Source organism: Schistocerca serialis, chromosome 8, assembly GCF_023864345.2.
Source record: "Schistocerca serialis cubense isolate TAMUIC-IGC-003099 chromosome 8, iqSchSeri2.2, whole genome shotgun sequence".
Lineage (NCBI taxonomy): Eukaryota > Metazoa > Arthropoda > Insecta > Orthoptera > Acrididae > Schistocerca > Schistocerca serialis.
In genome coordinates, this window is record NC_064645.1 from 130,450,229 (window position 1) to 130,522,317 (window position 72,089).

Genomic DNA, 72,089 nt, shown 5'->3' on the forward strand with positions numbered 1-72,089 from the left:
CTGTTGATCACATCGTTTTACGGATGTAGCAAGTCGTTGACGTCTCCGGTGCTCATATTGAATGAAGTGTGAAAGAGACGGTTAGTAACAAAACCAACTTTGTGCCTCTCTCACTTGTTTGATCTTTTCGGCCCACATCAAATGGTTCAAATGGCTCTGAGCACTATGGGACTTGACATCGGAGGTCATCAGTCCCCTAGAACATAGAACTACTTAAACCTAACTAACCTAAGGACATCACACACATCCATGTCTGAGGTAGGATTCGAACCTGCGACCGTAGCGGTCGCGCGGCTCCAGACTGAAGCGCCTAGAACCGCTCGGCCACTCTGGCCGGCTCGGCCCACATCCCATTCCTAATTCATTACATATGGAAACATTTTCACACGTCTTTTTTATATTCAAAGGTCCAGGTTTGGACATGGTGACCACAACTGGAACTAATTTTGTCCACTATAAATCGGTTCCGCATGAATGCATTAGCTTATCTATCATGTTTCACTACCACACGATACTTACAGCCTTTATTGAACCTCTGTGAGTAGAGCGCACTTTAATTATAGCCACCCCGTGTGAATGGCGATGGTTGATGACCAATGGAGAGAGAGTGAGGACTGATGGACCATGGAACTTGATAGGTAAATCAAGTCGAACTGTGATATTAAGAAGAAAAAGGTTTGTTAGATGGAGCTCAAGTCCAGCCATCGGTGATACAGCACTGCTGCTGTAAGACAAATGAGGGGGAGGAATTCGACCATGCGTATTTCAACTAAACAAATTTACGAAAACCGCTGATAACCCCAGCCATCCAAATTATGAGTGCAGTGCTCTAACCCTTTGACTACCTCGATATTGAGGGATGAATAACACTTAGGCGGTTTTTTGTTCTACTGATGGGTTATCATAGAACCAATTAGAATTTGTTGCATATTATTGTTATGTAACAGTGTTCCATTGGTAAAAGCGAGGCTACTCACGGTTAGCAGAATTCTTGCAATTACAGACTGCATATTGAATAAAAGCGAAGAAAGTGGATAGTTACAGAAATTACGAAACAGCACAAACACTTACAAGTTGCAGCAAGATTCGTTATCTGGAAGGACAATCTATATAAAAAAGGGAGAGAATGTGCGAGTAGTAACGACATATAAAACGTAATTCGTAAAGCGCTACTTGTAATATTTTCTAGTTTCGAAATTAGCACTCGTTTTCAATCTTTTGTCTTGATTATGTCTACAACAAAGTAACATGATAAAAGTGATCACAGGAAGTTTATCTCGCACTGATTCATTATTAGACGAAATACACTAGTGGGAAATGAAAACGGCTAAAGGTGAGGCATAGGAACATCAAAATTGTAAGGGGCACTGAAGGCGAACCTAGCAACCACAAAATGACATTGTAAATTCTACGGCCCTGACGCAAGCATCTGATGCAAGAAAATGGTGAGCTGGTATTTCGATCTCGAAGTGGATGAGAAAACAGTGTTCACATATCAGTAAGCTATCGATGAACGTAATTACTGCATTTCACTCACTTTGGGTCTGTGGGAGGTTAGATCCTTTCGGAACTTTTGCCCACCACAATGAACGTGAAGTGTCAACTCTGAAGTGGAGATGGATCTCCGGTAGTACCATATACGTATGTTCACACTTGGACCGCCGCATCAGATGAGAAACCGTTACCGAACGCACGACGACTGCAGCACAGATCAGGACCTAGACAGCGTTTCTCATTTCTAAGATTATAATGAATAGTTACTAAGATCTGTTTCGCGAGTAAGGGTGCCGCTCGTCAGACTCTTTCTCATAACCCATAAACGCCCTGCTAACATCTGATGGTCTAGCGAAAGACGCAGCTGCAAGTATGATAACGGTTTTTTGTGATTATTGATAAGAACAGGTTTGCGTCATTGAAGATTGCGTAATCCAAGAGACTGACAACTGTCAGTGTGTGTGTGTGTGTGTGTGTGTGTGTGTGTGTGTGTGAGTGTGTCAAGGAGCTACACGCAGGACCAACTCCATGTTTGATGACGTGGAGACTCACTGCCTAATGTGACTATATATCTCTGATATTTTGTATGGAGGACCTGCTTGGTGCGTCGTATGACCAGAATACCATCCAGCACATTCTGACACGGTGTATGAAGTGCTTTTCCAGCAACACAATAGCCAGACCTGCCCCTTCCCTCCCCCCCCCCCCCCCCCCCCTCACCATTTACTCCTCTGCCAATTTCGTGTGGGACATGGTGGTGTAGGGGCTCTTGCCTAGTTTGCATTTCCAGGAAAGTCCCTTGAACATTTGCAACAACAGTTGGAAACTGTGTACAACATTATCTCCTAAGATAATATTCACCGGCTTTATGCACGCTTCCAGATCCGACTAGTTGCTAAAGTAGGGTATAAATGATAATTTAACTGTTGATTGACAATCCGTCCACAGGTGTATGAACCATTCAGAATGTGTAATATGCGGACGAACGTCATTTGTGTCAAACTATTCCGTATGAAAGTTGAATTATATTCCTGTTTTTCCTGTGTAATTATGCAGAAATACCGGGCCACGCTTTTTCAGTAGTTACGTTCCCAATATCTATAGTTCAAGGGTCATGGGAAGAAATATCGCCTCCTACAGAGAGACATAAATGAGAATTGAGCAACTGCAGGAGAAATATAGTGGCCAGCTAAATGCTAATCACAACTACTATGCACATGCCTGCCTGTTGTACAGTTATTCTCCTGAACATACCATAGGCCTGAGGATGTGTGCAGTTCCGATGTTTGCTGCGTATGTATGGTCGATCAGTGCATTGTGCATTACGCAAGGTAAAACTTCCAAACATATAAGTTCATCATATATTGAGGAATATGAAACATCGAGACTATTTCGGAGATAACGTATCCCTTTGTCCAGTATGTGGTCTTCAATTCTGTGACCTCTTTTATAAGAAGCATGACCTGTCCTCACTGGGAACCCGCAAACAACAGCGACATTTGTGGATTTTTTCGACTAGCTGAAAGTTGTAAACATTTAGCGCCGTCACTTCACTGGCACAAAGTCACTGCTTGCTCCAAGAAGAAGACTTTTGTCAACTGTATCTATTTGCGTAAGTACAGTACATCGATTGAAAGGTATCTTGTGAATGAAGTTTTGCTCACGTATCAATCTGACAATCATTGTAGGAAAGTTATACATTCTGCACTGAAGGCCTAAATAAAACGTGTTCTACAACAACCTGTTTTGCCCGTTGTGCACACGAGTCGACCTTGCACACTGTGCAAATCAAAACAATCGTCAAAAAATGAATCTAGAAACGCATTATCGTTAAAAAATTACGAATAAAAGTTTTGAAGCCTGACAAACAAAATGTCTACTCTTGAAAATGTTTACAGCATAACTTACATGTTTGGCTCTGTAAACAGAATTATATCTACAACATTCCAACCGTACATTTCCTGGAAATTCTAGCGTTTCTAAAAATATCCACCCTTCTTCTTTTATTCTTCTGACAATTACTGAGACTCTTTTATCGATTTTCGAGGTTGTACATGGGGCACATTGAAACTGTGAAAGACAGTATCTCCCTCTCTCTCCTTTTTTGTGGTTTGTTATCGATATGAGTAAGCTACACGCCTTCTCCCGAGCCGTCGAGCATAAAATTCCTATTTGATCACTATAAACAGTGTCACCTAACCTGCTTTTGGACTTAATCCGAGTTAAAGGCACACAGTTTGGCAATCGTGCACCTAACACCACCTCCTCTCCATACCTTGATACTGTTCCACTTGTGTTGGAAATTTCTTCGACCAACAGTATTCGAATCACTTACATCAAACGAAAAACGCAACATTTCTACTACAAGTTTCTACACTTTGCAGCAATTCACTCCTCGGGTATTTACAGTCACTATGCTTAAGTATAGCTTAGTGACTCTGTAGTTAAGTGAGTGGTTTTCACACGACTTCATGTAACCCCACAGAGATAAATATACTGATGGGAAAAAAAACACAACACCAAAAAGTAATTAAGTAGAGTAACGAAATTTCGGGGATGAATATGTCTACGTAACATATTTAAGTGATTAACATTTGCAAGATCACAGGTTAATGTAATTGTGAGATAAGCCATTGCAAATTTGAAATGCTGGCACATTAATAGCGGTGTAACTCCCAAAATGTTGAAACTAAGCATGCAAACCCGCATGCCTTCTGTTGTACAGGTACCGGACGTCAGTTTGTGGGATTGAGTTTTATGCCTGTTGCACTTGGTCGTTCAATACAGGGACGTCTCAATACAGGGACGTCTAATGCTGGTTGTGGTGGACGCTAGAGTTGTCGTCCAGTAATGTCCAACATGTGCCCTATTGGAGACAGATCTGGTGATCGAGCAGGCGAAGGCAACATGTCGACAACGTGTAGAGCACGTTGGGTTACAACAGCAGTACGTGACTCAGCGTTATACTGTTGGTAAACACCCACTGGAATGCTGTTCATGAATGACAGCACAACAGACTGAATCACTAGATTGCCGTACAAATTTATACTCAGAATGCGTGGGGTAGCCATGCGAGTGCTCCTGGTGTCATATGAAATCGCACATCTGACCATAACTCCAGGTGTAGGTCCAGTGTATGTCGAAGCAATCTGTGCAGTGAATTACGCTGGCAATCAGTGACAAAATACAATGTGCAATAGTGTAATGTTGATCAACAGCTCCGCCACTGCACCAGTGATGCAAGTGAAGCAGCAAGATGATGAAATCGTAAGTCATCAACTGTCATGTAAAAGCCTTTCACACTATTTTCGTAACACATAACTGATGCAAATATATCTGCATCCTATACAGGCTGTGATATCATACATAGTCAACCACAAGGAAGGAAACCAGCAGAAGACATCACTGACTTCGATTTATAGCCATCAAAAATGGTTCAAATGGCTCTGAGCACCATCGGACTCAACATCTTAGGTCATAAGTCGCCTAGAACTTAGAACTACTTAAACCTAACTAACCTAAGGACATCACACACACCCATGCCCGAGGCAGGATTCGAACCTGCGACCGTAGCAGTCCCGCGGTTCCGGACTGCAGCGCCAGAACCGCACGGCCACCACGGCCGGCCCTTATAGCCATCCACTGCCCCCCTCCTCCCCCCGCCCCCCCCCCCCCCAATGCCACACCAGCCGCTACAGCAACAAACAATGGACAAATAGTTCTATATTAATTTAGTTTAAGACCGTTTATTTTTAAGCAGCATTTCTCTGTATGTATGTATGTATGTACGTATGTATCTACGTACAAACGCCGGAAAATGAACAGAAGATATTAGAAACGCGTTGTATTATGTTATATTAAACATAAAATAAAAAAGTGACTGGTGGCAGAAGTCAAGAATAAATAAGGTCCAGTGTGGTTAGCAGCCAGACACGTTGGTTGCAGGCCCACAACGTGCCTCGTTCTAATGAATACATGGGCGTCACTGGCACCGAAGCAGAACCAACGTTCATCAGAAAACACAACAGACCTCCAACCTGCTCTCCAATGAGCTTTCGCTTGACACCACTGAAGTCGCAAATGGCGGCGGTTTGAGGTCAGTTGAATGAACGATACAGGACATCTGCTTCAGAGCAGTCCTTGAAGTAACCAATATGAAACAGTTCGTTGCGTCACTGTGGTGCCAAATGCTGCTCGAATTCCAGCTGCAGATGCAGTACAATGCGCCAGAGACATACGCTGGAAACTGGGATCTTCCCTCGCGGTAATTCCACGTGGCCGTCTTGTGCCCGGTCTTCTTGCGACTGTACATTCTCGTGACCACCACTGCCAACAATCATGTACAATGGCTACATTCCTGTGAAGTCTTTCTGCAATATCGCAGGATGAACATCCAGCTTCTTGTACCCCTGTTACATGACCTCATTCAAACGCACTGAGGTGCGGATAATGGCGCGTATGTCGCCTTAAGGGCATTATTGACTAACGTAACACGTCGAATCTCAAACGTAACTAACGCTCACGAGCGTTACAGCGTGTATTTAAAGCAAACCTGATTTGCATCATCATAGTGGCGCTACTAGTGACCCTCTCACCCTACTGGTGCGGATTTTGAGTAGACATCATCTATCAGATGAGGAACACGTCTACCAACTTTCGTTTATGTCGCACAACTCACTCTTGGCGTTGCGATATTTTTTCGTCAACGTACATTTGAGTGAAATCTGGTGGTCGCGCTGACTATGAGATGGGACATGCCCTTCCAGTCCAATGGAGACTGTTTCTGTTGTTCATATGCTCAAAGACAACCAAATCAGACCACGGTTTTGCACCGACGTGTTTAAACCACGTTGTCTTCCAGACAACATGATTTACGAACTCCAGTAACTGTCAGGAAATTTAGAATTGCAAGTAATGTGTGTAGCTCAAACGGAGTGCCAGTGTCATTTCAGTTGATCTTCAAAAATTTCAGATCACAAGCTGATAGAAATCGTGGTTGTTAATGGGGCACGAGAGTGACGTATGAATTTTCGTCTCTCCAGACATGGCGGTTGCAGTTGATCAAAGCATCATTACAGTTGATAGATACCTCATCCTTCAGCAATACCAACTGTAGATAGTTCGGCAGTGCAGTACAGTGCAAAATAATCTTTTGGTAGAACTGAATTTGGTATTCAGAATCTTTTTACCCTATAGCTTAAACACACGTTTTATAATAAGGGTTGTAGAGCTGCTTCGTAAGTACTCTCCGCATTGTATTTTTAGAAGCCTGCATTTTACGCGCAAGTTGCCGATTGCTTATTGATGAATCTTCTCCTACATGTGCTGGACACGCCCCCTCCTTGAATTCTACAATGTAAACGGCTCTTTGCTGAGACCCTCAGATATCTTCTGGCTTCAACGATCTAGTCCCTCGTAAATTTCTTCCAACGGCCATAAATTTCTAAATCTGTTCCATATGCTGAAAATCATTGTGAAGTGCATGGCAGAGGATACGTCCCATTTTATCGTGTATTAAGGTTTCTTCCCGAACCATTCGTGAATGGAGCGCGGGAAAAATAACTGCTTATGTATATTTGTGTGCACGGTAGTTAATCTTCTCTTCTCGTCGTGGTACCTACGAGAGTGATACGTAGCAGGGAGTAGAGCATTCCTGTATTACCTACTCAAAACATGTGTTATGCTCCTCGCAGTAACACTCAAAATACGTGGTAACTTCACTGATAGTTCAGTATCTTGCTGTTTAAGCAAACAGAATCTACAAGAGTTCCTTTTGTTACTATAGGTAAACTTTGTGTTATAGGCAACACTATGGAACGGGGATTTTGGGAGGAGGCGAGAATAATTCAACACCCCACTAGTATGTGAGCAGAAGCAGGCCAGGCAGTCGACTCCACTGTCACGACTAATCAATCCCCACTCCCACAGACTCATTATCATCTGGGTAAACAAGGTAACAGCTCTGTGGGGAATTTACCAAGTATCAGAATGTTTCTCTGGCAGGCTTCTTCCTATTCTATCATATAGCTCATTTCCCTTCTGGCTTCCTTCAGAATGCCACCCACTTCCACTGCCACTGTCAGAGGAACAAAATGTTTTGGCTAGTCTTTAATAATTTATTTGTGAGATACATGAGCTAAGCTGCTTGTAACACAGGAAGGGAAACTGTGAATACTACGAATTCGCCATCACTATGTGTGGGCACACAAAGATAACCAGTAGTCTGCATACCCACTCGCTGTATTGTCCACCACAGTTAAACCCGCTTACGGACGCACGTAGAGAATGCTGGTTAGCCAGTTAGCCAAGGTGCAGCAGTGTCAGTATGAGTACAACGTTACGCACATTCTGCAGTGTCTGCGGTCTTTCTCACACGATTTTAAAGAAATTATTCGGTAAAAAATATTGTTTTCTCCTTACCTACAGCTTATACGTCAACTCTATGACGAAGCGGCTATCGTTTCATTAAGGGTCACAGGTACTGTAATATCACATTTAAGTAACACATTGGGCAAAATTCGAAAAGTTTGCAATGAACAATAGGGGTTGAGTTTGATTCATTTTACGGGTTTGTTCCATATGAAATTTAGCTAACATACTAAATGTTTCCTTAGACTTTGGAGGAGGTCTATATGTATCTACAATCTCGAGATAACGGATTATATGTAGCGCACTGCATGTGCCACAGAAGAGTAAAGGAGAACTATCTATAACTTTTTCAAAAACTTTGTAAGACATTAAAACAAGTTTTTGGGAAATGACAGTACATAAAGAGGAGAGTATTTTGCCATATGGTTAACATGTGGAACTTCCTTTACGAGTCACTACAGACGTTTTCAGTGGAATAATGTAAGTTTTTAAGAGTAATCGATAAAACTAGCATTAGTGTTACTTTGCAATAGCATAAGCGAAGAAATTACATGTTTATTTTTATACTAATGACGTGCTTTTTTATAAGCTATTGACGTGACTACGTCTCTAGTTCCTCATTTAAGAAACCACTGTTCAGAATTCTGTCGCAACAGCAACTGAACTAGTATGTTAGTGAAGTGAGATTGTGTAAACCCTTCTGTGTTTTGGCAAAAGAAGAAAATTTAAACATGATAGCACAAGATATGTAGGTTTTTAATCTAAATTCGCCACTGATAATGCTTCTGTGAAGAAGAAAAAAGTAAGAAGTCTGGGGCAGTAAAATCACTCCTTTCGTTGATATTTCAGCAGGAGCCTGTGACCCAAGTGTATTAATAATGAACAACTAGGATTGAAACATACCCAAGGGTTTTCTACCTACACTTCAATAATCTTTGAAATATGAAAAAGTACAGCAAATAGCGTACCAAATTTCCATTCCTAGCCCTGTACAGAGTGAGGGAGTGAATCTTCTTCACTTGAAATATCTTTTATTTCATCAGTGATATTGGCTATGGCGAACAACTGGCGAGGTTCTTAAAATCGTCAGTATGTTCAGAGCCTCAGATTTATGAAAGGTTTGTATTACCTTAGTTCTAATCTGCAGCGAAAATGCAGTATCACAAATAAGAATATTATAACATTACAAGTAACATATTTGATTCCTGTTTATCCGTGAATAATAAGGTTACAAAAACATGATGGGATTCCGCCAATACTGGGTAAGGACTGGTGATTTATTTTTGTCTGAATTGTTAACCTTTTTCCTTTGAAGAAGCATCAGGAAAATGGCCCAAAATGACATACTAAAAAGTTAATTATTTTTCACAGCTCATGTATACCAAATAAAATTATATAATCGTAATTTTGCATTATAGTAGCATAGGCATACAGAATTCACTACAAAATAACTAGTTGCACTATGAATTAACAATTTGAAAAAAGTTGTGAGCATGTCATTTTAGGCTACTTGGCACAGCAAAATGACACACATTTTCTCTTAGCAGAGTCATTTGTTTATTTTTACTATTAAAATGTTAGTACAAGCATAAATTATGGCATTAACAAATTTTATACCTTAATTGTTAGAACTGTAATCCTAACAAATTAACAAAACATATACAAAAATTTATGGCAAATTATTTCTAGAACGGAGAATCTTACAACCTGTGTTAAAAAAAATACTTTTTGTGTTTGTTACTGCATCACTTTCTAATAGGTTTTTCATAAACAGGTACGCTGCGTTTCAGATATGTAACACACCCATGCAAAGCGACGTGGTCATATGTCATTTTGCCTCTTCAACACAAGCATAATCTTTGGTCATAACCTCAAAAAATAATAAACACGCAATCAAAATATTTCTACACATTTAAAGACTTACCTTTAAAAGATTTTCCGCTGAGTAAACCTTCCGCACAGATAATCACTTTTAAAAGATTCCTAACGGAAATTTGGGTTAGTTGACTTTGAAAATGGTTTCCCGCGTTTCACCAAATGGGAACAGTCAAAGAGTAATGGCTTGTGCGGTGTAGCCATAAGCAATTAAGTAAACCAACGATTATGATCCGGTTAAAAAAAGGCAATACGTCATTTTGCCTTTCCGTGTCATTTGGGACACGGCTTCTTTCATCAAAAGATAGTATAATTTATGCAGTAGATATTGCATTGAATCCTGAAGTAGAGTATCTTGTTAAACAAGCAATTGGCAGCCAGAGACGCCAACAGCATGTGGAAAAATTCGAGTGTCGGTTTGCAGTAACATATGTGAAGAAACTGCATGTTCATTTTCGTATTAGCAAAGTCTCTTTTCAATAACTATCTATGACTTTTACAAAAATTTCAGTGCTGCACTGAAAAAAAAAAAAAAAAAAAAAAAAAAAAAAAAAAAAAAGCTATCACTCTATCGCCGTAGATAAGGAAGTTTTGTATTTTAAGTGTACGGCAAAATACTCAGATCTTTGCGTACTATAATCAGACAAAATTCTATATTCAAATGCAAAAATCATAGTGAACCGCGTTTTTGATTGCAAGCTATTCGAATTTCGTCTAGCGCAGTACGTAAATGTGAAATATCACAATAGCCACGACCATTAACGAAATGATAGTCACTTCAACTTGAAGCTGACATACAAGGTATCTCAAACCTTTCGGGTCAAATTGAAGCAGGTGATAGTGAGTCCACAACCGATTGTATTGAGATATAAAACCAATGGTCGGAAATGTCTGTTTATGTTATTTGGACACAGATTGCATAACAGTAACGTAGCTCACAGAAAGTGTTCGAAGTGACAGCCACCAATCTCAATGCATACACGGTAAGGGCTCATAAAGTTCACTAGCACACTCTCAAAGGTCCCAGGCGTCTGCTATACCAGGAGACAGGCATCTTGGACCCTAGGAAGCAGGTCTTCAGCCATGTCCACGGGAGTTTCAAATACCAACGTCTCGACGTAACCCCAGAGGTGAAAGTCCAGATGAATGAGATCCAGCACTGTATGTGGGACAGGAACTCCTCTTCCAGTCCAATGATGAGGGTACATGTTGTTCCAGTGCTTATGAACATTAATATTGAAGGGGGCTGGTGCAGAATCATGTTTGAAACAACATTCGCGTGGACAACATGGGGTACATTCCCCAAGAACTGTGGCAGTACATCTCACAGGAACACCAGGTAATATTGTCCTCACGTGAGAAATGGCTGTTGCAGCTACTGAAAACGCCATCACAGTTGAATGGAGGCGCATCTGTAAACAATATAAACTGTACGAAGTTCAGCATCAGCACTCCAGTGGATAATCCACTGAGAGAAGTGAATGTGGGGCTCAAAATCTGTTGGTCGCAGTCCTTGCACATGTTATTTATGATAGGAGTGTAATACCTGTTCCATCAGTACTATATCCTTCGAAGTGTGCGTTTTACAGGTAAGTTGACAGGTGCTTATTGCATGTTGGTCGACCACATGATCTAACACCATCTCCTCAAACTCTAGTGTTCAGACATGTCTTTGACAGGAGTCTCGGCGTGTCGTCTGTGCTGTGAAAGACTCAATCTCTCATAAGTTGATATCCATGGAGATAAACTTCTTCCAGTTAAGATGACACCTGTGATAAAAGTGTTCTCTGTACATTTGTGCTACTTTACAAGCAGTACATACTGCCACACCATACATTTCATGCATGTTTGCCAAATCTCATGATGGGGTCTCACTACGTTTTATGCAGTATATGCAGTAACAGACCTTACCGTGACTATATCACAAGCTAACTTATGCAATTGACAACTGACAGCAGGGATAGTGGTGTGCATGCAACACAGGTTAATGCACCAGTGTGATGCACGCGGTCGTCACATGACACATGTGCTATGAGCTAGGTTGTGTACAGCATGTGTGTTTGGTGTTCAGAGGTGTACACTGTTTACCACCTGCTGCCTGTTCCAATGTAAAACAGACCCCCGGGCTCATTGCGAGAGTGCAACAGAACTTCATCTGCTGTTGCAGTACAGGCACTGAGACTGGCGGTTTTCGCTTTGATTAACTGCTATGAGCTACTCTGTTGTTGTACAGTGTTCACCGTGTATGTCCATAACACAACAAATGTGTGTTTCCGAGCATTGGTTCCCTATATCAGTCTAATCAGTTGTGGGCCCACTACTATGCCTTTTAATTTTATCCAAAACTTTTGACACACACTGTATAGAGCTACAAGTAAAGAAAGAAGAAATTTTTTACGGATTAGTTTCTATAAAATCGTTTGAGAAAGATTTCAGGGCAGCTGGCATGTGTCCGCCTCAATTATGTCATAGGCCACCACTTCAAGCCGCACTGCACTGGCGTGTGCTACACTGGTATCTTGCTTTCTTTGTGTGTGTGGTGTAAGACTTCGTATCGGCTCCATCGTCATCTGACCAGCTCACAGGACAAACAGGTAACTCAATGGAGCAATACAAAAGAACAGAATGAGGAAATACAACAAAACAATTAACAAAGCCATTTGCTTGGGCACAACAGTGAACACTCGTATGTTAGCTTCGTTACCTTTATTAGCTGCTCTTTGTCATTCACCAGCCATGGCTGGACAGACAGCGTCAATTTTACAACAATATTATCACATTAAAATTAAGAAATATTCGTATTTTAATCTATGATACTAAAGTGGATACTACAAAACATATATTTAAGAACTAGAATATAATCTACACAACAATAATAAGAGAATTGCTGCTGTTTTCATTGGCATGGAGTTAGAGCTCAGGAAGACACAATTCTATAAATACAGAAATACTCTTCTGTACTACATACTGGCTGCTCTTTTAGTATACACAAAATTTTGGTCTATTGGTAATGACAGAATTTCTTTAGGTAGAGCATTAAATAACTTTAGGGCCGCCAATGGAAAGCTGTTCTGCATCTTGGCCTGTCTGTGCTGCCTTTATAGCGAATGCTCTATTGACGAACTTCATTTCTCTTTCTGTAGGTTTCATGATTTGTCTTTGTGTGAACAGGGCAGTTGAAAACGTATTGGCTGAAAACAGTCAAAACTCCTAATCTGTAAATAAATTGGTTTGTAGTGGTCAGTCTTTTTTTTCGTTGGGGTTATGATCATCATTGCTTTCTTTCGTAATAAAAGCATATTCTTGCAACCTGCAGAATGGCCCCACAGCCGATAGCTGATGTGATTGTGGAACATCGTATAGCACACTGTTAATAGGTACTGGTGTGGTATAATACTTTTTAATTTTCTCAAGATGTGTAGGACCTGTCACAGTTTGGAGCGTACATGTTTAGTCTGCTGTTACCACGTTAACTTTGCATCAATAAAAAAAAAGCCCCGAAACTTAACAGCTGCTGTGTCACCCCCAATGTTCCAGTATCACTTACGCTGCGTGTCATCCTCTGTGTTTTGTCTCCGTTAACTTTCATCTTGTTCATGATGAACCAGGCCGTGGCCTCACTTAATAGGACTTCCACCTGTTGAACAGTAGTTAAATGAAACATTATGAAGGACGTATTAGTAATACTTTCTGAGATACAGAGTTTATTGTAGCATCTGTGAGGTTTTGAAGGATGGAGCGTATTACTGGCTGAATCTGAAGTGTGAGGGAGGCTCACGAGTTAAGTGTGGATAGCTTAATCAGTATATGTTCTGTCTGTGAAAGATATGGTTACGAGTGTCGACCTACACACAATTTAAAACTGTTATGAAGTCTCAAACTAGTGTACATTCCACTGCATAGTGAAAGACTCATTCTGATTGTGGTTTTTGATTATGGATGTTTACCAACAAACTCAAATTGAGTGTCGGCCAAGTTTTCAGTCACACACAGACCAAAACTGTTCTAAGCAACTAAAAACAATTTGTTTCATATACCCTGCGCAGTATTATAACTCAAGGAAATGAGGTTGCTTTGTGTGCAGAAGGCCAAGCACCAAATGTGGGAGAGTATTACAGAGAAACACCTGGCGGCGTTAGTGACACGGCACTATCTGTAGTAACATCTATGAGCCGTGCACGGCTCGCACCTATCCCATTTATTGTTTGTCATCTTCTAATACGGTACCGCCGCCTCGTTTTCTTATTCCATTTACTGGCGTCACTAACTTCCTGCCTTACTTGCCCGTATGCGGCAGCAGCAGCGCGTATCGATAAGTGCACTGTCGTACCATCTCTGGAGTGACCGATAGTATTTCCAGGTCATCGTGTGTCTGGCAGTCAGTTCAGGATGGACCAGCAGTTCAGTCGGGACGCAGCAGCAGTGAAGTCGGGGACGGAGCGCCGGTGAGGCGCCGACAGCCAGTGCTCGCCGACCGCTGGCGACACACGTGAACCGTCCGACGGAGGGAGATTGTAGCAGTACGATAGTTGATTGTTCGTTCGGTTGGTGGTCTCATCGCCGATGTATATTTGGTCCTTTCACCGTTTCTGGGCCTGGGGAGTTGTTCGGTTGGCATGGAGCAGCGAGGAAATCTCCGCAGCGCGTAGTTTGGCCGAGGCCGCTGGCAGCGTCCACGCACGGTCGGTGTGTGTCGTGCTGTTCCCATTGCTATGAGGTCCGTAGCTCACCGATCCTGGACACGGAAGTTGAGTTTTGACTTAATCTACCAGCAAGTCTCAACTGTTCACATTATGTCGTTTGGATTTCGTTGTCTGCTGTTGGGACATTCCCGCAAGCAACAACTTGTGTTTTCAAGTTCGCAAATTTTAGCCACCCTCCAGTGGAGTTTAACTGTATTTGGTTATTTTGAATTGAAATGCACCAGCAGAATCTTCTGCCTTATGGCTGTTAACGTTCCAGTTACCTGCCCTGGCAGTTGACATAAATTCAGACAAAATCTGCAATCTCTGTGATGACTTTACGTGTGTGTGTGTGTGTGTGTGTGTGTGTGTGTGTGTGTGTGTGTGTGTGTGTTGCTTTGCACAATATGGTGATGTAAAAGTTACGTAAGTGCTGGATATATTTAGGAATACGCGAAAAATACAATCCTGCAACTTCGCAACAAAATCACGCGGAATTTTCGACCGCAACAACACACCAAAAATACTTCGCCACAGTGGAATAATAAAAATTGAAAACGGACGATAATGTAAAGTGTATCTTGAAAATCATGTGAACAGCCGTCTGATGATGAACTTGCCAGTTCGAAACCGGTAACGGCGCTATTTACCTAAATAAATAGCAGTATTAATAGGGGCTGGTTGCTGTTTTCTTCTTTGTAAGAATTAACCTACATTAAATGATTCCCATCTTATAAAAAAGATTTCTCTAGGCGTTGTCTGGATTTATGCAGTTTTCCAAGTCATACATAAAATTCTGACAAATTTATAACACATATTTAATAATAGTAGGCATTCATATGGGAAAATTACGGAAATCTTTTTGGTTAAAATGTTCTGCAAGATCACAGTATGAATGTGGCTCAAACAATAGATGCTAGATATACAGAATGCACTCAGTATTAACAAATTAACAGTGATGTAAAATATCAAATGCCTATTTATTTGACACTTTCATCTGTGCATTGCTCCACGTGCAAATACACGCCAGTAAAAAATACACAAGGATCAAATTATTAAGATAGGTGGTCCTCCACAGCCATGATTCTTATTATGGAACTCTTAATTGAAAACACACCATTAAATTATCAAATGAATCTCTCTATCATACTACCAGTTCCCACCTACAATATCATTGGTAGGTCACAAAACATCACTTGCCTGTGTGTATAAAGCAAGATAATCTTTCTGTCTCATCTACATTTATTTCATTTTACGTGTCTACTTCTGTAGCACCAAACTGAAGGGCAAATCTCCCGGTCTTCTGAGTGGCTTGATGTGATCCACGACAAATTTCTCACCTGTTCCAAACTCTTCGTCTCAGACTAGCACTTGCAACCTATGTCATAAATTATTTGCTCGATGTATTCTAGTCACTTGCCTTCGTCTACAGTTTTTACCAACTATAAGACCCTCTAGTACCATGAAGGTTATTCTATGATGTTTTAACGGATGTCCTATCATCCTGTCCCTTCTTCTCATCAGTGTTCCCACATATTCCTTTCCTCTCTGATTCTATGCAGAACCTCCGCATTCCTTATCTTATCAGTGCACCTAATTTTCAACATTTATACAGCATCAAATCTCAGATGTTTCGATTCTCTTCTGTACCAGTTTTACCACAGTCCATGTTTCACTACCATACAATTCCAAACGTACATTCTCAGAAATTTCTACATCAAATTAAGGCCTTTGTTTGATACTAGTAGACATCTCTTGGCTAGAAATGCCCTTTTTGCCAGTACTAGTCTGGTTTTGATGTCCTCCGGCTCCATCCATCATTAGCTATTTTGCTGCCTTGGTAGTACAATTCTTTACTTTGTTCTACTTTTTCAACATCAATCCTGATGTCATCTTTCTCGCTCTCTAATTTTTGCTACTTCTCATTGCTTTCCTGTTTCTTCTATTTTCTCTCAATCCATATTCTGTACTCATTAGACCGTTCATTCCATTCAGCAGATTATCTAACTCTTCTTCACTCTCATGTAGGGCAGCAATGTCATCAGCGAATAGTATCATTGGTATCCTTTCACCCTGAGTTTCAGTTCCACTCCTGAACCTTTCTTTTATTTCCATCATTGTTCTCCGATGTATAGATTGAAAAGTAGAGGCGAAAAACTAAATCCCTGTCTTACACACTTTTCAATCTGAGCACTTCATTCTTGGTCTTCCACTCTTATTACTCTGCCTTGGCTCTTGTACATAGTGTATATTGCCCATGTCTCTCTATATCTGTGGTGTAGGGATAGCATTTTTGTTTGGTTATCAAAACGTCCTCATTCCAGGTTCGATCGCCACCACTGCTTAAATTTTGAATAAAAATCAGCATAAGCAGTGAAAGACTTACAGCATAAGAAGTCACTGTTATTCTGCCAACGGCCTTGTCAAAGTGGATGGAGAAGTGGACAGAGGTTCAGGGCACACTCTAGCCCATGTGGTGTGAAACTGACCCTAAAGACAAAAGGAGCAGCTATGATCATTGGCATGAGGATGCAGAAGACAAAGTAAACCACTGCATTAAAGACTAATATTGTATATCCACAGGACATGTGGCCTGTAATTGAAAAAGTGTCATGATGATCTCTCCACTGGCAAAAGATTCTGGAATAGTCCCCCATTCGGATCTCTGGGAGGGGATTGCCAAGGGGGAGGTGACAATGAGAAAAAGATTGAATAACTAACGAAAGGATAATGGTCTACAAGTCGGGGCAGGGAATTTCAGAAGCTTGAACGTAGTTGGAACGCTACAAAATCTGAAAAGGGAAATGTAAAGGCTCAGTACAGAAGTAGTGGAGGTCAGTAAGGTGAAATGGAAAGAAGATACGAATTTCTGGTCAGATGAGAGTAGGGTGAAATAAACAGCAGCAGAAAATGGTATAATGAGAGTAGGCTTCCTTATGAATAGGAAGGTATGGCAGAGAGAGTGTTACTGTGAACAGTGCAGTGATAGGTTTAGTCTCATCCAAATCGACATCAAATCAACACCATCAACGTTGGTTCATGTATACATGCCAATGTCATAAGCAGAATATAAAGAGGAAGTATATAAGGACATTGTACACCTAATTCAGTATGTAGAGGGAGATGAAAATCTAATAGTCATGGCAGACAGGAATGCACTTGTAGGGGAAGGAGTAGAATAAAGGGCTATGGGAGAATATGGGATTGTTGCTAGGAATGAGAGAGAGGAAAGACTAATTGAGTTCTATAACAAATTTCAGCTTGAAACAGCGAATACTCTGTTCAAGAATCACAAGAGGAGGTGGTATACTTGGAAAAGGCCAGGAGATATGGGACGACTTCAGTTAGATTGTATCATGGTCAGGCAGAGATTCCGAAGTCAGATACTGGATTGTAAGGCATATCCAGGAGCAGATATAGACTCGGATCACAATTTTGTAGTGACTAAAAGTAGGCTGAAAGGAAGAAACTATGTCCCAAGGAGTGGGTTACAGAGGTACTAAGGAATGAAGAGATACGCTTGTAGTTCTCTAAGCTTATAGGTAATACAATAAGGAATAGCTTAGTTGACAGTTCGGTTGAAGAGTAATGGTCATCTTTAAAATGTACAATCACAGAAGTTGGAAAGAAAAACATAAGTACAAAGAAGATAACTACAAGGAAACGATGAGTAACAGAAGAAATACTTCAGTTGATCGATGAAAGAAGGACGTTCCAAAATGTTCAGGGAAATTCAGCAACGCAGAAATACAAGTCGCTGAGGAATAAAATAAACAGGTAGTGCACGGATGCTAAGATGAAATGGCTGCATGAAAAATGTGAAGAAATCGAAAAGGAAATGATCGTCAGAAGAACTGACTCAGCACATAAAAAAAGTCAAAACAATCTTAGGTGCAATTAAAAGCAACGGTGGTAACATTAAGAGTACAATGGGAATTCCACCGATAAATGCAGAGGAGAGAGTGGATAGATGGAAGAGTACACTGAAGGCCTCTATGAGTGGAAGATTTGTCTGATGCGATAGAAGAACAGACAGGAGTAGATTTAGAAGGTATAGGGGATCCAGTATTAGAATCAGAATTTAAAAGAGCTTTGGAAGACTGAAGATCAAATAAGGCAGAAGGGATGGATAACATTTCATCAGAATTTTTAAAATCGTTGGGCAACGAACTACTATTCACGTTGGTGTGTAGAATATATGAGTCTGTGATATACCATTTGACTTTCGTGAAAATATCATCCACACAATTCTGAAGGTTGCAAGGGCTGGCAAGTGCAAGAATTATCGCACAATCACCTTAACAGCTCATGAACCCAAATTGCTGAGAATAATAATATACAGAAGAATGGAAAAGAAAATTGTGTGTGTGAGACAACTATCAGTTTGCCTTTAGGAAAGGTAAAGGCACCAGACAGAGAATTCTAACGTTGCGGCTGATAATGGAGGCAAGACTACAGGAAAATCAAGACACGTGCATTGGATTTGTCGACCGGTAAAAAGCATTTGACAGTGTCAAATGGTGCAAGACGTTCGAAATTCTTAGGGAAATAGGGTCAAGCTATAGAAATTAACATTAGAAAAGTTGTAGATGACAAGCTGCTTAGTATACATAGCATATCAATATAAAGTAGAAGTTTGCTTTTTTTTCAGAAAACTCCCCAACGGAATAGAAGACTATGAAGAAAGTCTTCAGTTTAGACTTGAAAGTGCGTGGATTGCTGTTAAGATTTTTAATTCGCGTGGTATCTTTTGAAAATGGATGCAGAAGAATACTGGATGCCTTTCTGCATGAGATTCTAAGATGTTCAATCCAAATGCAGGATGGATTTCTGCCTAGTATTAACTGTATGAAGGCTGCTAATTCTCGGGAATAAGCTCATGTTGTTAATGACAAACGACATTATAGAAAATGGATACTGAGGCCAATGTCAGACTTCCAAGACTCCTGATCAGGAACGGACAAGACATTCGCGAATTTGTACTGTATATTGCTCGAACTTCCCGTTTCTGAACCAAATATGCCCTTTGGAAATAGGAAATTTATCCCAGAATATTACAGTGTACGTCATAACACAATGAAAATAAGCAGTGTAGACTAATGTTGGTGCTAGACTACCACTTATTGGAGATACTGTTCTGGTGGTAAATATAGAAGCATTCAATTTTTTAAACAGGATACTAAACATGTGATTTCCACGCCAGCTTACCGTCTATCTGAACACCTAGGAATTTGGGGAGCTCAGACACTAACGATATGCCATTCTGTGTAATTAAAAAGTCAGTTTAGTTTAACTGTGTGTTAGAAACTAGAAAAAATGATTCTTACTTTGATTTAGCATCAACTTATTTTGGAGAAGCCAAGCACTGTTGTCTTGAATTGCACAGTTTGATATGTTGCTTATGTTGCACTCATCATCGTTCACTACCAAGCTAGTATCATCAAGAGTCAGAAATATTTTACGATCACCTGTCATGTTAGAAGGCATATCATTTACACAGTATATATTAAGAACAGTATAACCCCAGCACTGACACCTGAGGCAACCCCTCTTAACCATGACCCAGTCAAACTCCACACCATACCTATTCTCCTTACAGTGGAAAATGACCTTTTGCTATCTAGTCTTAAAGTGAGAGAGAAACCAGTCATGAGCTACGCCTCGTATTCCATAATGTCTCGGCTTCAGCAGTGAAATTTTGTGATTAACACAATCAAACGCCCTGATTACCTCAAAGACGCTCAGTGTTTACAATTTTTTCTTTAATATGTCCATTGCCTCACCGAGAAAACACAATAAATCAACGCCCGGTACTCACAGCTTTACTTCTGCCATTACCTCGTCTCCTACCTTCCAAACTTTACAGAAGCTCTCTCTGCAGGTTCGCAGGAGAGCTTCTGTAAAGTTTGGAAGGTAGGAGACGAGGTACTGGCAGAAGTAAAGCTGTGAGTACCGGGCGTGAGTCGTGCTTCGGTAGCTCAGATGGTAGAGCACTTGCCCGCGAAAGGCAAAGGTCCCGAGTTCGAGTCGCGGTCGGGCACACAGTTTTAATCTGCCAGGAAGTTTCATATCAGCGCACACTCCGCTGCAGAGAGAAAATCTCATTCTGGACAATAAATCAAGTTGAATTATCAAACCACTGCTATTGACAGCAAATTAGGTGAACTGAAATTATCAATTACCCTTATATAGACAGTATTTTCTATAATTTTAGAAAATACTGGTGGCACATAAACCGGTTTAAAATGGTCCCTTCCTCCTCTTTTACAAAGGGATTTCACTACTGACTACTTTAATAGTTGAGGAACTGGCCATTCCTGAAGGAAAAAATTACATATGTGCCTAATTACTGAACTAACATATGCAGCACAGTGGATACCACATCGTATGCACGAGAGTCCTTAAACTGCAGTTGTTTAATTATTGACCAAATTTCCCCTTGCCAGTATCACGGTGTATTTCAGAAAGCAGTCTTGGAAAATCTTCGAAGAGAGTTAAATGATTCCCTGTGGAATCCACGTTTTATTTAATTCATGTACTTTACTCACAAAATTATTGTTAAATATTGTACATACAGCTGACTTATCAGCAAGAAAAACATATTTGCTACACATTGGCTTATCCTCGAACTTCACAGTTGGCCAGACACTTCCTTCACGTCTGACCACATGATTTCAACTTTATCCTGAGAATTAACTACTCTATTTTAATATCACGCCTTTTGCCTACCTAACAAAATTTTAAGCATCTTACAGTACTGTTTGTAATGGGTTACTGCACTTCGAATGCGACTATTTGTGATGTTTTGATGTATTTCCGTATAGTTCTACATGAGATCCTTATCCCATTAGTCACCTACCCAGACTGTCTGGTTTAGTGCTACTACTCTGTTTTAAACGTTCTAATGGAATGCAATTTTTAAAGGTCATAAGAAATGTGCTGAGGAAAGCAGCATATTTATCGTCTATATTATCAGCATTGTGAACATCCTGCCACCACAGTTCTTTAACGAGGTTCAAAAAAGTATCTTTTGTCACTAGATTAACATTTCTAAATATACCATACTTGTGCGCAAAACTGAAGGACGAACGTAGCTTTCGTGTCATGTGTCATTACCAATTAACACAGTTCGATAAAACATGGATCATACACAGAAAGAACTGCTACAGTATAGTACAGCTGAAAGAAATACGCAATGAAACGAACAGAATGACACTCTTATTCAAAGACAATAATTACAATCATGTTACCGTGATTCACGATAGCCCCCTGGACATTTTAAGGCAGGGTACGGTTCTCCATAGGGTGCGCGATCACCATGGACAGCAACGCATGCTTTGCAACCTGCTCCCATGTTGGCCACAAGGTTGATAAGAAGTTCTTGTGGTACGACGTTCCATTCATCCATCAGCAGGGTTAAGTAATGGATGGGCGATGGTGTATGTGGACATACGTCTCCCCGGCGCATCCCACCCGTGTTCGATGGGATTTAAGCCGAAGGAACAGGAAGGCCAGTACATTCGCCGAATATACTCTCATTCCAAGAGCTCCTCCACCTGCTCTGTTCAATGCGATCGGGAGTTGTCATCCATAAAAACATAGTTAGGACCGAGTGCAGCCCTCAAAAGACGCTCATGGGAAAGGTGTACAGTGTCGCAACAATGTTGCCTCCGGGCCATGTTGATATAAACCCCACCACCGCAGTGCACCATAACTGCTCGCTGCTTGACACACACGGTCTTCTTCCAGTTCCTTCAACTTCCTCGTCTAGCTGCACCAGCCCCATTTGGCGCTATAGTCTTGCTGACCTATAGATAACTATAATTAAAAGTTCAGTTTCACTGAATTCAACTATTCCTACATTACATTCAATGATATGTTCGGTGCACTACTTTGATACCTGAATAGACTGAATTGGAACACTATTTATTATGTAAATGGCCACTCCCCTACTCCACAAAGAACTCCTTCAAAAATAGCTAGCTAATGTGTACACCAGGATAGGAAGCCACTGAAACGTCATATTGTTTTTGTGGTGCGTGATATGCCAATAATACCACAAAAAATGTCATCCCCACCTATATTCTGCAAACCATTGTTAAGTGTATGACAGAGGGTACTTCCTTCGCACTGTATCAGTTATTTTGGCTTTTTCCCATTCAGTACAAGTACAGAGCGAGTGAAGAACGATTGCTTCGCGACCTGCACAGGAGCGATACGTAATGGACTGCAGTACGTTCCTAAATCCATCACTTAACTCTAGAAGTGCACACTGGGATGCAGACCCTGGGGTTTTTGTTTGTTATTATGCATGCGCACTGCACACTCACAGCTCGCTGCCACCAATGCCAATTCAGCACTCAGTGAGACCAAGTACAGGACGGACGTTCGAAGTCGTGAGACACTGCTGTTTACTGAAATCGACAACAGTAGTTTTTGAAGTAGTACACACAATGTTTAACTGTTCTGTCGCTGAGTATGTAGTTCATTTATGTCAAAACAGCACATAGGAATTACATTTTACTATTGGAAGATGCTGTGAAAGTGACTTTCGTGATGAAAGTGATTCTGAAGCTGGTGCTCCTGCAGCAATTATGGATAAAGGTGAAACTGTTAAAGTCTGCCAAATCTTCAGACAACGATGACGAAAATACTGGCGTCCACGGTACGAGCTATTATTGATGGAACACAGCAGTCCCTAGTAGAACAAGCCTGCCTGCTGCCAATGATATTATGGTCCATATTCCAAGAATGTGGAAATAACGAATGAACGGATTTATGAATAATTCATGTAATATGCGCATTTCATTAAATGAATAGCATCTTCGTCTAATTAATCTGCAAATAAAGTCTTCAGATCCGGATCATTTGTAAGTTTTTTCATTGAAACGTTTCTGTTTAGTCTCGAATCTTGGGTACAATCATACTAATATTGTATTGATTGAAAAAGTAGGCTACGCAAGAGGTAAAATAAAATTACAAGTTTGCAAGTCCTGTTTTCTCAGTATTTATGTCAAATTGATTTTAACACGGAAAGTGAAACAAGTATTTTAAAAAACAATGTTCAATGAGCAGTATGAAAACACCTGCGTAGTTACTGTACAGAGCAGATTACAATCGCCGAAACACGTCCAAAACGTATAAACAGTTGTTAGTCTTGCCTTTTACTCTTCAATACAAGTACTTATTTGGTCAGATCTACTCTTCTGCTCCCAGTGTTTCCAAGAAATCTGCGAGGCATGAAAACAGAAAGAAGCGTGTCGTATTTGTGGGGAAACCAACAACACAAGGAAAAAAGCACATGAAATTGTGAAAAGTTATTTCAATAACGAGGTAATAATTTAAATCATGAGGAATACGAACTGTTTTAGATACGTTTGCAACAATTTCAGATAATAAAGTTAGTGGATATCAATATTCAAACGTAGATGTAGTGAAAAGGAAATTTCTGAGAATGTATTCTTTTCATACGTATATAAACATGTGGTCTGAAATTGAGTGTACATAAAGGTAACGTAACTGAGATATTAACGTTACAATAAATCATAAAATTTTTGGAGGAGCTGGGATTTGAACCCAGGACTTTCTGCATGCGAAGCAGACACTCTACCACTGAGTTACACCCCCACACAAGATATTGTCGTATTCTATGTCTTCACTCTGTGCATGCTGTTTGTTTTTCTTTTTATCTTTAGGATTTTTCGAATGAATTTTAATACTTTATCGATTGTTCTCGTCGTTAAAGATAATATTTCAGCTTTCGTTAATCACAGTAGGCAGTTTTCCAATCGCAGTTTATATGACTTTTAATGGTTCCCACATCAAATCTAAGTTAAACAGCTAAATACTTCTGTGAAATTACTGTAAGCCCAATTATTCATCCGAAACCTAAGCGACGATTAATTGTGTGATTTCACTGATCACTAAGTGTAGAAACTAACTTTCGATAGTTATGGATGTTACTGTAAATAATTTACTCGGCACACGAATGATAACATCGTTAAAATATTTGGTTTATTTTGCGTCAGTTGCCTTTCAAGGCTTATACTCTCTTCCATCAAGTCGACGTGTTTGCCTTCTGTTACGTTGCATTAAATCAGATCCCGTATTAATCGCAGCGAGCAAAATGTATAATCTGCAAGATAAACATCTACTGTTAAGTGAAATACTAGGATTATGAACCAGCTGCAAGACTAAAGGCAAGCACTTTGTTTGATTAGAAGCGCTGAGACGCAGGCAAACATACATGATGAACGAGATGAAAGCAGGAACTGAGGACTAAAAAGTTTTGTGCTTCGCGGGATTAGCGTACCTCGCATCTGCGCAATTTCGAAATAGTTCATAAGACAATATGAAATAAAGCGTTATTAAAGTACTTTGAAAACCAGTACTGATATAACAACAGTTCGCGGAAAGTAGCATTATTTTTCCTGCCAAGGAGTTCTAACAATTAATCTCATTATTTACCACTATGTTGGTAAAACATAGTACACTTTTAAAACAAAGGGAAAAAAATTTTTTTAAGCTTTGAAAGTATGACACTGATAAAAACCCATCAAACATCCAAAGTGCAACTGTTTCCAAACAATGCCGTTACAACATTCAAAAAAATATTAATATATGTAATAACACAAAAAACTGATACTTCCAGTATTTATTTCATGTATGGTACGGAAACAATACCAACAAGTTCCTTCATTATGTGTAACTTTGCAAACACAAAGTGATGTGAAAGCTTCACTTGCAGCCGTATATTCTGCCTCCTCTGAAGAAAGAGCTGCAATTTACTTTTCCACATCATGCAGCTCAGTGAAACTCGAGTAGAACACAATTTGTTGATTCTCATGTACACTTGTTGCCACCAAGATCAGCAGCAGCACTGTAAGTTTCAATACTACAGTCTTTATTCTTCTCAAATTTAAAGCCAGCTGGTATCTACTCTGGTTCAGTTGTTAAAGATAATGGTTTTGTGTCCCTCATACTGGTGCAATACATTTGTATAACTATCTTAACGCCGGCCGAAGTGGCCATGTGGTTCTAGGCGCTGCAGTCTGGAACCGCGAGACCGCTATGGTCGCAGGTTCGAATCCTGCCTCGGGCATGGATGTATGTGATGTCCTTAGGTTAGTTAGGTTTAACTAGTTCTAAGTTCTAGGGGACTAATGACCTCAGAAGTTGAGTCCCATAGTGCTCAGAGCGATTTGAACCATTTTGAACTATCTTAACATATCCTGACTGATTTATCTAAACACCAGTTGTCACGCTTCTTGATCCATAAACCCAGCAAGAAATCAACATTTTTTACAATGATCTGAAAATATTTACCCAACCGTTCAATAAATTTAGTCGTTGCACCAATGAAGCCCAGAGCCAATCCATCATAAGCACAAAAGAATAGTACCAGGTTTCCACTTCTGAACAGCTCTCCCATAAATTATATTCACTAATAAGATTACAAGTAATTCATTCAGCATCTTGAGATATCTGTTTTGTAAATAAAAACCACCTATTTCCAAAACAAACATTTCTGTGCTTGTTTTAAACCACACAGACTCTTCAGCAACTTACATACATATCTTGTATGATCATCATAGCCCTCTGGTTGATACGAAGATACATGTAAATTTACTCTTTAAAACTAACATTGAGAAATGCTGTCTTTACATCAAATTGCCTTATCCATTAATCACGTGAAATTGCAACACTCGACAAGATTCTCAGCATCTCAAAATTTGCTACAGGACTAAATGTAGCTACAAATCTATTCCAGATCATTTAGTGTATAATTTTGCCAGCAATTGAGCCTTACATTGAACCACATCATCATTTACATTTAATTTTGTAGCAAAAACCCATCAATTTTCAGTCACATTTGCTTCAGTTTTGTAAGCTAATTCTCAAGTTTCTTCAAAAGTTGCATTTATTCCTCCACTACTTTCTTCTAGTCACCAGGATTTTCTGACTATACAGCTTCTTTAAAATTCCTTGATGTCTCACAAAAAGGCATCACTGTTGGTTAATTGGCAGAATCTCCCTGGTTTCATGTTCACATAAATTGTGACTTTCTTTGTCTTCATTTATTGCTTCCAAGCTGCTCTCATGCTTTCTGTCAGCATCATATAAATGGTTGCTGCTTATAACTACACCTTGGTTTATAAATCCCATTGATTATCCTCTTCAAAATTAAAGTTTTTACGTTCAGTTTCTGCAACACATTTTTTCATCTATATCTGAAATATCAATAATCCTTTTAGTCTGTTGAGTCAATGGTTCCTTTAATTGTCAACAACTCAATTTGACAATTCTGCATACACAAACAAACATTTTTCCAATAAAATAAACATTACACCCACAGTCATCATAACCCACCAAATATCCTGACGAAGATTTACCATCAAACTATCAAACTACTTCTGTTTTTGTGTGGGAGCCTATACAGTTTAGAAGCTTTTATAGCAACAATGTAAACAACATTCAAAGCAACTGCATTACCAAGCCTGGCACCCCCCCCCCCCCCCCTACATGAAGTGCTAAAAGATTGTGGGGCATACATTAAAAAAAGAGTTCAGAATATGTCATTACTGAGGGAGGAAATGGCATCTACAGGAACAAAAGTAGTGATGCAACCAGTGCTCTAAGGGAAATTTTAGAAAGAATCCCACATCCGTATTTTCTTGTTGTAAGCATTCCACAGAGGCACTATCTAACTGAAACCTCATGCGTAAATAAGGAAATTATCAGCATGAACAAAATTCAAGAAGATATGTACCTATTTTCAAAATGTTACATTTATTCAAGCTACAAGCTCAGTGAGAGAGCATTTCATGAAACATCGCCTGCACAAAAACAGTTTTGTGCAAAACATTTATGTCCAAAGAGATACTGGAAATTATTAACTACCCAAGGCAAGACAAGGCCAGCCACACTATCAACAATGAATGAAAAAGACATAGCAGTGCTGTCTCCAGTGAAAGGAGGACCATTAATGACTCACGATGAAAATGAAGAAGAAGAAACTCACTGTGCCATGAAGAAGAGCAAGAATCAGCATTGTATTCTCAGAAAGGAAGAAGGATCATCATTCTCTCCTGAAAAAGAAGGACAATCACAGACTCAGGCTGAAGAAAAAAGAAAGATTTGACCTACAAAGGAATACACATCACTGATCTTGCCATAGGAAAAAGCATTGTCAGCAGAACAGAATGCACAAGCAAAATTGGGAAGAGGAGAAAGAACCAAGAAACACAAACACCTGAAAGACTAGGATTTTTTGTACCAGCAGCTGGGAAAGAAGGTGACATAAAAAATTTAGATGTAAATATAAATATCTTCAACACACAAGTGGAAGTTAATTCACAGGTGGAAATTACACCTACAGATACGGTCCAACAATAAACAATGTAGTTTTACGATTATCCACAAAAACTTCAGAAGCCTTAGTAAAAAGCACAATGATCTGGACATCATAGCATGCATTAGTAAACCAGTTATGTTAGTTATCACTGAGTACTGGTATCCCGAAGAAAAAATTCTCACCACACACCCATTAACAATTAATCTTTGCTCAGCTTTCAGTACAGAAATCAAGGCTAGTGGTGGTGGTGGTGTGTTATTTGCAAAAAGAGATACTGATAGTAATTACTGTCCTGTAGTGTACTGTTAAGTTCTTTAAGTGTTGAAGGTGTCATTGAACTGTCTGTGGTAAACTATGGACAGGAAAGGCAATGTATTATAGTTGTGGATACACGCAAAGCTGCATGTGGAAGTGCAAGTATAATATTTATCTAGCTGATCTCTATCAAATGCTTGTAGAGATAGACAGTAAATACTCTGGGAAGAACAACTAGGTAAATACTTTGTATTTGGTGACATAAATATTGAAACTCTACGCAATAATTCCCCCAGAAAAAGTTTTCAGAACTTATTACATGCATTCAGCTTAAATTTACTCTGGATAATATTTTCACTAACATGGGCAAGTTTACTTGTATGACAGGGAAACTGCTATCCTCAAATGTTCTCTCAGTATCATACTGTGGAATTTCAGTGTGTGTCAATAATATAAACTCTCCACCATATAAAATGAAAAGACACATAACAAAAAGAACAATATGTGATGAGAACATCAAAACCCACAAGCACATGTAGGATGTACAGCATAGGCTGAAACTCTTAGACTATGAAAATTTTGCTAGCGACCTTTCCTACTATGAGGAATGTTCAATAAGTGCTGCACCCTCTCTTTCTAGAAGCTGTTTGGTTTTATTCAGGATTCCAATAAACCAAATGTTTCCCCACTCTTTTAGCTATGAAACAATGTTTTTCAATTAATTTTCAATGTAATCTCTGTTCACTGCAACAGCCTTATGTCACCATACACTGAGAGGGCCTGTATGCCCACATTGCACCAGTCTACAGATTGACTGCAGAGCCAACATCTTGCTGCATCAATAATCTTCCCATCATCAATGTACTGCTTCCCATAGAGTCCATCCTTCCTTGGACCAAACAGATGTAAGACGGAAGGTGCAAGATTCGGGCTGTAGGGTGGATGAAGAAGAACAGTCCAATGAAGGTTTGTGAGCTTCTCTTGGATACACAGATGTGTACATGGCCTTGCTTTGTCATGGAGAAGGAGAAGTTTTTTTGTGTCGTTATACATGCTGAAGTCATTTCTTCAGATTTCTGATGGTAGCACAATTAACTTCACAGTTTATCATTGCGCCATACGGGAAGCCGTCGAACAGAATAACTCCTTCAGAGTCCCAGAAGACTGTCATCATGAGTTTACCAGATGAGAGTGTGTCTTTGAACTTTTTCTTCAGAGGAGAGATGGTGTAGTGCCACTACATGGATTGCTTTTTTTCTTCTGGCTCAAAGTGATGTACTCGTGTTTCATAACCTGTGATGATGTTCAACAAAAAATTGCCACAGTCAGCCTTTTAATGCACAAGCAATTCCACATGGATGGTCCTTCATTGTTCATTATGGTCTTCTGTTAGGCACTGAGGACCCCGGTGGGCACACAAATTTGAGAACCCCAACTGGTGGATGAGTGTGTCAGCAGTGCCAACGGGCACATCAAGTTGAGCAGTGTGGTGTTTGATTTCGACTGAGAGAGTTCACACGTTCCAACATTGCTGGAGTCACAGCTGTGTGTGGCCAGCCAGCACGCAAGTGGCGGGACAGGCAAATGTGATTTAATCGCGATGATGACAGATGCCTTGCTCAATGACTCGCCATGCTTTTGTTCACTGCCATGTCTCTGTAAACATTCTGAAACTGCCTATGAATATCTGTGAAGCTCTGGTTTTCTGGCAAAAGAAGCTCAGTGACAACAATCTGCTTGAAATGTACATTTGTTACTGTTCCACTATGCCCCACAACATATTCCTTATTTTTTCAACTAGAATTGGCTGAGGAAAAAAAGTATTCATTAGTTGTGGAACGCTCCTCATAGTTTGAAATCAGAAGCCCAATAAAAACCATACAGTAAAAAATAATCAAATATGCAGAAAAGTATCTGGACAGTGTGTGAAGTTGTGCAAAGAAGGAAAAGGTTAATGTTGTACCAATGAAAAATGTTAGAAAAATGTGAGAATGTAAAGGTGAAAGAAGCATTCAATAGATATCATGAATATCATAAAAACTTACAAGCACACAAGAAGCAAACATGTTGTTGTTGTTGTGGTCTTCAGTCCTGAGACTGGTTTGATGCAGCTCTCCATGCTACTCTATCCTGTGCCAGCTTCTTCATCTCCCAGTACCTACTGCAATCTACATCCTTCTGAATCTGCTTAGTGTATTCATCTCTTGGTCTCCCTCTACGATTTTTACCCTCCACGCTGCCCTCCAATACTAAATTGGTAATCCCTTGATGCCTCAGAACATGTCCTACCAACCGATCCCGTCTTCTGGTCAAGTTGTGCCACAAACTTCTCTTCTCCCCAATCCTGTTCAATACTTCCTCATTAGTTATGTGATCTACTAATCTAATCTTCAGCATTCTTCTGTAACACCACATTTCGAATGCTTCTATTCTCTTCTTGTCCAAACTATTTATCGTCCATGTTTCACTTCCATACATGGCTACACTCCATACAAATACTTTCAGAAATGACTTCCTGACACTTAAATCTATACTCGATGTTAACAAATTTCTCTTCTTCAGAAAAGCTTTCCTTGCCATTGCCAGTCTACATTTTATATCCTCTCTACTTTGACCATCATCAGTTATTTTGCTCCCCAAATAGCAAAACTCCTTTACTACTTTAAGTGTCTCATTTCCTATACTAATTCCCTCAGCATCACCCGACTTAATTCGACTACATTCCATTATCCTTGTTTTGCTTTTGTTGATGTTCATCTTATATCCTCCTTTCAAGACACTGTCCATTCCATTCAACCACTCTTCCAAGTCCTTTGCTGTCTCTGACAGAATTACAATGTCATCAGCGAACCTCAAAGTTTTTATTTCTTCTCCACGGATTTTAATACCTACTCCGAATTTTTCTTTTGTTTCCTTTACTGCTTGCTCAATATACAGATTGAACAACATTGGGGAGAGGCTACAACCCTGTCTTACTCCCTTCCCAACCACTGCTTCCCTTTCATGTCCCTCGACTATTGTAACTGCCATCTGGTTTCTGTGCAACTTGTAAATAGCCTTTCGCTCCCTGTATTTTACCCCTGCCACCTTTAGAATTTGAAAGAGAGTATTCCAGTCAACATTGTCAAAAGCTTTCTCTAAGTCTACAAATGCTAGAAACGTAGGTTTGCCTTTCCTTAATCTTTCTTCTAAGATAAGTCGTAAGGTCAGTATTGCCTCACGTGTTCCAGTGTTTCTACGGAATCCAAACTGATCTTCCCCGAGGTTGGCTTCTACTAGTTTTTCCATTCGTCTGTAAAGAATTCGTGTTAGTATTTTGCAGCTGTGACTTATTAAACTGATAGTTCAGTAATTTTCACATCTGTCAACACCTGCTTGAAGCAAACATACGTCACACATTAAATAATGGAAGCAACACTGCTGCTAGCATTTGGAATGCTATAGTGAGGGAATATGGAATAGTTGTAGGTAAACAACCAGAATTCTCTCGGATACAGATTTATTCACACTTAGCTTCTACACAGATACAAGTCCAGAGGCTAACTGCCGTTAGCGTCCAACATCCTCTCCAAAGCCCTCTCCTCAAAGATAGCACACTTACGCACAGAACAAATATCGATTTTTATGGCGCTCTACGCCACATATCCCCCCCCCCCCCCCCTGCACAATATGGAGTACGTCCCTGTGAATTGGGGGGTGAGAAGTTAGGAAGGTAACGCACAGTTCTTCTGCGTCAGGCAGAAGCGGTCGACTGGTAGGAGACCGGGGGGTGAAACCCGGTACGTCGACGGTGAAGTCAGCAAGCGATGCCGGCGGCTGAAGACGACGTCCCGTCGTCAGCTGGCAGGTGGAGAATCACCTCGCCAGAAGGCCTAACAAAGGCACGCAAATTGCCACACGCACCACTTCTGCTCAATTTAAAGCGGCGCACCACACGAGATTCTGTACTTCCTCCCTCAATATTGTCACACGCGAGTACCACACACACTGTATCGCCATCTACGACAACAGATAATTTATGTATGTCATCAGGGTGCACAGGTGTTGTGAATTCTTGGATGGCACCTGTACGAGCAATGGTAGGGAGGCAGGGAGGTGTGGGAAAGCCATGGCAGGGGGAAGCATCTGCTAGAAGGGAAGTGGCAGGTGCACTGGACTGTGCAGGAGACAACCTCGGGCGATCAGCTGACAGACGAGGGAGCGTGACCGAAGGCAACGAGGAGCCAGCGTGGATTGAACGGCGTGACAAAGAGCTGTCACACGAAGATGGTAACACAATGGTAGAATCCGAGTGGTTGGCAGTTCGACTGCGAGGGCTGTGAGGAGTGAAGCCCCGAAAAGATTGGCCACTCGAATTAGATGAACGCGGAGAAGGGGCAGTGCTCGGCAGAGAAACACGCTGTGGAGAATCAATACCCAAATGCATGGTGTGGGAAGATGGATGGCCGCTCGAAGCAGGAGTGGGAGAAACAGGGGCAGAATCAGGGAGGTTCACCTGAGGCGCAATGAAAGCTGGTTTCACTCGGTTGAGTGAGACCGTGGTTACAGAGTCTTTTATGAGGAGATCCATGTTATTCTCAGAGCATTTGACGACCTTGTAAGGACCTGTGTAGGGCGACTGAAGCGGGGCTTTGACTGAGTCGTCTCTGAGAAACACGTACTCACAAGAGTCTAGCGTGCGCGGTACGTACACTCGCGGAGGTGTATGAGCAGCCGGAGGTGGCAGCTGAATTTTGCTGCAGTGCAAGCGCACCCGCTCGAGAAGTGAAGGGAGTTCAGAGGGCCATGGAAGTGGGGTCGGAGTGACTAATTCTCCAGGCAAAACCAGAGGTTGCCCATACACAAACTCGGCTACGGAACCCTTGAGGTCTTCCTTGAAAGTCGCACGAAGGCCAAGAAGCACGAAGGGCAGTGCCTCTGTCCATAGTGAGTCATGGCAACGCAGGGCAGACTTTAAGGTGCGATGCCATCGCTCGACAAGCACATTGCTTTGGGGGTGGTATGCAGAAGTATGAATTTTGACAATACCACACATTTTACATAAGTCATAGAAAACTAAAAACTCGAATTGTCGCCCCTGGTCAGTGGTGAGATAAACAGGTGAGCCAAATCTAAAGATCCACGAATCTAAGAATGCTCGACATACTGTCTCAGAGGTAATGTTCGGAATAGGCACAGCCTAAGCCCACTGAGTCATCCTGTCAATAGCTGTAAACAAGTAACGGAAACCCTCGGAGCGGGGCAAAGGGCCTATGAGGTCGGCATGAACATGGTGAAACTGGCCTGGCGGTTGGGCAAAACAGCCAAGGGGTGGAGAAGTGTGCCTGGAAACTTTGTTCTGTTGACACACCATGCATGCCCTTGCCCAAGACTGACAGTCACAGCGCATGTTTCTCCAGACAAACCGTTCAGCTACCAGACGGGTGGAGGCTTTGACACCGGGGTGTGCTAATGTGTGTAGTTTGTCAAAGACCTTGCGTTGAAGGGGCTTAGGAATGAATGGCCGCAACATACCAGTCGATTCATCACACCACACTAAGTCAGATATGCCAGGGAAAGTAGAGCGTGCCGGTTGGAGAGAGGAGCTGTGGTCTGAAATTAACTGCATGGTATCGGGGTCTGCCGATTGCAACCGAGGTAGGTCCGTTAAGTCAATTAAGGTTGTGATAGCACCAACACGCGAGAGAAAATCAGCTACCACATTGTCCGCTCCTCAGATGTAGCGAATGTCATTTGTAAATTGCAAGATGTAATCGATGTGACAAAAGCGTCGTGGGGGCGGATCAGCTGCAGGATTTTTTATGGCAGGAACCAATGGCTTGTGATCAGTGAGCACATAGAAATCTCGTCCCTCAACATCAGTTCTAAAGTGTCTTATGGCCTCGTAAACTGCAAGTAATTCTCTGTTAAATGCTGAGTATTTCTTCTGCGCGTTGTTTAGCTTTTTTGAGAAAAACTGCAGGGGGGTCGTAACATCATCGTATGTCTGACTCAGTACTGCGCCGATAACATTGTCACTAGCGTCAGTAGTGATAAACATTGTGGCGTCCGCCCGTGGGTGAGCAATAGTGACAGCGGAGGCCAACAGCTGTTTGAGTTCATTAAATGCCTTGTCCATGTCTGGTGTCCATGGTACCTGGCAGGTGCCAGAAGTTTATGGGCCAGCGAGAGCATCTGTGAGAGGAGCCTGCACCGCAGAAGCGGCTGGCAAATGTTTCCGGTAATAATTAACTGTTCTGATGAACCTGCGTAATTCCCTATAGGTCTGAGGGCGTAGCATCTCGAGAACAGGCTTGATCTTGTCCTGTGGTGGTGTCAGACTGTCTGATGACACAACATAACTTAGGAATGTGACGGATGACTGGTGCAATTGAGTCTTTTTATTGTTCAGTTCAATACCAGCGGCTGCTAAAATATGTGTCACGACTTGAACACGCTCCTCACTCTGTTCCAAAGTAGAAACAAAAACCAATATGTCGTCCATGTATACGAAACAAAAGTCTAGATGGGATAAAGCTTGATTGATAAAACGCTGCCACGTTTGGAGGGCAGTTTTCAACCCAAACGGCATAAATTTGTTTTGGAACAGCCCGAAGGGAGTGGTTATGGCAGTCTTTTCAATGTCCTCCGGAGCAATAGGACTCTGATGAAATGCGTGCTTACAGTCCAAAAAAGAGAAGTGCTTTGCACCTGCGAGCGCATGATTGAAGTCTGCAATGTGTGGGACCGGATATTTATCAATGATGGTGCGGGTATTTAAACGCCTATAGTCTCCGACCAAATGCCAAGTACCGTCTTTCTTTTGGTCAAACAGGATAGGACTAGCCCAGCAACCGGAAGAAGGTTCAATTATTCCCTTTTGTAACAGATCGTCCAATTGTTCTTTTGCAATTTTCGTAAATTCCGGCTTGAGGTGGCGTGGGCATTGCGATGTGGGCAGCCCATCGGTTAGATGTAACCGATGAACTGTGCCATTAGTGACTACTGCAATACATGGTGCGGCACGACAGTCAGATGTCCATGAAGCGGAGCAGGCCGTGGCGGACGGGCCAAGCTGTGGCCCTGAGGGCACGGAAGTACAGGTGTGCCACCCGCTCGTAGGCTGCGTAAAGGCCGCACACGTGTTAACATGGGCGAGGTTGGTACACTGGTTCTTGGTAGCGGGCCGTGCCGCTACGAGCGCTGTAGGCACGAGTGGGCATGGCCGAAGAGCAGATGGCCGTAGTTCATTGCCACGAGCTTGGCAAGTTAATTGTCCATTCGGTACGCAAGGAGCATGAACACTCGGGCATACCCTATCATTACAAAAGGGGGTGCTGACACAGTTTCCAGAGTTCACAACATTGTCGTTAACGTGTGCAGGCACGGGAACACCAGATTGGCACGGACTGACCTTGTCTGTAGCCGACGAGTTGTCTGCTTGCAGTGCCGCGAGGCGTTGTTGTGTGGAGGCCAACTCGTGGTGTATGTTGCGGAGATGCAGCAGCATTTCCATACTTTCCATCCGCAACTTCGAAGACTTGGCGCACTCCACTAGCCACTTGTTTGTCCAAGATTGCAGCTCCAAGGATAGGTTTACACACTTCTGAGCACAGCACACATGTTTGGTGTTAGCCGAACTGTCACTCGGCAAAGCGAAAGGAATATGTTTGTTAAGGGGAGGGGGGGGGGGGGGGGTTAAACACAGTATTTTGCACAAAATCTAGTGACAACTGATACTGGTGACCCCGTTTTTGTGTAATACGCGTCCGAGTTACCGCCCGAAGGTTATTTACGCGCAAATCACGTCGGGGTCACCAGTGAGGGAACATGGAATAGTTGTAGGTAAACAACTAGAATTCTCTCAGATACAGATTTATTCACACTTAGCTTCTACACAGATACAAGTCTGGAGGCTAACTGCCGTTAGCGTCCAACATCCTCTCCAAAGCCCTCTCCTCAAAGATAGCACACTTACGCACAGAACAAATATCGATTTTTATGGCGCTCTACGCCACACTATAACTTCCAAGTTAGAAATGATAATTTCATTAATAACCTTATTATCAGGCACAATGGTACTATAACAGAATGTCAACAGAATATTGCAAATATTTTTAATGAATATTTCTCTACTGTTGGTAAATCTATCAATGATAACTTCAATAACTGTGAATATAACCTTATGGGAAGTGCATCCACATACAGCACGTACCTCTGTCCAACAGACATCAATGATATAAAAAGCATAATAAAGACATCACAAAATTCTAAGTCTGTAGGATATGATGGGCTAAGTATGGACATCCTAAAATCCTTCTTCATTGATAACGTACCTGGACCCCTGTCCACTGCAGTTTACATCGGGAAGTTTTCGTGACCCATCAAAAGTAGCGCCAGTTTTCAAGGTAGCAGACAGACTGGAAAGATAAAACTATAGGTCAGTCCCAATCTTTCCTGGCTTCTCAAAGATCATGGAAAAGTATTGAAAATCAGAATGATTTCATTAAAGACAAATAAACTGTGGTAGCTTCCACAAACTTTACTGATGAGGTAATAACTGCTGACAGCAACAAGGAAAGCATTGCAGGCATGTTTAGGATGGCAAGTGGCACACACAGATCTATTATTACTGATATAAACTGTGGGGTACCCCAGGGCTCAGTACTGGGACCCCTTCTTTTCCTGATTTACATAAAAGACTTAAAATATTGCTCCCCAGCTTCAAAGATAATTCTGATACTGATGATACATCTACTGTGTGCAAGCATACAGATTATGACCAATTAAATTAGAAATATTGTGGATCTGTATTACAAATGAAATAATTCAGCAGATCAGTGGAAGTCATTTTACAATTAGTGTAAACACAAAGAAAACTGCAATAATGAATTTTAGCCCACAACAAGACAGACAGATTTTTAAATTAAATTGCGCATTGGAACTGATATTGCCATCAAAGACAACTATGTAAGATTCCTTGGGATATCAATTCAAATACACTTGGATACACATATTCAATCTCTGGAAAGGGAATTGGCTAGAAATATATGCTATGTGATCGAAAGTATCTGGACGCCCTCAAAAACATACGTTTTTCATAGTAGGTGCATTGTGTTGCCACCTGCTGCCAAGTACTCCATATCAGCAACCTCAGTAGTCATTACACATTGTGAGAGAGCAGTATGGGGTGCCCCGCAGAACTCGAGGACTTCGAACGTGGTCAGGCGATTGGGTGTCACTTGTGTCATACATCTGTACACCAGATTTCCACACTCCTAAACATCCCTAGGTCCACTGTTTCTGATGTGATAGTGAAGTGGAAATGTGAAGGGACACATACAGCACAAAAGCATACAGGCCGACCTCGTCTGTTGACTGACAGACTGCCGACAGTTGAAGATGGTTGTAAAGTGTAATAGGCAGACATCTATCCAGACCATTGTACAGGAATTCCAAACTGCATCAGGATACACTGCAAGTACTATGAATGTTAGGTAGGAGGTGAGAAAACTTAGATTTCATGGTTGAGCAGCTGTTCATAAGCCACACATCACGCTGGTAAATGACAAACAACGCCTCACTTGGTGTACGGAGCGTAAACATTGGATGACTGAACAGTGGAAAAACATTGTCTGGAGTGAAGAATTGTGGTACACAATGTGGTGATCCAATGGCAGGGTGTGGGTGTGGTGAATGCCTGGTTAATGTCATCTGCCAGCGTGTGTAGTGCCAACAGTAAAATTCGGATGTGGTGGTGTTATGGTGTGGCTGTGTTTGTCATGGAGGGGTTTGCACCCCTTGTTGTTTTGCATGCCACCATCACAGCACAGACTTACATTGATGTATTAAGCACCTTCTTGCTTCCCACTGTTGAAGAGCAATTCAGGGATGGTGATTGCATCTTTCAGCATGACTCAGCACTTGTTCATAATGCACAGCCTGTGGCAGAGTGGTTACATGACAATATCATCCCTGTAATGGACTGACCTACACAGAGTCCTCACTTGAATCCTACAGAATACCTTTCGGGTTGTTTTGGAATGCTGACTTTGTGCCAGGCCTTACCGACCGACATTGATACCTGTCCTCAGTGCAGCACTCCATGAAGAATGGGCTGCCATTCCCCAAGAAGCTGTCCAGCACCTGATTGAACATATACCTGTAAGAGTGAAAGCTGTCGCCAACACTAAGGGTGAGCCAATACCATACTGAATTCCAGCATTACCGGTGGAAGGCACCATGAACTTGTAAGTCATTTTCAACCAGGTGTCTAGATACTTTTGATCACATAGTGTATTTGCAGTAAACATGCTTACCAAATACTGCAATGATGCCTATGTATCTCAGACTGCTTATCATGCATTGATGTCATCCACATAAATTACAGAATAGAAGTGCAGGGTGGCAAAACTGAAGCAAATTTTACAGGATTTTAAAGTTATAGAAGAAGGCTCTAAGAATAATTTGCGGTGCAAAGTAAAAGACTTATGTTACAATTTATTCTCTAAAGCTTGGCTATCAACTATTAAACAAATATGTGTTTTTAAATCAATCATGTTAGCCCTTAACACTTAAACAAAATGTAGAGTCTGACCTGCACAAACACAACACCAGAAAAAGATCAGTTTCAGCTCTTGTGCCACACGACTGCACTCCATGAAAGAAATCCACTGCATGCAGTACTGCTGCTTCTCAATACATTATCAATTTCAGTCACATCTCTCCCCACTGGAAAGACTATTGATTGCCAACCTACACTACTAACAAGGTGAGTATCTTCATTCTGCACAGAATAAAGGCAACTTTATTTAGGCTTCATCACTCATGTCTAGTATCATGTAATATAAACATGTGATAACCCAGTTTTTGCTGTCATTTCTTAGGTACCTAATCTAAAATAAATCTTAGCTGTGAAGGTGAAATGATCTCTACCTTTAAATCAAGTCTAGCTATAAGTAAATTATTTGTAAAGCTGTCTTCTTGTATCACTGTTTGTTGAGGAATGAAAGTATGTTTGTATATTCACTTGTTGTTGTTGTCTTCAGTCCTGAGCCTGGTTTGATGCAGCTCTCCATGCTACTCTATCTTGTGCAAGCTTCTTCATCTCCCAGTACCTACTGCAGCCTACATCCTTCTGAATCTGCTTAGTGTACTCATCTCTTGGAGTCCCTCTACAATTTTTACCCTCCACGCTGCTCTCCAGTACTAAATTGGTGATCCCTTGATGCTTCAGAACATGTCCTACCAACCAATCCCTTCTTCTGGTCAAGTTGTGCCACAAACTCTTCTTCTCCCCAATTCTATTCAATACCTCCTCATTAGTTATGTGATCTACCCATCTAATCTTCAGCATTCTTCTGTAGCACCACATTTCGAAAGCTTCTATTCTCTTCTTGTCCAAGCTATTTATTGTCCATGTTTCACTTCCATACATGGCTACACTCCATACAAATACTTTCAGAAATGACTTCCTGACACTTGAACCTATACTCAATGTTAACAAATTTCTCTTCTTCAGAAACGCCTTCCTTGCCATTGCCAGTCTACATTTTATATCCTCCCTACTTCGACCATCATCAGTTATTTTGCTCCCCAAATAGCAAAACTCCTTTACTACTTTAAGATTCACTTGTTATGAACTAATAAATATAGAAAACAATTATCCTCATATCATTTGATGTTGAATAAAGTTATAATTATAATTACAATAACTTAGCTTTCTATTCCAAATATCAACCAATTATCAAACTGACTTTCCTTCTACAAAAATAAGTAAATTGGAGTTTATCTTTCATGCAAGCAGTTTGATTCAAAGTGTATGTTGCTGCCAGAATTGCGTCACCCCACAATGCCTTTGTTATATATTCAACAGAGCAAGAACATGTCATCTCTATTCTATTTTCTTGCCCAGCAACAACTTTCTGTTGAGCAGTATATAGAACCGTAACTGAGTGTTAAGAGTCCAAGTGAGTCAGCAAACAAATCTATGTACTACATTTTTCTTATGAAACTCCTTGCAACCATCTGTGTGTAGGAATTTTACAGTATCTTCAGTTTGAGCCTTTATCATTTTAATAAGCACTGGTATCTCTTCTTTATTTCATCTTTGTGTGGCAAAACAAACTGAAAAAATAATCCTTAGAAACAGCAAAGTAGCAAAGACCCTGTAAATACTATTCTTCGATTGGTCTGCAAACATCTGCATTAAATAATTCTCTGTGTTTAGTGAGTTTCTGCACTCTTTCACCAAATGCTAACCAATGATGTTTAGCACGGGGGCACTCCTCACAAAAGCTGCTATCAACTGTTGTCTGTATGCATACACCACAGTACTTTAACAACTGGCGCATGTACTGTTTATTTGGATGAATCTTTTTTGTGCCGTCTCTATAAGGTATCATCAGTTCCAGCAAAAACACAATACTTTTCTTTAAAAAAAGAAAAAATACCAAACAAAAAAGATCATTGTTTTCATCACTGGATGCAGCAACAGTGATTTCAATACTTTTTTTGAAAAATAGCAATGACTTGCCATTAATTTCAGTTATTTGGTCTATTCCTTTTTGATCAGCTAAGTTACAAGATCCATCTGTACAAAACCAAACATCTTCAATACATCAATTTTTTCACTGAGTAACTTTATATTAATGAGGTACATACCAAACATTTCAATTTGTTCACCAGTTTTGGCACTATTCTTCTTTCGTTGAGTTTCAAATGCCTCACACATGGCATACTAATCACAGGGATTTGTTATATGGTGCATCACACCACTGTGAATGTACCACTTGTCACAGTCCAGTATGTTTATATCTGTAGAAACATGGTTGCATCTCATAATTAAAACTGTCTTTTCAGTTTCTGAAGTATCTATGTGGCTGCAGTTTTTGTTTAACTTCCCATTGATGTTGCACAAGTTTACTACATAACACAGTCCTTTCATTTGTCTACATCTACACCTTTACTCTGCAAACCACCATGATGTGCATGGCAGAGGGGTACATCCCATTGTGTATGTTATTAGGGTTTCTTCCCAGTCCATTTACAAATGGAGTGTGGGAAGAATGATTGACTGAATGCTTCTGTGCATGCAGTAATTATTCCAGTCTTACACTCACAATCCCTACATGAGCAATATGCGGGGGATTGAAGTTTATTCATAGAGTCATCATCAGCCAGTTCTTGAAACTTTGTTAATAGACTTTCTGTAGATAGTTTCCATCTATGTTCAAAAGTCTGCCAGTTCAGCTTCTTCATTATATTGGTGACATTCCCCCAAGGATCAAACAAACCTGTGACCATTTGTGCTGCCCTTCTCTGTATATATTCAGTACCCCTGTTAGTCCTATCTGCTATGGGTACAACACACTTGAGCAGTATTCTAGAAGTGGTTCATAAGTGATTTGTAAATAATCTCCTTTGTAGATTGGTTGCACATTCCTAGTATTCTACCAATAAATCAAAGTCTACCACCTGCTTTACCTATGACTGAGACTACGTGATCATTCCATTTCATATCACCACAAAGTGTTAAACCCAGGTATTTGTGTGAGCTGGCTGATTCCAACAGTGACTCATTGACATTGTAATCATAGGATACTACATTTTCTCATTTTGTGAAGTGCACAATTTTACATTTCTGAACATTCAAAGCAAGTTGCCGATCCGCTCTGTAATCTTATCAAGATCTGACTGAATATTTATGCAGCTTTTTTCAGACAGTACTTCATTAAATATAACTGCATCAGCTGCAAAAAGTCTGAGGTTACTGTTAATATTGTCAGCAAGGTCAGTAACATACAACATGAACAGCAAGGGTCCCAACACACTTCCCTGGTGCACACCTAAACTTACTTGTAAATCTGACAATGAGTCTCCAGCCAAGATAACATGCTATGTCCTCCCTACCAAAAAGCCCTCAACCCATTCGCAAGTTTCACTCAGCACCCCATATGATAGTATTTTTGATAATAAGCCTATGTGTGCCCTTGAATCTAATGTTTTTTGAAAATCAAGAAATACTGCATCTGCCTGGCTGCCTTGATCCAAAGTGCTCAGTATGTCCTGTGAGAAAAGTGAGAGTTGGTTTCACATGATCCATGTTTTCAGAATTCATGTTGGTTAGGGTTGAGGAGGTCATTCTGTTCAATATATCTCATTACGTTTTGAGCTTGGAATATGTTCTAAGATGCTACAAGAAATTGATGACAAGAACACTGGACAGAAGATTCGCGGTTCGCTTCTACTACACTTCTTGTAGACAGGTGTGATCTGTGCTTTTTTCAAGAATCAGGCATGGCTTTTTGCTTGAGGGTTCTACATTAATACTTATTTCATTTACGTTATGGAGCTAAGCATTTCAGCTTTTGCTTTGGTACCCTCAGTTTCAGTTTCTGTCTCATTCACTAGAGACTGGACTCTATATTAGGTGCCACTAATAGCATTTACATATGACCAGAATTTCTTTGGGTTTTGCAAAATATCATTTGACAATATTCTCCTGCAGTAGTCTATGCTAGGACACTCATTTGATTGACAGAGTTCTTTCTTACATCTAACACAAACCAAACCTGTGCCATGTTTTTTTGTCACATGCAAAGCATTCCATATTCTCATTCCTTCTATAATAAGATGTTTTTGATACATCTGTTCAGATATAGTTTGATCATGCCTTTGTTACTGTTTGTTAACCTCCATTTTTAACATCATTGCTGTATCAACACTTTCGTCATCATGATCTGTTAGTCTCCACTCACAATTTAAGACATTTATTCCATGTTTTATCTTCAGAAAACAAATCATGCCATTTAGTATAAATATAAACAAACTGTTTGGGCAAAGTTTGCAGAAATTGTGCACAAAGGTCACTGACATTGATCAGCATGTCTAACATAGGAAGTTATGTTTGTATTTCATCTAATCTGGATGGATGGCCTTGCATACAATCAAATGCTTCCGAAATGATTATAAAATCCATGTCTAAGCAGATCGATGTTTTTGGATGAGTGAACATAATAAATCTTATGAAGCTTATCCCCAGTCTCTTTAGTGGTCGCACATTCCCCTAGGCAAAGTAAAGGCTTTGTGTTGAGTGGCAGAACTAGCCATTTCCTTTCCTTTCCATTGGCCTTGTTCCATTTAGCAAAACTGGTCAAGTAATTCTGAGCAATTTCTTCTGGTTTAATCAATTCTCCATTAACAATATCCAAATTTTCATCACACTCTAACATAATTTTCATTGTAAAACTCCAGGTTTCCCAATTTCATTCACAAGTCAGTTTTTGAATTTGATGTCTTGTGTGCCATTGTCTTGCTTTTATACTTCTATAGCTTTGTGTTATCATCAAAATCATTTACAACTGTCACTCTATGAAAGTTTTATCAACCATGCAACTCTACTATCATGTTGGTAAAACATCATAGGCCATTTTTAAAACAAAGTATTTATTTCAAAATCTCTTGTGTGGCAATGTTGAAAAGCCCATCCTACATCCAATGCACAACTAAGAGTTTCTATAACATCAAATCAAAGTCTTTCTATAATATTAATATATATGAGATGTGGCCCAGTTATATAAGACCTACGATTTTTTTTCCCCTCAGGACTGGAAACAGATAGAAACTTGCACTGTATGGCACACTCAACTTTAGCGGCAGTGGTGAGAGTGAGGACTGTTTTTGATACTTAAAATGACAATGTTTTCATTACTACAACAGCATGTAATCATTTGTTTTCTGCATTTTGTGGTGTGATACCAACTGAAATTCATCTGTATCCGCTGATGGCGGAGGGGTGTATTGGACAGCCTGGAGATCAGCGTAAAGCTCCGCAGTATAAACTGAACACTGATTGGGAAGCCGAAATTAATTTGGGGTGTCGCCAACAATATAGGCACTCCCTACACCTAATGATGTTTTCGAGCCATCAGTGTAAATAAATGTGGCTTCCTTCATTTGTGCACATAGAGCAGCAAATGCTCGACGATAAACAAGTGAAGGGGTACCATCCTTGGGAAATTGACAAAGGTCACGGAGCAGGCAGATCCGGGGACGGAGCCAAGGCGCTGCTGTACCCCAAGTTGTCAAGAAGGTTTTAGGAAAGCAGAAGGAAAGAGAATGGAGCAGTTGACGGAAGCGGACTCCCGGTGGTAGTAGGGAGGAAGGGCGGCCTGCATACCCTACATCCAAGGAGGCGTCGAAAAAAATGTCATGGGCCGGATTAGCAGGCATGGAAGACAGATGGCTAGCGTAACGACTCAGAAGGACAGCTCGCCGATTGGACAGCGGAGGTTCAGCAGTCTCAGCATAAAGGCTTTCCACAGGGCTGGTGTAAAAAGCTCCAGACACTAAACGTAATCCACGGTGGTGGATAGAGTCGAGACACTGAAGAATAGACGGCCGAGCAGAGGAGTAAACTATGCTTCCATAGTCCAATTTCGAGCACACTAAGGCGCGATAGAGGCGGAGAAGGACCACTCGGTCCGCTCCCCAGGAGGTACCATTCAGGACATGGAGGGTGTTGAGGGATCGCAGACAGCGAGCCGAAAGATAGGAAACGTGGGAGGACCAGCACAGTTTTCTGTCAAACATAAGACCCAAGAATTTAGCGACATCCGAAAATGGAAGGTTGACAGGTCCTATATGTAAGGAGGGTGGAAGAAACTCCTTACGTCGCCAAAAATAAACACAAATGGTCTTACTGGGAGAAAAACGGAAGCCAGTTTCAATGCTCCAAGAGTGGAGGCGATCGAGACATCCTTGAAGATGTCGTTCAAGAAGGCTGGTCCGTTGAGAGCTGTAGTAGATCGCAAAATCGTCCACAAAGAGGGAACCCGAGACATCAGGAAGGAGACAATCCATAATCGAATTTATGGCAATGGCAAACAGTACAACACTTACACGGAGCCCTGGGGTACCCCGTTTTCTTGGGAGAAAGTACGGGAGAGAGTAGTGTTCACCCGCACTCTAAATGTGCGCTCTGCCATAAACTCGTGAAGAAAAAGGGGCAGCCGACCTCGAAAGCCCCAAGAGAACAGTGTGTGGAGGATGCCTGTCCTCGAACAGGAATCGTATGCTCTCCCCAGTTCAAAAAATATTGCTACTGTTTGGCGTTTCCGGAGAAAATTGTTCATGATATAAGTGGGGAGAGCAACAAGATGGTCAACTGCAGAACGATGCTTTCGGAAACCGCATTGGGCAGGTGTTAAAAGACTGTGGGACTCCAGCCATCAAGCTAAACGGCAATTCACCATACGCTCCAAAACCTTACATACACTACTCGTGAGAGAAATGGGGCAATAGCTAGAGGGGAGATGTTTGTCCTTTCCAGGTTTCGGAACAGGAACGATGATAGCTTCCCGCCATCGTCTGGGAAAAGTACTGTCAGTCCAAATTCGATTATAAAGGCGAAGGAGGTAAAGCAGACTATGGTATGATAAATGCAGCAACATTTGGATGTGGATACCATCCGGTCCTGGGGCAGAGGAGCGAGAAGAAGAGAGTGCATGTTGGAGTTCCCGCATGGAGAAAACAGTAATGTAGCTTACGCGATTTTGAGAGGAGAAAGCAAGAGGTCGCACTTCCGCTGCACGTTTCTTCGGGAGAAACGCTGGCGGGTAATTTGAAGAGCTCGAAATCTCAGCAAAGTGGTGACCCAATGAGTTAGAAATTGCAACAGGGTCCGCTAATGTATCATGCGCGACAGTGAGCCCAGAGACCGAGGAGAAACTAGGCGCGCCTGAGAACCGTCGAATCCGACTCCAAACTTCCGAGGAGAGAGTGAAGGTGTTAAATGAGCTAGTAAAGAATTTCCAACTTTCCTTCTTGCTATCGCGGATGACGCGACGGCATCACGCTCGGATACAGTTATAGCAGATACAGTTGTCCAAAGTAGGATGATGGCGGAAAACGCGAAGAGCACATCGCCGCTCACGTATTGCCTCACGGCATGCCGCGTTCCACCAAGGAACTGGGGAGCACCGGGGCAATGCGGAGGTGTGTGGTATTGAATGCTCCGCAGCTGTAGGAATAACGTCTGTAATATGTGTGACCTCATCGTCGACGCTAGGAAAGTGACGGTCATCGAATGTCGCTAGAGGCGAAAAAAGTGTCCAATTGGCTTGTCTAAACTTCCAGTGTCGCGGGCGCGTATATGGCTGTTGAGGCTGCAGTCTAAGGACACATGGAAAGTGGTCACTCGAGTGTGTATCAACAAGGGCGAACCATTCGAAGCGCCGAGCTAGCGGAACAGTACCGACCGAAAGGTCCAAATGAGAGAAATTTGTCGCGGAGGCAGATAAAAATGTAGGGTCCCCAGTGTTGAGCCAAACTAGATCTGCTTGGTGGAAGACGTCTAGCAATAGTGAGCCACGCGGACAAGAATGTGGAGATCCCCAAAGCGGGTGGTGGACCATTGAAGTCCCCAACCAGCAAATAGGGGGGTGGAAGCTGACCAAGAAGATGAAGGAGATCAGCTCGTGCCATTGGTGTGGACGATGGAATGTATACAGTACAAAGAGAAAAGGTATATCCAGAAAGGGAAAGACGGACAGCGACAGCTTGGAAGGAAGTGTTTAAGTGGATTGGTTGATAATGGAGAGTGTCATGGAGAAGAATCATGAGTCCTCCATGTGCTGGAGTGCCTTCAACAGAGGGGAGATCAAATCTGACTGAAAAGGAGACTGAAAATGTGGGAGAACAAAGTGGTCATGGGGACGCAGCTTTGTTTCCTGCAGACAGAAGATGACCGGCGAGTAGGATCGTAAGAGGATCAACAATTCATCCCGATTGGCTCAAAGGCTGCGGTTATTCCAGTGGATAATGGACATAGGGTGAACAGAAAATGGAGGAATGTGACCAAGGTTGCCGTCAACTCAGCGATTGCTCAAAGCTTGCGACCGACAGCATAGAATGGCATTCAGCCGAAGGCAGAAGATCCTGATCCATAGGTTGTTCAGGAGCAGCTCCTGCCACCAGCGATCGGCCGGTTGATCGGCCACCAGCAGTGCGCCTCGGCGACACAGAAGATGGCCGAGGGTGATTACCGCCTGGTGGTGCTGTAGATGAGATACGCCTTGGCGGAGAAGGAGATGAACTGGGTTTCTTACTAGCCTTCTTGGAAACATGATGTTTAGATGAAGGAGGAACCGATGGTAGTGAAGTTGGGGTACGTAAAAAATCTTCACGAGTATGCTCTTTTTTCGAAGTCTTAGTGTCTGACTTTTGGGCTCGAGATTTAGCAGAACCCGATGAAGGGTGAGCCATAGAGTGGGCAGGCGAAAGTGGGGAGGTTGAACGGACAATCTTTACGCTGGCTGATCTGACGACCGTGGCACTAAAGGTAAGGTCACAAGTCTGCGTGGCCGCCTCCTTTGTTGGCCAAGGAGAGGCAAGGACAGTGCTGTATTTTCCTGTCTAGGGCACGGTGGGCTGTCGACTGGCGAATAATTTTCGAGCAGCAAAGGTCGACACCTTTTCCTTCACTCTGATTTCCTGAATGAGCTTTTCGTCTTTAAAAATGGGGCAATCTCGAGAGGAAGCAGCGTGGTCACCCATACAGTTGATGCAACGAGGGGATGGAGGTGGACGAGCACCCTCATGGGCATCCTTGCCACATGTAACACATTTGGCCGGATTGGAACAGGACTGGCTGGTGTGATTGAACCACTGACACCGATAGCAACGCGTAGGGTTTGGGATGTAAGGGTGAATGGAAATTATCTCATAGCCTGCTTTGATTTTCGATGGGAGTTGAACTTTGTCAAATGTCAAGAAGACAGTACGGGTTGGAATGATATTCGTGTCAACCCTTTTAATGACTTTATGAACTGCCGTTACGCCCTGGTCAGACAGGTAGTGTTGAATTTCCTTGTCGGGCAATCCGTCGAGGGAGCGAGTATGAACGACCCCACGTGATGAATTAAAAGTACGGTGCAGTTCCACCCGGACAGGGAAGGTGTGTAGCAGTGAAGTACGCAGCAATTTTTGTGCCTGGAGGGCACTGACTGTTTCTAACAACAAGATGCCATTTCGTAATCTGGAACAAGACTTTACAGGACCTGCAATTGCGTCGACACCTTTCTGAATAATGAAAGGGTTGACCGTGGAGAAGTCGTGACCTTCGTCAGACCGAGAAACACCAAGGAACTGTGGCAACGATGGAAGGACTGTCTGTGGCTGAGACTCATTGAACTTACACTTGTGAGCTGACATAGTAGAAGATGAGGAAACCATTGTGAAAGTATCCCCCATGATTACCGGCGTCTCCGATGGCGCGCGCCTTCCTTGTCGGGGCACTCTCTGAGGGCACTTCTGCCTTAGGTGATTGTTCACAACTCAGGTCACACCTCCCAAAAAACGGACGGAGGGACCAATCGGCACTTTCGGAAGGTATCAGCTCGGGTAATCACCTCTCCCTGGGCCTGGCCGTTACCAGGGGGTAAGTATGTGTCCTACCTGTCTATCCGGGGTGGGGAATTACGTGTTACCCCGTCACTGGCTACGCACAGAAACGCGTGGGTCGGCCTTCAGACATGCACAGGGAGGAAAAAAGAGAAAGGGAAAGGAAAGAAGGGAGGTCTCAAACGCCGCAGCAGAGAAAAGGGCTAAGAGAAGAGGTAAGGAAAAGAGAAGGACAAAGGAAGGACGAAGACTTGCAAGCGGAGAAAGCAAATAATTTGTTACAGTTTCGAGCATCCGTCTCCGGACGTAGGCACAAAACATACTCCCAGAGGGGGAGAAAGGGAAGGAAAGAGGCGGAGGTGAGGGGGGGGGGGCGGGGGGGGGGGGGCGAAGATGGGGGTTGGGGAAGGATGCGGAAAGGGAAGGTATGCAGCCCGGAAAGGAAGGAAGGCCACATTAGCTCGGGGTCCCGGGCTCGCTACGCACGTATCCTCAAAAGAGTTGTGGACCCCCTGGAGGGAGGAATGTTTCCTGAAAGTTTTTTTTAACACCCTGTATAGTACAGTTTTCTTCCTCATAAGAAAATGCTGTTTTGATTTTTATGTTTATTCTTTCTTGGCAAATATATGTTAAATCTAGATCTTGTTCCATGGTCATGAACAAAGTTGTTTGGGTGGTAATTATCGATGTTTCTTTTGAAGTGCACAACTCTTTGGTAAATGCACTCACATGGTGTGGTTAACAATGTGTGTGGTTTGAGGTTTTCGGGCGCTAAACAGCATGGGTTTACAATCCTCAGTGTTTTAAATAGAAATTTTACAATGAGCATGACTACTATTTTTAGTTACTATTCTTACTGCATTTTCCTGTTGTTTGAAAACTGTATTTATATTTTGTCCATTTGTTCCCCAGAAAAGAACTCCAATCCTAAGAACTGAGTGCACATATTAATAGTATCTAATTAAAATACACTGGCTGTTACAGATGGATGATAGGGCTCTAAGGGCACAACATGCTCACAACATTCTGTCTGCAAGTATCTTTGTGTGTTCACTTCACATCAAATGAGAATCAATGTTCATTCCTAGAATTTTGTTATGCAGTTTATAGAGGTGCTAACTACATTTAAGTTAACAGTGTGGTTTTCGCTCTTCAGTCTGAAATTCATGGTATTTGTTTGCTTTTTCTGTAGATTAGATTAGATTCAGTTTTCGTTCCACAGACCCAACAAATGAGATGATTCTCGTGGGTGTGGAACATGTCAGACAGTATATCACAAAAACATAAAACATTTGAATATAATACTTACTACCGTGATCATTTGTCAGGAGATTGTTGAAATAGGTGAATACAAGGCAGTAAAGTGGAACAGATAATATTTACAGAATTAACACATTGTCAGAATGAAACATTGTTATGCGTTGTTAATAAATTTATCATACACAAAATACCTAATCTTGACTGTTGTGACCAAGTGCTGTCAAAATTGAAATCTAACAGACATTTTTACTTAAGCTGGCTTAACAGTCTCTGTTAAGATATTAATCTGTAGAGTAGAAGGAATTGCCTATCTAAAAGTCTTTCAAACTCCATTTAAACCGTGCTTTATCTGTAACCAAGTTTTTAATGGTTGCTGGCAATTTATTGAAAATATGTGTTCCTGAATATTGGACCCCTTTTTGGACCAAGGTAAGTGATTTTAGGTCTTTATGTAGATTGTTCTTATTCCTAGTATTGATACTATGTATTGAGCTATTGGTTGGAAACAGAGCTATATTAATTGCAACAAATTTCATTAAGGAATAAACATACTGAGAAGCAGTGGTTAGAATACAAGATTCCTTGAAGAGGTTACTACATGACGTTCTTGAATTTACATCACACATGATTCTTATCACACACTTTTGCACCCTAAAATATTTTGCTTGGTTTGATGAGTTACCCAAGAATATGATCCCATATGACGTAACAGAATGAAAGTAAGTAACTTTATTTCATACTGACCGATTGTAAGCTTCCTCGAGGGTTTCACTTGCTTCTTCAGCAAGGAGTTCTCTTCTTTTCTCAGTGGCTATAAGATTGCTGTCATCAGTGACAAGAATTTTTACCAATGATCAACACGATTGGGAACATCATTTGTGTATATTGAGGTCAGTATTGGTTGACATGCTACAGTGAGGAAGCAGCAGCTATGCACTTGTATGAAATAACTGTAAAAATCAAGGTCATAGTGATATAAAGACCACCTGCTGGGAATACAGAAATATTTCATCATCAATTAAAAGCACTACTTAACATTCTGTTTATTGAAAGAGCCACTATTATTGGCTCTGGGGACTTCAATATAAATCTTATGAATGAAAGTAGGCGAATGATCATTTCTTAAATATCTTACATAGCTTTCACATATTTCACACATACAGCATATGAACCTACAAGAGCAATAACTCAACAAACAATGGAAATTTCAGGTTTAGAATATCAACAATAAAAGGAGAGGGATAGATTGCTACTCACCATACAGATGACACATTGAGTTGCAAACAATCACAACTAAAGGACCATTAAACATTTAGCTTTTGGCAAAAGCCTGCTTCAGAAAAGGAAACACACACAAGCAAGCACACCTCATGCATATGATTGCCATCTCCGGCAGCTTGAACCATAACTCAACAGTGTTATAGATAATATATTTTTCCTACAGAAGTAGAAATAAAAAATACTAATTTAGGGTTATCAGACCACAATGCTCTTGTCCTGAAAATTTCCTCAATGGCAAAAGCATACTTTTAATACATAAAAGAAATTTTTCTGCAGACAACAGAGTAAACTTTGTAAACATCAGAAGCAATGAGTCCTGAGAGGAAGCAAACAAATACCAATGATATATATACATATATTTAAATACAAAGATGATGTGACTTACCATACGAAAGTGCTGGCAGGTCGATAGAAACACAGACACATACATACACACAAAATTCAAGCTTTCGCAACAAACTGTTGCCTCATCAGGAAAGAGGGAAGGAGAGGGAAAGACGAAAGGAAGTGGGTTTTAAGGGAGAGGGTAAGGAGTTATTCCAATCCCGGGAGCGGAAAGACTTACCTTAGGGGGAAAAAAGGATGGGTATACACTCGCGCACACACACATATCCATCCACACATATACAGACACAAGCAGACTATATACATATTCCTTAGATATAGTCTGTTGACCTGCCAGCACTTTCATTTGGTAAGTCACACATATTTGTGTGTGTGTGTGTGTGTGTGTGTATATATATATATATATATATATATATATATATATATATATATATATATATATAAAAACAAAGATGAGGTGACTTCTTACCGAACAAGAGCGCTGGCAGGTCGATAGACACACAAACAAACACAAACATACACACAAAATTCAAGCTTTCGCAACAAACTGTTGCCTCATCAGGAAAGAGGGAAGGAGAGGGGAAAACGAAAGGAAGTGGGTTTTAAGGGAGAGGGTAAGGAGTCATTCCAATCCCGGGAGCGGAAAGACTTACCTTAGGGGGAAAAAAGGACAGGTATACACTCGCACACACGCACATATCCATCCACACAGACAGACACAAGCAGACATATTTAAAGACAAAGAGTTTGGGCAGAGATGTCAGTCGAGGCAGAAGTGTAGAGGCAAAGAAGTTGTTGAAAGACAGGTGAGGTATGAGTGGCGGCAACTTGAAATTAGCGGAGATTGAGGCCTGGCGGATGACGAGAAGAGAGGATATACTGAAGGGCAAGTTCCCATCTCCGGAGTTCGGATAGGTTGGTGTTGGTGGGAAGTATCCAGATAACCCGGACGGTGTAACACTGTGCCAAGATGTGCTGGCTGTGCACCAAGGCATGTTTGGCCACAGGGTGATCCTCATTACCAACAAACACTGTCTGCCTGTGTCCATTCATGAATGGTGGGAAGTATCCAGATAACCCGGACGGTGTAACACTGTGCCAAGATGTGCTGGCTGTGCACCAAGGCATGTTTGGCCACAGGGTGATCCTCATTACCAACAAACATGCCTTGGTGCACAACCAGCACATCTTGGCACAGTGTTACACCGTCAGGGTTATCTGGATACTTCCCACCAACACCAACCTATCCGAACTCCGGAGATGGGAACTTGCCCTTCAGTATATCCTCTCTTCTCGTCATCCGCCAGGCCTCAATCTCCGCTAATTTCAAGTTGCCGCCACTCATACCTCACCTGTCTTTCAACAACTTCTTTGCCTCTACACTTCTGCCTCGACTGACATCTCTGCCCAAACTCTTTGTCTTTAAATATGTCTGCTTGTGTCTGTATGTGTGGATGGATATGTGCGTGTGTGCGAGTGTATACCTGTCCTTTTTTCCCCCTAAGGTAAGTCTTTCCGCTCCCGGGATTGGAATGACTCCTTACCCTCTCCCTTAAAACCCACTTCCTTTCGTCTTCCCCTCTCCTTCCCTCTTTCCTGATGAGGCAACAGTTTGTTGCGAAAGCTTGAATTTTGTGTGTATGTTTGTGTTTGTTTGTGTGTCTATCGACCTGCCAGCGCTTTTGTTCGGTAAGTCACCTCATCTTTGTTTTTATATATAATTTTTCCCACGTGGAATGTTTCCTTCCATTATATATATATATATATATATATATATATATATATATATATATATATATATATATATATATATATATATATATATATATGTCTGCTTGTGTCTGTATGTGTGGATGGATATGTGCGTGTGTGCAAGTGTATACCTGTCCTTTTTTCCCCCTAAGGTAAGTCTTTCCGCTCCCGGGATTGGAATGACTCCTTACCCTCTCCCTTAAAACCCACTTCCTTTCGTCTTCCCCTCTCCTTCCCTCTTTCCTGATGAGGCAACAGTTTGTTGCGAAAGCTTGAATTTTGTGTGTATGTTTGTGTTTGTTTGTGTGTCTATCGACCTGCCAGCGCTTTTGTTCGGTAAGTCACCTCATCTTTATATATATATATATATATATATATATATATATATATATATATATATATATATAATGAAACTTACCAAACAAAAGAGCTGGCAGGTCGATAGGAACAAACACAAACATACACACAAAATTCTAGCTTTCGCAACCAATGGTTGCCTCGTCAGGAAAGAGGGAAGGAGAAGGAAAGACAAAAGGATATGGGTTTTAAGGGAGAGGGTAAGGAGTCATTCCAATCCCGGGAGCGGAAAGACTTACCTTAGGGGGAAAAAAGGACAGGTATACACTCGCACACACTATCGACCTGCCAGCTCTTTTGTTTGGTAAGTTTCATCATCTTTCTTTTTAGACATATTTTTCCCACGTGGAATGTTTCCCTCTATTATATTCATATATATATATATATATATATATATATATATATATATATATATATATAGTTCCTTCTCTTCAGTATTCATGGAGTATTTAAAGGTGTGCTTTTCAGAGAAGCCGTCAAGAATCAAACTTCATGCTAAAACAAAAGCAAATTCCTGGATCACATCTTCCATTAACAATTTTTGTAGAACTCTGGAAAGACTAATTTTTTAAATGAAAACAACCACAAATCAATAATCTGTAGAAATTGTTAGGTATTACAAGAGGGTGTACAGAAAAAGTAATCGATTTTGCAAAATTTCTGATTAATGACGACTTAATAAGACAGACTGACAACATTTCAAAAGCTAATTTAGGAACTGTGAAGACTGAAAAGGGAATACGTAAAGAACGGGATATATCAAAAAAAGAAAATCTGCCAAATTATGTAAACAATTATTTCATTACTGCAACAACTTCGTTGAGCTCAAAATTCAGAAATTAAGAAAAACCAAAATGCTAAATATCCACTTTTGCATGAGGCTAGATCCAGCAAACATCCATGAAATGTTAAAACTGATAAAAAGCATGAAAACGAAAATTTCAGCAGAAATAGAGGAGGTGCCAGTGTCTGTCCTAATAAACACTGTCCCATATATAATAAGGCCCTTGAGATATATTACCAACTTATCACCAAATCAACAAATTCCAAAATAATCATGAGTTACCAAACAATAATCAGCAAGGCTTTCAGGCACACAAAAATACAAAAACAGTAGTATGATAGTACACCAAACAAATAATCAGAAATCTGTAGGAAAAAAACACCCGTAGTGTAGTAGGAGCTAGTTTACATTTCTGCAAAATATTTGATATTGCCAATCATGACATCATTTTAGAAAATTTGGAAGCACTAGGTATTCAAGGGTATATCAAAAGTGATTCAAGTCATACCTACAAAATCAAACAGAGGCTGTAGGACTGATGTCACCTTACTTCAACCATAAATTCAGTTTACTTTCAAATGCATACAAAAACTGGAAAGAGGAGTATCACAAAACAGTATTCTAGGTCCAAAATTATTTGTTATCTGTATACATAATATACACAACTGAGACAGTGCAGCCAATGTCATGCTATTCACAGATATAACTAACATGAAAGTTACACCAAAGGAATTGTTGCATACAACTACTGATAAGAATGCTCATTCTTGGTTTAATGCAAACAGATTGACATTCAATGTGAATATAACAAATTACATGCAATTTTGAAAATTATGTCAAAATGTAAATCTACATCTGGTATTGGGTGACAAGACAGAATAACATCTACAGAATTGCTGGTGACTAATGCTGATGAAAATTTAAATTTTAATGACCAAGTAAAACAACTTGGACAAAATTTGAATTCAGTCTGTTTTGCTCTTAGGATTATCACAAATACTTGTGCCTCCGAAGGTGCCACAATGGCATACCTTGGCTATGTTCATACGTTTATTTATACTTCAAAATTTTCCCTTGTGCAATACCACTTGTGCAAGACGTGTGTGCTAATTTGAAATTCTAGATTCATATATTTTACTGTTCATGTCACTTCTGCTTAATCTTTCATTGATTGTATCAATACTCATTTGTATTATGATATATTGAGAAATTACAAACATTCATGAGTGCTGTTATAAACTACTGTTATTGTCAATTGCATGCTTAAACTTACTTGTATACTTTTAACATTTTTGGAAACAGTAGGCCTATCCTGATTCAAATAAATGTTTTCTAATTTCATTGCACAATTACATCAAAAACAGGGTATTTAAGAGAATTTTTGGATGCTTACAAATCTGTATTTTCATAGGTTAATAGCGTGAGTTTTTTTAGATAACTTATTTAATTGCAAATTAGCATTTATGATTCACAGTTACTGCCAAATAACAAATCACTCCAAATCTCAGAGTATGTCAATGCAAGTAAATGCACAGTTTTGAGAACTTTCATAAGTTGTGATGTACATAATCTAATTTGTAGTAAATCAGCATTTGTGATTTGGTTACTGTTTCAGATATTCTAACATAGTGTGTTACATCTAGTTTTTCCTTAAATAAAAGTAGATATTATCTACATTTATCATAATTTAACTCTGTTTTTGATATAAGTAACCACAAAAAGTTTTAGGAAATCAGTAATTTTTACCACAGGTTTTTCTGTTGCCTTAAGAGAAATCTTGTTTTGTGTATTTGCTTCAATTCTTATAGGGAATTAGTAATGTTTTTTAGATCAAGATATATAAAAGATTATCAGCCAGCTTTGTTTAAAGTTATTTGGTTAATGTCCTGTAAGTCACTGCACCAGCCAAAATGCAGACCCACTATGAATGCTGTTCTCAAACACAGGATGAGTTGGTTGATTTTTGCAAGCAGCTGGAAATTGCCCTGACTACAGTCAAATGACTGGCAGCTACTGCCAATTGGTGTGTTGGAAGAGCTCCTGAGAGTCATGTACTTGTGACATTTGTACCAAAGGTACCTCAAGTGCAATCCTCTCTTGTGGATCCTGTCTCCTTTGCAGAAAGTATCGAATCTGGCATTACTCATTTACTTAACTGCCAGGGGTGTTTCAGTGATAGATCCAGGAATCCTGTTGGTGTGGATAGGAAACATGGAGGGCTCATGGTATTATACTATTCCCCTTCACTGAAACTGAGCCAGTGGAACTCACTTCACCTGTGCTTGGGAAACCTGTTTTGCCCAGTGTCATGAGGAGGCAAACCAGAAGGGTAGGTGTCTATTAATTATCAGCAGTTCAAATGTATGGCTAATGACAGTGCCACTTAGTGAAATGGCAGCAAGGGACAGGAAAGGACATCAAGTGCACACCTGTATATGCCTGGAGGCATCAGTCAACATGTTGAAGAGGCTATTCCTGCAGCCATTGAGGGAAGAGGTGCAACTAGCTGCAGATTGTGGCACACACTAGAACAGATGCTGCCTGTCATCTGAGTTCTGGATTATTCCAGTGACTGGCAGAAAAGGTTGAGAAGACAAGCCTTGTGCATGGAGTTTCAACGAAGCTCGCAATTTGTAGCATTTTCCCCAAAACTGACCATTGCCCCTTGATTCAGAGTCGAATGGAAGTATCAGTTACAACCAAAAGAAATGCCTCCCATAGGTGACAGTATTAAAATTCTAATGGGTAACTGTCACAGCATTATCAACACAGTACCAGAGTTTAAAGTGCTTCTGAAAAGCAGTGAAGCTCACATATTACTAGGTACACAAACTGAAATTGAGAGCAGTGAGATTTTTGGGAACTGGGTCCTTCTGTCACCCACCAGACTCATCTCTTGATGTAACCAAAAACTTTAGAGAAGACCTCAGTTTGCTCGTCCTTAAGTTTCCCAATCATACTGTAATCATTGGTGGAGACTTCAATCATTGAACAATCAGTTGGAAAAATTACAGTTCTGTTAGTGGTAGGCATGATAAAACATCCTGTGAAATACTACTAAATGCCTTATCTGAAAACTACATAGAACAGCTAGTTTGAAACCCCACTCATGATGGAAACATATTGGATCTAATGGCAACAAACAGACCTCACCTCTTTGAGGATGTCCACCTCAAAACTGGTAGCAGTAACAATAATGCAGTTGTGGCATCATTGATTATCTAAGTACAAAGGGCAAGCAGAAAGATATATACATTCAGTGAACTATAAAATATCAGTAGTGTCATACCTCCATGAGGAACTTGAAACTTTCAGCACAGGAAGAAGCATGAAGAGGAACTATGGCTCAAGTTGAAGAATAGTTGTCCGTGCACTGGATAGACATGCACCCAGCAGAACAGTTCATAATTAGAGGGAACCTGCATGCTATAGAGTTACTGTAAGGAGACTTCTGAAGAAACAAAGATTACTGAAGTATAGGGCAATAGATAGAGAAATGCTGAAGGTGTAGTCCACATTAATTCTGGCAGGTTAGGAAAAAATCTTACCTTCACCTTCATAGTCTCAGATGTTATTGAATTTTGTGTATGTTGAAATGAAGGACTAAGTAAGGAACACATATTTTTTTATTTTCTCCTAAAAAATTTCTGATCTGAGATACAGCTCTCCAAAGATGATACTGCACATATAATTCTGAAGATGCAAATTTTTAAAAAAGTTTTAAAATGCTGTATCTCTGGAACAGTTCTAGATATTTTGTTGTTTTTTTATTCGAAAGACAATTGCTTTATGATTATAAACAAATTCTCTATTTGGACTTACCTGTCACAGTTTTTTTTACTATAGTGCTCTGAACTTTTTTTTTATAGTTTATGAAATTTTTTTTTTTTTCGAAAATGTCAACCTATAAAATTTTGATTTTTCTTCTGTTTATTAGTACCATATAGTCCTACATTCCCTGAAACGGAGAGCTTCCACTTCTAGGTTGAACATGTTTTATAAACAACTGAAATTTTTGCCATACATTAAACCTGTTTTATTACCACATTACCTAGCCTTATTTAACATAATTTTAGTTTTGAAAGATGAGTAAGAGACTCATTTTTCAAGCATTTTAAATGGTTCCAAAACTTAAGTGAAAGGTCCAGAGACTTAAAGGTTTCAATTTATACAACTTCTGTGCCCTCTGTTTTGTACTGAAATTAGCCAGTCAATGCACTAAACATGTGTTCCAATGCTTCAGTATATTCCTTTGATATAGAGTGATGCCTTCCTGTTGAACCAATAGGAACTGGAGCACTTACAGTCTTCAAAACATTGTGAACAGGAAATGAACACTAATGGCATTGTTGCTTTCCTTCAGCTGGAAACCTATATACAACAGCTGGTCCAAGTGGTAGCATAAAGTTCTCTACAATTTCATTTAACTCATAACTGGTGTCTATGATCTCTGCAATCCATCTCTCTCTCTCTCTCTCACACACACACACACACACACACACACACACACACACACACACACCACAAATGTACCCCTCCTCAGGTTGTGAATCTGAATATTATCCTGCTGTTTCTGAGGTGTTGGCAGAACAAACAAAATTTCTTCTTTCTTGCTCCTTAAAGTGTGTGCAATATGAGTTCGCCCATCACTTTGAGTCCAAAAATGTATCCTCTGAAATCCTTTCACAGGAGTATTTAGTTTGGATTATTTTTCTTTTTTCTGCTCATGGAGTTCTTTGATTTCCTCTTTGGACAAAAGAATGAGAGCTGTGGATGTGTAAGATTTCACGACTTCCATAAAATCCTCAGCATTCTGAATCACAGCTGTATTTGGTCTGGAAAGATTATGCTTTATAGCATGGTGCTTCAGCAGACCACCTACACCATCAAATGCCCCTTCCCATGACCAGTAGCACTGTCTACCCAGTTAGTTAGCACCAGTGACTTTCTCAATTCAAACAGCTGGTAACAATTTTTAAAATGACTAGGAGCACCATCAGAAATAACGACGGTCTTCTCTGCCCCTGTTTGCAGTTGAAGAATTTTGCACATTGCTAGCAATGCATGTGCTGAGACATGTCCTGTGTCATCACTTATAACTGCAATACTTTATTTATTTCTGTATTTATTTACCTACACATCAAGTTCCACAGGACCAAATTGAGGAGCAAATCTCCAAGGTCATGGAAAGCATCATTACATGAAATTACAACATAAAGGTAAAAACAGATAGAGACAAAATGTTTATGAACCTAAAAAAAGTCAGTCCATAAGTTTAAGTAAACGCAGTCAACAATACAACGAGAACCAGCTTAATTTTTCAAGGAACTCCTCGACTGAATAGAAGGGGTGGTGACCCATGAAGAAACTCTTCAATTTCGAACTGAAAGTGTGTGGATTACAGCTAAGATTTTTGAATTTGGGTGGTAGCTTATTGAAAATGGATGCAGCAGTATACTGCACACCTTTCTGCACAAGAGTTAAGGAAGTCCGATCGAAATGCAGGTTTCATTTCTGCCGAGTATTAACTGAGTGAAAGTTGCTTATTCTTGGGAATAAGCTAATATTGTTAACAAGAAATGACAGTAAGGAATATATATATTGAGAGGCCAATGTCAAAATACCCAGACTTGTAAACAGGGGTCGACAAGAGGTTCGTGAACTTACACCACTTGTTGCCCAAACCGCCCATTTCTAGGCCAAAAATATCCTTTTAGAATGGGAAGAGTTACTCCGAAATATAATACCAAGTGACATGAATTAATGAAAATAAGCAAAGTAGACTAATTTTTGTGTCGAAGGATCACTCCCTTGAGATACCTTTCGAATAGCAAAAATGGCAGCATTAAGTCATTGAACAAGATCCTGAACATGGGCTTGCCATGACAGTTTACTGTCTATCTGAATACCTAGAAATTTGAACTGTTCAGTTTTACTTATCATATGCCCATTCTGTGAAATTAAAATGTTAGATTTTGTTGAATTGTGATTTAGAAACTGTATAAACTGAGTCTTACTGTGATTTAGCATTAGTCTATTGTGAGCCCTTCCTTGCAGTGTCTATTCTATTTGTCTTTTATTGTTCAATAGATTGTGATACTTTGAAGTTTCATCTAACTTTTGGAACTAATGTTCCACCGCTTTGCAGATGAGCTACGTCTACTGTCATTTTAAAAGCATTAATTTCCCTGTCTTCTTTTAAGCTGCCTAAGATTAAAAAATGATTGTGAGTTTTTAATTCTCATGCCGCTGACCGGACTATAACTCTGAGGGGAGTTTGGAAGCAAGCAACCTCCAGCAGATGGAATTTGAAGCAGAAACACATTTCAATAATGTAGCGTGCCATTATGGGGTGTCTTCCTGTGCATTGCCATTTAGTTTGGTGGCGTTCTGCATTTCCGAGCCTCCTCTGAAGTATAGTACCACCGTACCACCTTCTGTCTAGTCTGACGCATCTTAAGAACTGACTACCTGCTCCTTTTTCAAATTCTTAAATGGTTTCACCATTACGTACCCATCACAGCTCTGGATTCTAGATATGTTGCACTACAGCAACACTCATTACGTAAGATTCCCCTTCAGTCATGATACACTATTTTGTAAGTTAGTGATTCCGAAATCCCATTATGAGCCATGTTTGTGCCCAGAGCTGGACTGGTATGTTTAGAACAACGTGAAGCAACTGAGTTATCTAGGATACTCAATGGAGAAGAGTCGAATGCCCCCCCTGAAGTTGAGAAGATGTGCGCCACCCTCTGCTGCAGAGCAGTAAGCGAAATAGATTTTGTGTTAGGATAAAAGTAATTAAGTTCACCCAAGTAAGTGAAGAATAGTAGTTCGCACCCCACGTGCGTTTTGCACATTTAAGAATTCACCCAGGTGAACACAAGTTTCATTACTGTTCACCCTACTTCTTATAAAGTAATTTAATGATGAAAGTGAGGAGGTTACAAGTGAGCACGGAAATCAGCACTGCTACCATTTTCATACAGTCCTCCGCCGTGTGTTTAGGAAGTGAGAGATACCCATTTGTTTATTCAAACAGATACACCCATGACATAATAAGATTGAACCAGCTGCTGAAATAAGCACCTGATTGTTGATGATTAGCACCCATGATGTGCCGTCATCATCCAAGTACAGTAATGCGTTATCTTGTTGGAAATATAGTTAGCAAGAATAAAAGTTTTCATTGTACAATGTTGCAATAGTTCGTGCCCCCCTTTTTCATAGCTCACCATGTTACTTCATGGATTTTGGGAATTTGGTAGTGGTTAACCCTCACGAGACGTAATAGCCCCTATGGAGACAGAACACAGTTCCTCCCTCACCCATGCATTGCACTGGGTTACTACCATTGCTCTGAGTCGTTCGTCTATTTGTTACAACCTCAAACATTACTCTGTACCTCCCTCCTCCAGGGCCGAGTGCCTTACACAGTGTGGTTCCTGCCCAAAGAGTGCCCAGCTGATTGGGTTATTCTTTCAGTTTTCGCTTTCATAAATTGATCACCTACCTCTCTCTTCCAACTTTGCATCATTGACACATCATGACGAGGCTCGCCTTCATCTACAACCTGGTCGGTAGCCAAGGCTATGCAGACACATTCCCTCCCCGTCTCACCATTCCTCATCCCTCACGCATACCTCTCCAGTTTTTCTCCTCCCGTAAGACGTGCGTTATGCCACAGATAATACCCCCCTCCATCACCGAACTAAAGAGAAGCACCATTTAAGTTTGTCAATGTCACATGAGTATCTCTTCTTCCCCATCGTACAAGCCATGTGCTCTTCTCCCGTCAGTCAGAAGTTTGTTTACAAACAGTGTGTGCGCATCTGTTGCACAGAACCACATCCCAGCTGTAAATCTTTTCGTATGTTATGTTATCTGATTATAAACTCACTGCATTCTTTCCTTTTTTTATGTGAAGTTTTATGAATAGGACAAGGATATTGTTAGCTGTTCTTTCACTATGGGCGCACATTTTAATTATCTTTTGTAGAGTTTTGCCTGTGTGTTTCTCCATGTCTACAACTTTGTTTTACAAGCTTATTTTATGCTATGTGACAGTACCCTGATAATCTCAAAACTGCAAACTCTAAGAACAGTTGACGGGATATAAATTTTTCTTGAACTTTGTCATTTTAGAGGAATAAAATAAGGCTGTAACTGATATTCACTGTCAATTGATAGTCCAAAAGGTGTTGTTTTGGTCCTGCCCTTCAGAATTTCTTGTTGTAATTTTAGTTTTGTAATGTGTTTGCAGAATATTATGGTTGAGTGGCACTACTGAGAAAAACATTAAATCAGTATGTTCCATGTTAAGCACTAACTTATAAGAAATATTGATTATAGCTTCCTATTATGAGACCTATAGTATTTGTTGTGCAAACCAGAAACCGTTTAGACCACAACGTGGTCACATTTTAACCTCGTTAATTTTTATTTGCCTTACTTTTAACTAATTAATTTACATGTAAGACTAAGTGATGTACATGATCAGTACTATCCCATGAGGTAATTTAAAATGGTTTTTGAATGAATAGGTGTGTCTTATCTTTTGCTTTTCTGAGGTTTTCACTACTATTTGGCTGTATGGGCCATTTCAGATGATGTATCCAAGTTGAGGTAGTGACAGCACATCAGATGCTCTGGCTACTTTATGTTACAATTTTTTACAGCTGAAACTACTAAGTAATTTTGACGTAGGTGTAATATTTCACTGTCTTCTTCTCTTACTGTGTGTTCCTATGTATTCCAGTATGCCATGTTTTGAAGGATGATTGCTCTATTAAGTAATTTAAGGTACTTTAAAGTGAGAAGATAGCATTTTGGTATTAGACATTCATGGGTTTTGATGTGTAGCCTTTGTTATCCCCTGAATTCACCCATAACTTCAGTGTTTTACAAGAAAACTTTTGTAACTTGTATTTTAACATGAGTTAATGTGGTTAAAGATTTTCATGTGATTTATGGAACATCATCTCTTCAGCTTGCTAACTGCATCCTCCATTCTACTGAAATATGTTCATGTTTTGTAGCCTGTGAAACTTTGTGCAACTATTACCCATAACTAATATGTGGAGGATATAGCATAATTTTATGTTTGTTATCACTCTTTTTAAATGTACTTCACCCAGTTCTTACCCAAGTCATATGTTAAGAATTGCATTAAGCTGATTTATTATATTTTTTACCCAAATACTTTGATTATCCTAGAACTGAGTATTCTGTCATGTTGTAGATGCATTTTATTTTTGATGTTAATCCCACTACTTAGCAATGAGATAAATATTTGCCAAATAATACAATCAATGTATGTAAATCATTAAAAGATCGGCGTTGATCCAGTTTGGCCCCCATCTACTCCCTATGACAATGAGTTTGAACTGCAACAGCAGATTAATAACAGATTTTTTTCCTGAACCTAACAGAAACCAAAATAGTTTATTCCTCTTTTGTGAAGCTTTCTGGTATGATTTTAACATCATATGTTTTACGATCTGATTATATGGACAGTGATGATTTCTACTATTACAGGAGATATTGTATTGTAATTTGAACAGTTAATATTTTACTATTTTCTTAACTCATGAAATTTGATAAACTTGACTATTTGTTAGTCCCCTCCCACTTACACTAAATGAAATATTGTAACAGATTCCTCCCATAGTATTAAGACCCCTACTAGGGCAAACCGTCTTTCCAGGGAGTGACTGACACCACTTTGTAAATAATGTTTGTCACCACTTCTCTGGAAGGGGGAAGGAATGTACATTGTGACAGCCAGTCAAGGAATATTCTAGTGAATTGATTAAAAAATTTATTTCAAAGGTACAGTGAAATCTTTACAAGTTTTCTCCCAGAGTAACTTGCATGGTATCTACATGACATAAGTCACCAAAACCAAGGCAGTTCTGTCCAGTTAAAGCTGCTGACAAGAGGTGCCCTGAGACCTCTGCTGAAACTGCTGGTGAATTCATGTCACTGGTTTTAGCCAATAGTGTGCGTGGGATACAGGTCACGTGTGTGGATGCTGGAGTGTTCTGCAGTGCGGAACACAGTTGCCTCTCTCTCTTGTAATCCAGACCTCAAGCAGAACAGAAGTCTTTTTGGAAGGCAGAACCTCTGGCTCTGCTTTTCACGACTGGCCACTAACGTAAGTAAACATGAACCGCTTCCCCTTCCGTTGCCCATTTCAATTAATTGTTCGACCTCCTAGACTGGCCTAAACCTGGTAACTTCTGACCCTAGGCCACCACTTGTACACCGTACAATGAAATGTATCCTCTTTATTGTACCTAATTTCCTGTTTTGTCATTTAACAGCAACCCTGGATGCTCACTCTCGGTGCATATGTAACAACCTTCTCACCCCTTCCCTGCCATTATACATTAACACTGGTGACCAGAAGTGGGATCATATACATTAACATTGGTGTCAGATGTGGGATCCTAAATGTTAACAGAACAAACAACATGCCAGGACATATGAGCCACATCGGTGTTAAACTTTGTGACCGGCTGTCAGGCCACATCAGAAAGTTGAAACATGAAAATAAATTTATAGAAGAATTTTAAAAAATTCTACTGGAACAATGCTTTTACTCGGTTAGTGACTGTGTTGACCAATAACATTTCTTCTGGTAATATTTATATCTAGCCAGAACTGAAAAGACTGTGTTTTGGTCCTTAAATTTTCATTACATTTATGTATCTAAAGGAGAGCTGTTGTATGATGTAAATTCTTCACTGAATCAATGTTGTGTATAAAATGATTTGCTGGGAGAGGAGGCTACAAGTGAAGGCCTCTGAGTAACTGATTATAACATTTAATAAGAAAAGCATATATGTATATATATTTGTATTACTTTAAATGATATAAATAAGTCTTTCCGCTCCCGGGATTGGAATGACTCCTTACCCTCTCCCTTAAAACCCACATCCTTTCATCTTTCCCTCTCCTTGCCTCTTTCCTGACGAAGCAACCAGGGGTTGCGAAAGCTCGAAATTTTGTGTGTGTGTGTTTGTGTGTTTTTTATTGCGCCTATCTACCAGCGCTTTCCCGTTTGGTAAGTCATGGAATCTCTGTTTTTAATATACTTTGTATTACTTTATGTACACAGGGTGAATATTAATAAAACTGACAAACTGCAGGGACAAATTACTGACTCGAAATAGAGGAAAAACGATCCTATCAACATGTGTTCAGATATGGACAGTGTGAGTGCAATGACAAAAAATCATCCCGGAAAACAGTACAAAGCTGCAATGCATACACAGCAGAACAGATGTTCAGAGTGGCCTCCATGGAATTGCAGATGATAGGGATACTAGCGGCTGTCATGCAGGACACACATAACCATACTTCGGCTTACACCATGTAGGCAGGCCACCTGCCCGGACCTTGTTGTGTGATATGGTTGGTGTCTGTGAGGGTACTTGTTTTGGTATAGCCATGCTGCCTCTTCACTATTTCCATCTGCTGAATTGTACACAAACATGATATCAGCTTGTTTCTGACATTAATACTGTATCATTCTGCTGCTTACACTGTGCTGCAACACACAAAGAACACATGGCACATGGTCAAAGGATCAGTGCCATTTACTGTGGTAATGATGCATTTCTGGACAAATGTTCACAGGATCTCTTTCCCTCCATTTCCAGTTAGGAACCTGTCACTGCAGTTTGTCAGTTTCATTAATGTTCACCCTTATTTGTATGTTCCACTTCCTTATAATGATTTCACATAAAATTTGGATTTACATCTGGATAAAATCCATACATTATATATCATCTACAGATAGACAAATAAATAATTGTATCTGTACTTCTCAAACACTGGAGGAGACAGAAGGAAAAAAGACAGGCAATATTTCCTGTATTTCCCCTTCACCCTTTCCTGTAGGGTGCTTTTATTTTGGCATATTCTAATGCATTTGAGAAATAACCTTGTTCAAAGAACTGATTTTTTAATGTAGCTAGTGGATGACATTATTTTATATACTGATTTAATTATCTTTATGGATTTTCCATCCAAACCTGCAAATTTTTGATTCCTAATAAAAATATAATATTTTCTATGGCCATTATTGAAATTATTGTGAAGATTTTCATTACAGTGTTCCATCAAGATCATAATTTTAATTTCATTAATGATTAGTTTCTGCTATTGCCATCATCAGATTCCTCTCTGCTCCCTTTTTTCCGTTCCCCTCCCTCTCCCATAGCCTCCCAATGCTACACCAGGTAGTCTTGTCAGCCACCAGGTTCCACCAGGCTGCACTGTTCCCTTTTCCTCCCACTGTACCCTGCTCCCTGTTATCCCTCCTCCCCCACTCCACTAGAGATAGCTGCCCCCATCAGTTTCAGTCTGGTTTGAGCAGCCAGAGATAGTGGTCATGTGTGTGTGAGATGTGCTTCCTTGTGTGCATGCATGTGTGTTTTTCTTTCCTGAAGAAGGCTTTGGCCGAAACCTGAACGTGTAACAGTCTTTTATTGTACCTGTCTGCAACTCAAAGTATCATTCAGAATGAGATTTTCACTTTGCAGCACAGTGTGCACTGATATGAAACTTCCTGGCAGATTAAAACTGTGTGCCGGCCCAGGACTTGAACTCGGGACCTTTGCCTTTCGCGGGCAAGTGCTCTACTCATTCTGGAAACATCCCCCAGGCTGAGGCTAAGCGATGTCTCCGCTATATCCTTTCTTTCAGGAGTGCTAGTTCTGCAAGGTTCGCAGGAGTGCTTCTGTAAAGTTTGGAAGGTAGGAGACGAGGTACTGGAAGAAGTAAAGCTGTGAGGACAGGGTGTGAGTCGTGCTTGGGTAGCTCAATTGGTAGAGCACTTGCCCGCGAGAGGCAAAGGTCCTGAGTTTGAGTCTCGGTCCGGCACACAGTTTTAATCTGCCAGGAAGTTTCAATGTATCATTGTTAATAGTAACCTCAGACCCTTTACAAATGATGCAGTTATCTATAATGAAATACTGTCTGAAGAAACTGCATAAATATTCAGTCAGATTTTGATCAGATTTCAATATAGTGCAAAGACTGGCAGCTTGCTTCAAATGTTCAGAAATGTAAAATTGTGCACTCACCTCACGAACTGAAAAAAACATAGTATCCTAATATCAATAAGTCACACTTGCAATCAGTCAACTATTGCAAAAACCTGAGTGTAACACTATATAATGGAATAATTACATAGGTCTAGTTCTGGGTACAAGAGATGGTAGACTTCAGCTTATTGCTGGAATACTGGGGAAATGCAGTCAGTCTACAAAGCAGATTGCTTACAAATCTCTCACGTGACCCATCCTAGAATATTGCTCAAGTGTGTGGGATTTGTACCAAATACAACTAACAGAAGATACTGAACGTATAAAGATAAGGGCTGAACAAATGTCACATGTTTGTTTGAACTGGCTTTAAATGATGACTCTAGGAATATTCTACAATCCCCTACATAATGCTTCCATAAGACTCATGAGGACAAGATTAGATTAATTACAGCATGCATGTAGACATTTAAACAATCATTCTTCCCACAATCCAAATGTGAATGCAACATGGGAAAAAACCCAATAACTGGTACATGGCACCCTCTGTCATGCAGTTCACAGTGGTTTGCAAAGAAGAGATGTATAAGTACAATCACATGATCATACTAAGTGTAGTAGTTAAAAACAACTGTGTGGTTGTTTTAATTACATTGCAATATAGAAAAGTCAATATTTTAAATATTTATTGACAAAAAAAGAAACAAAGAATGAAAATACAGAATCCCTCTACCCTGGGGATTTGTATACAAATTAAGCTGCAAAAATATAACAAGCCCATAAGTCATATAATCAATAACATGTCATGTCCAAATTACTAAATCAATAATGTGTGTAAAACCAGTGGGAAAATGCTCCTATCAGAGCACAAAAAAGGGGAATGGCCTCTTGTTTGACTGACTGAAAAATGGGATACTATCTGTCTCATTCTACCTTCTTCAGGACCTTTAAAAATATTCCCAAAAATTTTAGCAGGTGAACATACTCACGCTCTTTTTAACATGCAATTGCCATCGCACTTCCACAAGCTACCCTAGCTGTAACAAGCTCACACCCACTAGTCCACTGCTGTAAGCCATTCACACCTATCCACTCCCACTTGCCCATTCTCATTCCCTCTTTTACCCCAATTCATTGTCGTTATCTCTTTGTGTCTCTCTAACTGTCACTCTCTTCCATTTCACAGCCACAGTCTTCTTAGTTCTGACCTATTACTACTGTCTCTTCTCACTGTCGCTGTCTCCCCCTTGCTTATTGTACTCTCTTACTTCTACTATTTCATTCAGTCCTTCCCACGACCACTATCTCTCTCTTCCTTATTGTCACTGTCATAGACCGTCTCTCATTATCACTGTCTCTTGCCCACTTCCACTTTCTCCTCTCTTTGCTCTTCTCCAAATGGCACTGATGCTTTCACCCTTTTCCTACCACTGTTCTGTCACTGTCAACTATGTACAACCACCAATGTGTCCTTCACTTTATCTCACACTGCCATTGTCTCCTTTGCACTTACTGTACCACAGTAACTGTCTACTATCTTCCAATATTTATTACTTTTCTATTTTCCACTGCCACGGTCTACTTTTCTCTCAGAATAAAAAGGTGTAAATATAGTCACATGCCAAAATTTTTGGGGAAAAGTTTTAAAGGTGCTGAGAAACGTAGAATATGACAGCATGTAGCCCACTTTTCTGTCAAAGTCTTTTCAAACAGGAGTGTATTCACCTTTTTCGTGCTCCAATAACAGCATTTTTCTGCTGCTTTCCTTCTTTTGTCTGCCACAGCAGGGTATATCTCTTATCTCACTTATATGAAAAGAACTTTGTGGGACAGTAAAACACTGATGGTCTACTTACGTGAAATTCAAACAGCGCACATTTAATTTTACCCCTCAGATGATTTTACATGCAAAAAAATTTTGCATGTGTTTCAGTACAACAACATGGTATTCCCAGGTGATAATAGAGACACTCTACAGCACATTTCTCCATGCTAAATCACTTTATGAACCTCATTTTCATCTCACATCAGATTTTATGTATGTACGAGGGCTATCCACAAAGTACATTACGTTTTGGAATTAAAAATAAATAAAGTATTGGAATTTTTTTTTATTATATACAGATGAAAGCCACACTTAAATACTACTTTTCTACATAGTTGCCATTTAAATTAAGGCAATTATCGTAGCGATGGATGAGCTTGGAAATTCCTTCGTCGTAAAATTCAGCCGCCTGCGCCTTCAACCACGTGGCGACTGTCTTTTGGGACAGAAAAGGTGTGATTTTTGTGGATTTCCTGGAAAGAGGCACTACAATAAACTCTCAAAGGTATTGTCAAACTCTGCACAACCTCAGAAGAGCAATACAAAACAAGCGCAGGGGAAGTTGGGCTCAAAGATCTTGCTGATCCACGACAACGCCCGGGCCCACACGGCAAATGCCACTCGTGAAGTTCTTGAATCTTTTAAGTGGGAGTTGTTTCCTCATCCGCTGCACAGTCCCGACCTGGCACCAAGCAACTTCCACTTATTCCCAGCAATGAAGAAGTGGTTGGCTATGCAGCATTTTTATGACGATGCACAGCTTCAAGAAGAGGTAACCACGTGGTTGAAGGAGCAGGCGGCCGAATTTTACGACGAAGGAATTTCCAAGCTCGTCCATCGCTATGATAAGTGCCTTAATTTAAATGGCAACTATGTAGAAAAGTAGTATTTAAGTGTGGCTTTCATCTGTATATAATAAAAAAATTTCCAATACTTTATTTATTTTTAATTCCAAAACGTAATATACTTTGTGGATAGCCCTCGTATTATGCACTACATTTTGCAATGTACTGTTGGCTCAGACTGTTGCATGAATACCAATAAACTGCAGAAAGATATTTACATATACATATAAAACTACATATAACTTTAAAAATAGTTTAAAATTTGCAAAGGATGTGAAGGCCATAGAGAGCCTGAGTGCATCAACTTTTGCATCACTTGATATTTGTAACTTATACATGAACATTACAATGATGTAAGCACTCGCAACCATAAAGAAAAACTTAATGACACACAAGAGCATCAGTCAAGGACAAATAAGTGTGCTAACTGAAATGTTAGAGTTGGTGTTGCAGTTCGATTATTTTACATTTAATGGCCAGCTATGACAAAGAGCTTGACAGGAACCTGGTGGATATTTTTTAATAATTTAGATAATATTTTCTTTGAACAAGATTCTAACATTGTGTATTAAGGACAATATCTCAGGGGTTTAAGGTAATGAGAAATGAGACGAGGGAATCGGGGGGATTAATGTGGTGCACTCCAGAATTAAATTTACCATAAAATTAGAGGCAGAAAATATAAAGTTTCTGGATTTCTTATTAATTAAAAATTCTGGAAAACATAAGTTCCAGATTCTCAGAAAGCCACAAGTATGGATATAAACATTAACAAAAGTCCTTGACATCCCGAAAGGTCTAAATTGATGTACTTCAGAACAAAGACTAACAGAATGGTGGAGCTACTGACAGTTGGATGAACAGGTATTTGGTGGGAGAGGGGATCGGGGAGATAACTATAATTATAAAAGGAGAAAAAGCTAATGGTTGCAAAGAGAATGATCATTAAATTATATGATGAAATTAAACTAAATGGGAAAAGAAAAGAAAGCAGTAAGAAATACAGTTGTATGATACCTGAAAATATCACAAGTACCATTAGTTCAAGATTGCACTGTAAAATTTGGGGTAATAGACATAACATTTTAACATTAAGATTGTATAAACATATAAGGGAACATTCCCAGGCACAAATAAACCATCTTGATGAAACTTGGCAGGTATACAGAGGGGTCAAATAATGAAATACATATTTTTTGCATTTTCCCAACTCCAGTTTTAAGGGGTAAAACCCAACCAACAAGGTAATTTGTCACTTGAGCTTTAGTAGAAATCTTCAAAACCATGATATATTAAAAAAATGTGACTCATATAAAGTTGGAATTTAATTAATGCTCTTGAAATCTGTATAATGATCTTTTGTAATAATTTGGAATTTTGCACAATGCTCCACTGCCATCAATTAATTTTGAAAAGAGGAAAACTTTCACTAGAACATAAATTAAAGAAGCTTTCATGCCACATTCACCCAGATGCATTGAAGTTGATTTCTGAAACACCACTTTTGGAAAATAAGCTGTACACAATGTGCTGTCACAGTATTTTCAACATACCTCATTAAAACGCCTTTGGTGGCAATTGACAGTAGGTTAACTATGAACCTCACCAACTCAAGGAATCCCTCTGAGGCTGATGGTCTTGGGACAGCTCTTTCTTGACTTGCTTTTTAAGCATATGCTGTTTATAATGTTCTGTAATATATCATTAGTAAACTGTGATTATTCAAATTTGTGGTATTTCTGTTACACATCAGTCATATGTAGTCCTGAAATACCCATATTGGTGACCCGAGTTATTAATTTCATGCAATTTCTTCTGATTCTGCATCTCTGACGGTTCATGTTAACAGACAATGGATCGCCAGCAGTAGAGTAATTCAACACATGTGTTTCTGAGTTCCTCACCTGGATTCAAAAGTGAAACCACACTGGCATCACAGGCTCAGCTGACAGACTCTCATTATACTGTATTTTTCTCTCCACATGGAATTTCTACAGTCACCTAACCTCCACAACCCCGCCATGGCAGGCGCATGGCCTGCATCATCGCAAACACATAGCCACACCCGCCAGTACCTCGTCTCCTACCTTCCGAGTCCCGAGGTCCGGACCTACCTACCGAGGTCCCAAGTTCAAGTCTCGGTCCGGCACACAGTTTTAATCTGCCAGGAA

At 40.4% G+C, this 72,089-nt stretch overlaps 1 non-coding gene across 1 annotated transcript; it reads right to left on the reverse strand.

Annotated features, from left to right (window-relative positions):
* Positions 1-23,975: 23,975 nt before the first annotated feature.
* Positions 23,976-24,047, reverse strand: Trnaa-cgc (transfer RNA alanine (anticodon CGC)). Its single transcript has one exon. It is a non-coding gene; the product is annotated as a tRNA-Ala (tRNA).
* Between the last annotated feature and the right edge of the window lie 48,042 nt (positions 24,048-72,089).